The 71766-nt window shown below is 42.2% G+C and overlaps 1 protein-coding gene across 2 annotated transcripts; it reads right to left on the reverse strand.

Moving 5' to 3' along the window:
• Positions 1 to 20667: 20667 nt before the first annotated feature.
• Positions 20668 to 28687, reverse strand: LOC107206601 (protein NDNF-like). Of its 2 annotated transcripts, none has more exons than XM_019007135.2 (5): positions 28007 to 28687; positions 27734 to 27849; positions 25772 to 25967; positions 23934 to 24058; positions 20668 to 22933 (listed from the first exon to the last, which is right to left on the reverse strand). In XM_019007135.2, exons 3-5 carry the CDS (start codon positions 25957 to 25959, stop codon positions 21582 to 21584), a joined length of 1665 nt encoding a protein of 554 aa, XP_018862680.1. In that variant the 5' UTR covers positions 25960 to 25967; positions 27734 to 27849; positions 28007 to 28687; the 3' UTR covers positions 20668 to 21581. The 2 variants fall into 2 exon arrangements, with proteins under 2 accessions (XP_018862680.1, XP_018862681.1); XM_019007136.2 differs by having other exon boundaries at positions 27734 to 27852.
• Positions 28688 to 71766: the final 43079 nt, after the last annotated feature.

Consider the following 71766-nt stretch of genomic DNA (forward strand, 5'->3'; position numbering starts at 1 on the left):
AGGAAACATCAGCATGAGCTGCCACACTGGCCTGGCGGCAGTGGTGGCATTTTGCTGTTCCTGCAGCCATACACTGCCCGGGAGGCCCATGACTGCCCAAGTGTGACTGCCTAAATCACCAAAGATTGTGCATGGAGTGAGGCATTTTCAGCCTCTGTGGATGGTAGGCTGCAGCTTGCAGGCAACACACTGCTCACGAGGTCCTTTGATACTTTTTCTGGCCCCAGGAAATAAAGTGTCTAAAGTAAAAAACACTAAGTATGAATGTAGGTCTTGAAAAGAGTGTAATCTCCCTTTCTCTTAATATTTTCTTGTAGTGTGATCTCACTATAGGCATGAAGCGCATTCTCAGCAAAGACTGAAAGTCTTGTCCTTCTCAGTTGAGAAGTTTACAGTCATCAAGAGTCATCAAGCATCTTTTCTTTCTTTCTTTCTTTCTTTCTTTGGCAGATGGGAAAGTGAACATTGTCCTTATCAAAACAACTTGAAATTCAGCGAAGTGTGCTGCCTCACCCCAGACCAACACCAGCTGGAGTTGTGTGTCTTCTAGATGCCAGACCTGTGAGTTGCACAATCCAAATATTCACAAGTTATGAGTGTTGACAGCACCAGCTACAATCCACAACACCTACAGGTGCTTAGCTCCTCAGAGCTAAACAATTATTTGGGTATTTTCCAGTCATAAATTAGTGAGTTTTACAGCCAGAGATTCTCAGTGTAGGAAATCCAGAAGGTCCCCTTCTTTAAGTTTTATCCATTCCTGCAATACAGCCACAGAAACCTTCTTTCTCATCAATTAGTTGAACCCAGAAGTAATCTTTTTTTCAGCAGCCATAAAAATAATATAATCAATCAAAGACCTCTTAAAAAATAATTTTGTCCACAGTTTAGTTCACTGAAAAGAACTCTTTCTTAATGTGCTTTTAGATCAAAAAATGAGAAGTAAATTCTCTGATTTCCTATTTAAATCTATATAAATGCTTTTAAAAGGATACAGTGAATAGGCATTATTATTGGTAGTTAAATTCAGTACTCTACCACTTCAATTGAATAAATTACATTTTATTTTCCTAGTATATTGCAGGGGAAGAATAAAATGCCTGTTACACAGAAAACTTGAACTAAGTAGAAGAACACATTTTTAATGGCTGCATAATTTTACATGTGGATAAAATTGGGGAAATGGGCGGAATTTGTCAGATACGAGATCAAATGGCTAGAAAGAACATCAGCTGAAGTTGACTTTGGCATATATAATTTATGTTGGCCATTTTTCTGGGGCCAATAGCTCGATCAAAGGAAAGAATAACAGGATCTTTCTCATTCTGGTGTACCATGTCTATTTTGCTACATTCTCTGCCTCCTTTTTTCATCCTGGTCTCTTTCCCTCACCTCACACACACACATAATATCTGCAAACCTCAGAAAAAGCATAACTGAACAGGAGAATGTTTTATTGTCACACTCAGCCTCTGTGCAGTGTCCATATTCCTTGGGGTGAAATAGATCCTGGAATTTAAAGGAACTTCATTACCTGGGTGATCTCCTGTACTAGCTCCCACCTGTCTGGGACTGCAGCAAGTGCCCAGACGGAGAGTGGTGCAGGATCTCTCCTGGGAAGGGTGTGGGTCTGCCCTTGGCCCTGGGGATGAGAACTGAGAGTCACCATGCAGAGAGCTGCTCCCAATGCAAGGAGCTGATGCCTGGGTGTGTCTGCACTCCACGGGCTCAGGAGGTAGAAGTTAAATATAAACTGAAGAGTTAAGACAGTGTAACTTACCGTTAATACAGAGCACAGTCTGTATTGCAGAGCTTGCATTTATTTATTGTTCTTGAGCTCAAGTTTCTCTACTTCACAGCACCACGATGAAGCAAAGTGCTCTTTTCTGTAGTTCCCTGTGGTGGGTGCAAAAAGGGAGGTTTGGAAAGCTGCAAAGTGAGGGTGGGGAAAGAGAAGGTAGCACACAGATTCTTTCATCATCTGTAGTATCTAGAAATGCTTTTCTGGAACGAGTGCTAAATTTGGGCTGTGTTATTTGAAAGAGGTTTATTGCTAGTGAAAATTAAAGCTGGTGATGTTTTGAAAGGCTTTATTGCATTCACTATTTTGCAGAAGTAAGAGCCTATGGATGCTAACTATGAAGCCGGGAGCACGGTGCCTGTGGAAATTGCAGGCCGCATAACTTTCTCAGTCTTGCCTGAGAAAGTGGCCTGGGAAATCATAAGGAGGAATTAAAACAATCCTCAGGGACAGAAGACAACCTTGCAGGTGCTGTTTGCCAGTTTCTTGTTTTCTTGCAAGAGAAGGTCAAGGGGTGGTGTACCCCACTGACCAATGATGGTGATGTGTTAGTTTGCTAACCAAAAAGAGTTTTGCTTTTCTGGACTTTCATGTATCAGTCTATAAAAGAAGATCTGAGGTAATAAACCTTAAGAGTAGGAACTCTCCTGTTCAACTCACAAGAGAGTCTGTGTCGTTCTTCTCTCTGTTCCCAATAGAGCAACAAGAGCCTACAATGTTTTGTCTTTCATTATGTTGTATGGATGCTGAATGTGAGATATCAGGCAGGTAGCACAGCGTCTGTGTGAAACTAAGTCACATAACTTTCTCACACTGGCTTGAGAAAGTATGGCTTGAGAAATCATAAGGAGGAATCCAAACAGTCCTTAGAGAAGGAAAACAAACTTGCAGGTGTTGTTTGTCTCCCTGCTGTTTAGTTGTAAGAAACAGTCAAGTGGTGTTGTTACTAACTGTCCAATGATAGTGATGTGTTGGTTTGATGACCAATGAAAGTTTTACCTTTTCAGACCTTCTTGGAACTGTCTAGAAAAAGAAGATCTGGAAGAATAAAAAATGTTCTCTTTTGCAACTAAAGCTGAAGTCTGTGCCATCACTTCACCATTCCTAATATATTGCAAAAATGTTATGCCATATTCCCCAAATGAGCCCCATTAACTTAAATTTTTCAGAATAATACAATGTGGCCTATTGTGTTATAAAGTACTGTGCACCCACCAGCAAATAAACAAAACATCTTCCACAGCTGTTACAAAAACTTTTCCATCCCTAGAAATTCTCCAGATAAATTCTTTTTCTAATCAAAAGGGCAGAGAGATTCTGAACCATATTTTTCATGATACAGAATCATGGAACCATTAAAAAAAAATTTGAAAGATATCACTAAAAGGTTATCTTGTTCATCTCCTAACTATGCTGAGTTCATTCCTGATAGATATTTCTTTATTCACTCCTTTACAATTTCTAATGATGAGGTCTTCATGACCTATCCAGGAAATTCCTGTACTTCACTTACCATCCAGAAGTATTTTCTCCCTTTAATAAATAACTTGAATTATTCTTGCTGCAACTTAAAGCTATTAGTTTTTGTCCACTCCACCATGGACACATTGAATGAATTATTTCTTTCTATCAGATTTTGGTGCTTAATACTTTTATTGATTAATCTTTAAGAGTTACCTTCATTAAGGTAGATATTCCTAAGTCTTTCAGCTCATTCTCAGAGGCTGCATTTCTTGTTGTTCTGCAACAAACTCTTTCCATAGTAAGCTATGTTCTTCTTGAAATACAAGCACAAAACTGGGGAGAGTACCCCAGCTGAGACCTGACTAGTGCTGGACAGAACTGCATGATGCTACCAGCTGCCTCACAACCTGTACTCCTGATTATTCATTTCTATGCAGCGCTTATCCTGTCTGCATGGCATTGCTGGTTTGTGTTGATGTACTGTAACCCCCAGGTTTTTTTCTGAAAATACCATTTGTCCAGCTAATTGTTCTTTGGTGTTGAATACTGTTGCTCAGCATGGTCTCCTGGTCTTGTCCCAAATGAATTTAATCCTGTTTTTTTTCTCAAATATTGTGTTCCTGTTTTTTTGACATCTATTTGCACTAATGCTGTACTTCTGCAGCTTCAGTTTTTACACCCCTCAGAAGCATACTTTCAGTTTTCTCATAGAATCATCAATGAAACACAGAACAGAGATGGGCCCAGGACAGAATATCTGTCTGTTTTGGTACATCTTTCCATCCTAATGGTCCCAAAAGTCCTGTGTGGGGATGCTAATTACATATTTTTATGTCATTGACAACTTTTGCTGTGTTTATGGGAATGTTACAGGAAATAGTATTTAAACTCTGCTGAAGTCCTGAGTTATGGCTTCTGCTGCTGCTCCCCTGTCTGCAGACATTCCTGGTTTGTTACAGTAGCACATTAGTCTAGTAGGATTTATTCTTCTCATAGTTATACTTGTTGTGGATAACTCTTGTTATTAGGTTACCTGTTTCAATTACCTGTTCCAGCTACTTTTTTTACTCCTGAATATTTCTGGGAGAAGAAGTTAAACTGATTAGTCTAGAATTTATTGGTTCCTTTCCTGCCTTTTATACAGACAGTCATCCTATATGACCTTTTTCAATTTTCCGGTACCTCACCCATCACCAAAGGATTTTACAGAGAGCCATTAATGGTTGTGAGAATGAGCAGGGAAATAAATACATCCTTGGTGAACTTGACAGAAAACCATTGGATCTCAGCTCAAAAGTCTGACTGATCACACATGAGGTGTTAACATTTGGTAACATTCAATGTGCTGTATAACCTTATAAATACACTGTTATTTATTAGAGCCACTCAGTTTTAAACGTCTTAATCTCTGGAAGATTTTTCAACAGATGGATTATGTGAACCTTGTCTTTTCTGAAATGTTAGGAGAATTAGAAACAAATGTACAAGGCTCAGAAGTCCAGGAATTTTCACTCTCGGAAATGGCACGGGTGCTTTCTGGCAGGAGAGAAACTTGTCTGTTTTGGTTCTCAGAAGCAAAGTCATCATTCACATTCTAAATCTAATTATAAAATACTATAAAGAGAGATTTAAGTATTACCAATTAGAAAAAGAAAATTGATATTGCCTAATTTGTAAGGAGAGTAATTAATGATCATTAATTAAATGAGTAATTAAAAATCATTAATTAGAATTGAATATGGCACTCTGAGGAACCAAAAAGAATGAGCGCAATAATCCTGCACTGGCAATCTCCTTGTCATGTTAGACAACATCCCACATTGCTGTCAAAGGAACTGCATTAGAAATCTATAAATAAGGAAAAGTTGGTTTCTAATTTAAATCCTGAACTTGATAAGCATGTTCTTTCCTTAATTAAGAACACAAAATGTTCTCTCTCTTCTTTAAAAGCCCCTGGAGAAAAGCTCTCCTGGATTAAGAAAAAATATTACTGTTTTGAAACTTGCATCTTTACACTGTAATCTTCACAGGTGATTTTTAGGTGTTTTTCGTTCTTTCTATTCCACTCATAAAGTGTCAAACAGGAAAAAGTGGTTTTACTGAAGGAGAAGGTATCTGAGCTAAATTCTGATATAAGTTTACAAGTGAGAGGAGTTAATGCTTCAATTTAAACTAAATATATACTGAAGCCATTTTTCTCTGTCTCCCTAAACTAATGTAAATAAAATTACAGATCAGTAAAAGTATTTGCTGGTTCAGGTTCCAAATGGATCAACCTTCTTTTTTAGTAATATTTTGGTTATTTTTTGTTTGCTATTACTGGTGTATTATGTAATGTAGATTTTTCTTAGCATCCTGCATAGCTAAAATGCTGCATTTAACAATGATGCATTTCAAAAAATCTGTTCTTCTGTTTGTCTCAGCAGATAAGATTTACTCAATTATTTAAGTAGTTCCTCAACTAAGAAAACATCTCCTTTACACTGCAGAGGTTCCTTCAGTCACTCAAGGCTTTACTATTGTATATAATTAATTATATACAAGTAATTAATGCCCTTCCCCTTCAGTAGTACAGCTGCTGAGGTTAGCCTTGGCGTATCCATCAGAAACTGAACAAAAAATAGGATTTGAAGATTTGTTTTGTTTTGTTTTGTTTCTTTCAGACAAGTTTAATAAGTGACTTCATTACTATAAAATTGCTTGCACTTGGTGTGTCACTATTCTGTAAAAAGCACCTGGATATATTTAGCACTTAGAAGATGGGTTGTTTTTATTTCTCACCACTACTCATCCTTGAACCCTGGGAAGCCTCTCTCATACAGTGCTAGGGCTCTAACAGGATTTAATTGCCCTGATCATCCCCAACTGGGCTCTACCCTCCACCCACACCCTCTATCCATGGGTGCAGGAGCTCTCTTTAGGCTTGGCCCAGAGCTCCTAGTCCTGGTTTTAGCTTCCCTGGGTCTTAGCCTGCTGTTTTGTCTGTGCCTTGGTTGGATGTTGGTTCTGTGTTGTAGATAAATGGCTCCCTGTCCTGTCTCTTGTTGCCACAGGGGCTCCCTGGATGGGTCTGTCACATACAGTTCTTTTTTTGTGTATGTGTTTTCCTCTGCCCAAGGCTGAAGAATAGCCAGAGGAGTATTCAATTGTAATTCAAGTATTAGAATGCATCATTAGACTTTATACAATCAGGTGTATTCTATTTATTCTGTTGAAATGGATGCATGAAAGAATAGAGTGGTATGATTGTGTTTCTAAAGACTTGGAAAGCAACTGCTCATCTGCAGGGGTTTTATCAGAATAGTCAAAAAATATTGGATCCTCTACAACTGGAACCTTGTATGGCTTTGAAGAAGTTATGATGTAGAGACTTATGTCAATAACTGAACTTGAATGATTTGCATTAGATAAAAATGTAATTATTTCAACTAAACAGATAAGTCTATTCTAATAAAGAAATGGCTCTTGCACACAGCACAATTAAAACCAGGAGTAGAAGAGGAGCATTGGCAGTTCCTACTATCCTGAAGACTGTAGCCAAACCAGCAAAGATTTAAGGAAATGACTCACAGTACTCACAAGAAAGAAAAATATCATAGTAATGGCAAGGAAAGCTAGGTTAATGTAACCAAACTGTTCAAGTCAAGTTTACTAGCCCACAGAGGCAGAGACAGGAAGCACTGAAATGACTGAATAGCATTCCTAAAACAAGTCTGTAATAGTGTTTTGTCAGGTTAGTGACTATAGATGTCCAAAAACTCCAGTGGACATGTAGGAATACATTTTGCTCTTGGATGTTTTCACACAGACACATTGGAGTAAGTGATTTTGCAGGCCAAATAGGTACAGATTTGATCCAGGGATCTCAGTGTAATACATGCTCTTTGATAATGCCATGAAGCATGTGTTTCAGTTTAATTAATAGATACCTGAGTCTCAAAATTCGAGTATGCTAATTTTTAAGGAGCTGCTGTCAAAAAAATTCCTGTGCTTTGTTAGTTTTTGGGAAAATGTTTATACACCCCTTTAAAAAAAAGGTACATCTAAATGCATTTATTAGTAAGACTAATTATGTAGGAATGCTCTCTATCTTACTGCATGGATAGCCTACAAAAAGTAAAGAAAGGCCAGAAATTTCAGAAGGTTCTATGACATTTTAGAATCATCTGAAAATCTTATGCTGTGATATAGTATTTATTTCCAATGTTAAGCATTTATTTTAATGGTGTTTTCTGGAATAATTGGCATTGCCTTTAGCACACTCTCCAGCAGGCCAAGATAGCAGGGCTGCCTGATTGAGAGCCTTTCTTCTTCCTTTTTCTAAAAGAGTGGTCAGCTGGTGACAGGAGAGAGGTAGTGGGCACAGGATAGTGCCCAGTCCTGAATGGGTTTTATTCAGAACACTATCACCTTTAGGGTGGTCAGTTACAGTAGCAGTTATGTGGACAGTCTTACCTTCTCCTATGGCTTGGTCTTTTGACAAAGCTAGGAACATTGGGGTTAAAGTAAATTTGATGTTTTTTAAGCGTTGTTTGGAGAAGTAGCTGTGACTACCAGTCACAAGTCCATAGAGGTGGAGGGTATAAAGGTGTCTATACAGGAGGTATGAAGTGCAAGTAACTTTGTAAATGCATTGTTATATGTACAGCTTGCCTTCATTCTGTGTGAATGGCATACTGTTTAAGCTGGGGCAGTCACCAGAGCAGTGTCAGGTATACACATATGGCCTCTATAGCAATCTGAGAGGCCTGGGTGCCTTTAAGGTATGTGGCTTGCTGCACTCTGTCACCAATGCCAAAGTCTGGAGCGATATTGTACCTCTCTGGAAGCATATCACAATTCTGTATGTGGTTATAATACACAGCTCTGCATGGATGAAATGCAAAATCATCCAACAATCTTCCTTTTTGGTTCTAGTATGTGTACCTTAAATGAGATGAATAACTAACTTGACTTGCTTAACCCTAGGGGAAGGCCTTTTAATTATTAACTTAAATAGTTGTGGGAGTTTTGCACATTTTGCTCCAAGAATGTTTTGCATTTTATGCTGAAATGGGCCGAGTGTATCAGAGTATCTGACTCTGTCACGATATTTTAAATAAATCTTTTGAATCCAGTACAAACCATTGGCTGAGACCATTGAGCTAAATCAATCCAAACAGGTGCAGCAGGGATTTCAACTGACAAGAGCAGTGCACTTCCACACAGCCATCATGCCTGAGAAGAAGCTGCTGGAGTTAGGGAAGAGCATTGTCGTTTTTGCAGAGTGATGTAAGAGCAAGGAGGTGAGGGCCCTCAGTTATGAGGTGTAACTGAGAATATTGCAGTCCAAGGGATGCTGTACAGGTGCTGTGTTCCAAATGATACTCCCTTAACGAATATGTAGCTTTCCTGAACCCATTTTCTGTAACAAACTGCACAGTGCTGGGGTGCCAAAGGGCATACAGGACTTGAGGTGAGAAAAGATGAAAGGTACACAATCATTGTATATTGAAAAAAAAGACAAAAAATACTATGCAACAGACAATTCTTCCCAGTGGATGAACAACTACTGCAGTGATGCTGACCACTGACCCAGAGAGCAGACTTCTTGAATCCCCTTGCAGACTGTAGTGGTCAAGAGGCACACCTGCAGTGTCCTGTCCCTCAGGAGGTGAGGGAAAGCAGGATTCAGATACCTAGGGATAGATAGGCATCCTGTGGTACCACAGCATCAATGTTTGGCTAATACCACAAAACCACGGACATAACTGTTCTGAAGTAGCTCAGGATACTTTGAATTTGATTGTTTATGCATACCTTGATATGAAGATAGCTGGATGGTTGTGGACAGTGCATGAGATGATAAAGAAAGGCATTGTTCACTGTGGTGCTTAAACCTGGCTTCATGTACACAAACAAAATCACCAAAATCAATAGGATTAATTGACTGTATTCATGTGTTTGCTTAATTCTTGCTGGAAGGATTGCTGGAGTGATACTTCCAGCTATGGCAGATAAAACAATGCACTTCAGGAGAAAGCATGATCCCCAACAATATGGCATGAGGAGATAAAAATTTATATTTGGCTGTTATAGACGAGCCTGAAAGAGAAAAAGCTTGACAAGTGGAACATACCATGCAGTGAGGAAGTGTTTTGGAAGGTAGATTTTTGCCTACTTAAAAGTAGGTGTTTTAACTGGGGGCACAGGCTTTTGAATACTTTTCTCACTGTTTAGTAGGAAAAAGTTGTATAAGGACACTTAAGAAAACCCTGTTACCTACTAATATTTATTCTGTCTTTGAGGCAGCACAGCCAGTTAGATGCCATTACCATTCTTGTGAAAACTCCCCTTTTTCTGTCATGGAGCTGATAAAGCAATAGCTAATCATTGAAAAGCTTCCATGTACTCACACCAGGTTAAGTTTCACAGGCAGCATTCCTGGGTCTCAGCAATGAGCTGCCGTGGCACTGTGATTCCTGTGCTATGAGAAAATGTTTTCTTTGGTTTACAGGTGGGTTAATATTGGAAATGCCTATGAACAATCCCAGGTATTATTTGCTATGATAAGGAACAACACTTTAGTTCTAATCTTGTGTTTGGGAGACATGCATCAGTCATGTACACTCAGATAGGATGAACAGAACAAGTTTCAGAATGACTTTTTTGGTTTTTGGGGGGGTCTCTTATACTATAGTTACAGAAATTTAGGCACTTATAAATGTGGTTTTTCACCTTTTGTTTTTATTCTTAAGATGCATAAATTAGATCAGGGTTGTGGTATTTTTTTTTGTTTTTTTTTTTAAAAAAGCATTTTTACACTTATAGCTCAGGTACTACTCTTAAAGGCAGTATAATAAAGGAAGGATTAGTTAAATTGGTGATATTTTTTTTCAGTTTCATGTGTGTGAAACCTGAGCCATTAGGAAAAGATTGCATTTCTAGACTCTTAAACATCTTTTACCCATGCAGTTATTTTAATGTTTAGTCTGTTCTAAGTATTTGGGGATCATTTTCCATAGATTTTGCTTTCTTTTGTTGGAATGCACCAGTCTCTCTCAAGATCAACTTGTCTGGCTGGAGATCCTGAGGAAGAGGAGGTGGTTCTCAGGCTTTGCAGGGCTTTTTGCTCTCCCTTCACCAGCATCATGATTTCTTTCAGGTTATTTTGCTCAGCCAGTGGCCAGTTAGGGATTCTCCAGCAGCCTCCCCTGAGGCTTTACTTCCCCTAGAGGAAGCCAGAGGTTTGTAGTGTAGTGAATAAATCTGCTCTGGATTGAGCAACTCAGCCCAAGAGGATCTAGGTGTGAGAAGTGCCTGCAGGGCTGTGGCTGACCAAGAGGAAAGCATCCCAGTCACTGGCTTCTCTGTGGATAACTGGTATTTTGTATGTTTATTACCACCCATGTCATAAACCTTGAACAGTCACAGTTGCTGGAAGCTAAATAATAAAGGACCTAAGCAGTGACTGTCAGCATGCTGAATTCAAACAAATGCAGCATGAAATGACCTGTGAACGTTTGTCTTCCTGGCAAGATGTGTGATTAAAAAAAATTAACTCAGAAACATTCTTAACTTAGTGAAGGATATGTGGTTGTTGACCTGGATTGACACACTGACCTAGTATGGTGGGAATAATCCCTGACAGTTTATATGGCTCTCAAGATGATGTAATAAGTTTGAGTATAAATATGAAATACTGTTTAGTGTACAAATGGGATCCTTATGTCTTTCACTTAGAGGTTTTATGATTTGTGGTCCATTGTTATGAACATATAATTTCTTTTCCATCTTTCAGTCAAGTAGAATGGTTGGAGATTCTATGGCTCAGGCATGGTATGAAAACACATTGTGTCAAGGAGTTTGGGGCTAAGGATTCCTGTGAGTAAGAACATGCACTGGACTCAGTTGCTTAGTCAGATGTATCAGAAATATGCATAATGTACAAGTGTCCTGGTGTTTATCCAGCTGGATGAGGATGTTGTCTTAAAAAGCAGTCTGCAATTAATAATTTAAAAATAAATTGTCAACTATTTGGTAGATTTTTTGTTTTGTTATGTAAGAAAGATGTATTTCTTTTCCTCTCTAACAAATGAAATAAGCTGTTGCTGGAGTTTTCTGTAGTGCTGGAAAGTAAATGTACCTCTAATAGTTTATGGTGGCTCAAAATCAGTGTTCGTAGAATGCCTAAAAATTCCTGCTTCCTGTTGAAAGTACATTCAGCACACTGGGACACATTTGTCTGGATGTGATCTGTGGGTCTACTTTTTTTATTTACACTAAATTTGCAGTGATTCCTGTTATTTCAAACCACATACACCCACACAGCTATGGTTACTTGGAATCTGTCTTTGACTGGAATATATCAGGAGTAATTGGGTTGGTATGCCATCTTTTGTTGATAATTGGAAACTCTTGGATCTGACACAAGAAGTTAAGAAATTCCCTGTACTTAGCCATATGCTTTAGAAGTTCTTGCAACAGCAATTTTCAGGTCATTTGTCTGGCTAGAACTTGAGAAGAAACATATGGCTACTGCTTATGTCCTGCTTTATTATTCTTAAGAGTATTATTTCATAAACAGAAAAGAGCTCATTAGCCGGTAAATTATTCATAGACCTGGCTGGAATTGTACCAGATACACAGAGAGACTCTTGAAAGGGTCTTTTTTAACAGCTCACATTTGGAATTGTCTGGGCAGAAATACAGTTTTCTTTTCAGTAAGATAAATAAAACCCTACAAAGCCACTCATCTCAGTCCAATCCAACTGTATGGCAATTTCATCTTAAATACTTCTCATGTGTGATTAAAAACTATTTGCTAATAAATCATGTTTGTAGCTGCAACTTGCATTCTGATGAACTGTGTATCCCTTGTAGTAAGTAATTAAAGAGCTCATATGCATAGCAAAGAGGACTATATTTAATTACGTGGTTACATCTGCTTTAGACTATCCCAGATCCCAGTTCCAATGGTCCTTCCATTGTAACATTCAAATATTCTCTGGTGCCACCTAACGGTAAAACCGTCCAGTTACTCTGAGTGAGAATAAACAATGGGTGCCCACCAGGTTTATTGCTGCACTTAGACCCATCGGGATCAGCGCTGTGGCCCGAAGATGCACGGAATAAAAAAAAGGCTCCTGACCCTAATTGCTTCCAGTCAAAACATTTCACTGCTAAAGGAAAAAATACAGTAAACCCTATAGCACTTCCTTTAACTATTCTAACTGAACTGTTTTTTAAAAGGTTTGGACACAAGCCTGAACCAAACCAACTAGAACTTAAATCAAAGCTGCATTCTGACAGTAACCCATAATTTCCTAAAAGTCAAATGCTGTTCACCCTTATTCTACTGGGAATACAACATTCAGATTTGTGATATAACTATGTGTTTATTTTTTTTCTGTATTCTTGCCACAATGCTGCAATTTCCAGGAAATGGAGAGATGCCTCTCTGACTGTGGGAAATGCAGTAAGGGCAGATGTGAACAGTGCCCCTCATTTTTTCATTCTTCATAGCCCCTGAGTGTTACGGATGACTGTAGTGAGCACACCCCACAGGGCAGGCAGGGTGCAGAAAGCCAGTCTCTTTACCTGCCCAAAGTAACCTTTAAGACACATGGATCTGGCTCCTCCCTGTCTGCAGGCTGCTTTCTAGTTTCCATTTTAAGATTTGGTCTTTTCATTATCTTTTTATTTCCATCTGCCTACCTTTAAATATGCTCCAGCAGCAGGATGGGAAGTGAGCACACAGTTATACCTTTGGATGCCACTGGGGCCTTGCTATGACAGTTTACATTCTTTTCTTGGAGTGGGTGGGGAACTGTTTGTTCTGTTAGGGGAGAAGTAACTTCCTGCTCTAAATAAAGTAAAAATGCATGTGAATGCTTGGCTTAGTTGGTTTGAGCCCGGTGCTAATGATGCCAAGGCTACGTATTCAATCTCTGTATGGTCCATTCGCTTAAAGGTTAGACTTTGATGATCCTTGTGTGACTCTTCCAACTCAGAATACTCTGTGATAATTTGTCTCAAGTCAGTAGGGAAAAAAAAACTGTAGTGGGGCAATAATAGATGTAATTCTATGATTCTTATAAGAAGCTGGTGGGAGGGACAGTGTAGCCAAAGACTGTTGCAAAAGAACTACTTAAATGAACTATTTCACAATGCGCTGGAAAAGAATGTTCGGTATGTTTTGACTGATCAATTCTGCTATCACACATTTTCTGAATACCTGGTTTAGATGGAATTAATAGAGATGAGGCAAATAAACAGCAATACCCAAGAGACAAGGAACAGTTTTAGCCAAATAGCTGAAATATTAGGTTTGCTGCCAATTTCTGAGAATCAAAAGGCTATTGAATAACGTAATTGTCAGTTATTCTAGTTAGAACTGTCTGTGCCCAACACAATGTGAGCTGCAGATTTCTACTCTAATGTCCTTTCTAGCACCAGACTTGTAGTTTTGAACCACCTTTCAATTCCATTGTTGGGTCCTTTCTTCAAGAACAACCCCCCTTGCAAACAAAAAACATTTGCATGAGTAAGAGTTCTGATACCGCTTTTTGGAGAAGTTTCATTTCAAAGTGAATTGTTCTGCTGCTTAGCTATAGAATAGTTGTATTTAGAATAGTTGGAATTAGAATTGACTGCTTCTTCGTGGAAGTTCTCTTTTTTAGAAAGAATGAACTAGAACACCTTTCTGCTTTCTCCTGGGTGCTCTGGAAAAGAATGCTATTGCTATTGAGCATTAGTACATGTGAATAACATGGATAAAGTAGTCACTATAAAAGCGGCATTTTTTCCCTTTGCATAAGCATGACTAGGGAGGAAAATATTGTGGGCCAAATTGTTTGCAGATGTAACTGTTGTGGTTTCATTGAGTTACAGGCAGATTTGAAAAGATTTTGTCGCAATAGGAGATAATATGTGCAAAGCACTGCTGATGGTCTGGCCAATTTGTGGGCTCTCAGTCTGAGTTGAGAAACTGGCACTCTGTTTTTGAGAATCTGGCTTTGAGGACTGTACCATGTTACAAAACCAGAGGGTTTGGCCTACATATGAAACTAACTGCTTGAATAGAAGTTTGTTGTTTTGGTTTTTTTAGGACAACCCAGTAATAAAATTGTTTCCTTCCTTGAGTTGTAGATAAAGAAAAGAATCCTTTTCTGTGGGTGGATGGCTCTTGTCCTCAAAGGCACTTGTCAATGACTGTAGTGCTTAATATTGGCTCCCTCTTTGGCTAGGATTCTTCTAGAGGAAAGAAGGCTAAATAATTCTATTAAAAACTTTCCACCACAGTACAGAAAGCATCTTGATCCTTCCTGTTTGTCACTGTAAGCAAGCTGTTCTTGCTTTCATGATCCCTCATGATCTGCAGCGCGTAAGCCCCAGTCATAAGTAACTGTCAGCTCCAAATGCTTAAAAATCATGGACCTGGCCCCAAGTCGTGACACAGAGATACTGTTAAGCCAAGGAGCTCATGTTTAGGATCACTTTCTGTATATCAGGAATGGAGAAAGGAAAAAAGGAATTAACTCGTAAATTATGGGGGTTCAATGGGTGAAACCTTAGGAGATGAACACTTGTCAGCACTGCAATCAATAGCAACAGTTCTGCTCTAACTGTCTGGTTATGTTTCCAGCCTTGTGTGAGACAGATAATTCCCTAAACTCAGAGTGGAGCTGCATTTAATCTCTTTAAAACCATCACCTGCCTCCACAAAAAGTGTGGGACCCAGCACTGGTATTTCTTGTCTTTAAAACTGGAGTTTTTCTTAACACTAGTACCACCTCAGCTGTGCTGGGTAGTACCACTTTGGGTGTTTCTGAGCTGATTTTGAGCTATATGTCCCAGAGGAAAATTAAAAGCAGGGCAGCTGGATTTTGGCTGTTTGCTTTGAGGCCCTGTTTTGGTTTTGTGGTATTTTTCATGTAGCAGATATATCAGATGTGAGATCCAGGTCTAACAGCACATTACCTTGACAGTGGACTGTGTGTGGTTATTTGCAGAGGCCTCTAAAGGAGACTCAGATTGAGTATTTCCTTAGGATCATAGTTTTGGGGCAGAAAATGCACTGCATGCTGAGTTCTCCTATGAGTCACAGGCTAAAGGAATACTAGGGGCTTAGTGGGTTTATATGCTGGCAGAGAACCCTGGAGACAGAAATTAATCAGTAGTGAAGCTCAATCAAATATAATCTTCTTGCTCCTGGAAGGAGAATGAAAAAATTGTTGGTATCAGTTACCACCATGGTGCTGGTGCCTGAAAAATGCTTTGGGAAGGGCCAGGACTGATGTATCTCACTGACAGTCCTTATCAAGGTTCCTGCAGAACCCTTCTGAAAATGAATGGCATTCCAGAGAAATCTGTCCAGGCAAATAGGCTTCCTGTCCTGTCTTATAAAAATGGGAGCTGGATGGAAAATGTGATTCCAGGTTTGGCTCTTCATTTCTTTAGAAGCTTCTAAGAAATTCAAATTTTGCCTCATTACTTTCAGATTTTTCATGGTTTTCTTCTGCTTTTACCCTGGCCCCCGGAGGTCACCTACTGAGTTCTGCTTTCAGAGCAAATTATCATGGGAGTCTGAAAGTTTGAATCTGAGCTTCTGGGCCACCTTCTCAAAGCTTCTCTTGTGTCACTGATACCAACATCTGCAAAAAAAAACCAGCATTGCTGGCTCTTACTTCCTTGGTCCCCTCCTGCTGTCAGCCCTGTCCTTGTCCATATGCTTTTGTAAACGTACAGTGGAGATGCAGGATTTCAGAGAACTTGTTAAAGCAGTTTAGGTCAGGGTCTGCAGTTTTTCTGGGATAGCTCCTGCAAGAAAATCCTTAGTCTCTCATAGAGGCTACAAGGTCAGTGACCGAATTCCCCAAAAAACAAGACCCTGACAAACTGCAGTCTGTTTCCTGTGTCCCAGAGTAGAGGTGGGACATTCAGCACCAGTGGGAGGTAAGTCTCTAAACGTTGGTGAGTCAGGGAAGCAATACTCCAGAGAATCTCCCGCAGTACAAGGGCACTACAGGAGAAGTGATGGAGTGCTTGGGAGAGGAACCTGCTGAGCAAATCGTGCCTGAAATAAGACTCCCCACCAGAACATCATAAAATCTCTGTCCTCAGTACCACAGTATTTTTGTTTTATACAAGCTTTAGCCCCATTAGTGATTGATTGAATGTCTCAGAGGCAGAGGGAGCACTGGTATTTTGGTCCTTTCAACAAGTCCCTGTTTCTTACTATCTATCCCTTGTCTGTCAGGTTTTACACACTTTAACAAAAATCCCTCAAACTTGGAAGACTTAAAAGACTAAAAGAAAACAAAATGTGAGCTCTTTGGATTTTTCTTCTATCTGTTCCTTCTAATAATCTTATCAGAAAGATGCCTGACTCGTTAAATTTGCTGAAATATTTGTTCCTGATAAGCCTTATCAAGCACCCGTTGTGCTCCTCCTGCAGCCTGCGAGTGCCCTCTGGTGTTTGCAGTTCTGGTGGCAGCAGGATGCTCCGGGTACCAGCAGCAGGATGCTCTGGGTACCGCCTGGCAGGGGCTGCCGGAGCCACAGCCGGCCCTGCTGGGCAGCCTTCAGCTGGAGTGCGTTCCTGGCCAGAGGAATGCATTGCAGCAGCGAGACACACTCGTTGTTTGCCTCTTCTGCTAAATTGATCTGCTTTTTTCACAATGCTGTTGTTTAATATTCCTTGACAGACTTGTCCAGGAAATCCCTGTTTTTATGCAAGAGAAGTATGCTGACCTGTCTGTTGATTTCTCAGTCCTGCAGTGCAGAAGAGGCGACACTGATGAGCAGCCACACATCGCTTGTTCACCTTCTTCCCCCAAAGCCAGCATCTATTTTGTTTTGCCTGGGTTGTTTGTTTTGCTGAATGACTAATCAGCTGCCTAGTCATCCATTTTTCTCTAAATGCCAGAGAGCTTCAGCTGCTCTAACACACCCTGAAAGCCTTTGGCATTTTGGGGTCACTGGTCTGTACTTGCTGTCAGTGCCAATACTGTTTGATTTTCAATATGCGACTTTATGCCTTGTGCAAAGCTGCATGTGGCCAGGATGTTTAACTGCAGTGTCCATGGCTCATAAATTTTTAACCCACAAAACCCAACAGGGAATAGTAAGGAAGCCCAAAACAGGGCTAATGTGCGTGCATGTAAACGAACACTTCAGCTCTGTGTCTTTCAAAGCAAATAACAAGCAGTATTTCACCTCAGCACCACAGGCCAAACTAGGAAGAATATTTTAACATGTTGTTTAAGCTAGAAGGGAGTCTTCCAAGGGAGAAAGCATAAGCCAGAAAAAGAAATTGCAAGATAAAAAGAAGAAATTGAGCTATTTCTTTTTTTAAAAGCTGAGAATGCATCCCTGAATGTGGGCAGATAGGGAACAATTTATTAAACTACCAGGTCCACTTAGAAGGATATTTAAATTTATTAGCAAACTCAAAGTAACAGGGAATGAATAAATGACCTGTTACAAATGGGAAAGAAGAAATAAATGGTAATATAGATTATTTTTGCTGTCAGTTAATATTTAACTCATAAATGCCATTAGTCCATGAACCCAGTGTCTGAAACCTCTGCACTGGTTTTAGACAGCAATATCTTTCAAAGTGTATAAATTAAACAAGAAATTGTTACTGACTTGGGTCACGTTTCAAAGCTTCTATCGGTAGCAGTTGTAGGAAGCACTGAAAAGCTTCACACATGTGGATGCTGAAGATTCTTCATACATACAAAGATGCTGAAGAGTCCCTCGTTCTGGTTTGTGGCAAACAACAACACACAGTGGTAAGCTTAGGCCCATGCTCTATTATTTCACTGTTTCACATACCAGCACTTCATTTTTCCAGTTCAAGTTTCAATTTGTGAGGCTGAGCCACTGGGAAAGTGGATGTGGAGTTGAATCTGTTTTCTCTTATTTGCCTTCTCTGTTTTTGGTACCCTGACCCTCACTTCCCATGTGCAGGGGGTGTCATAGCAGTGACAGCAATTCTGTAAAATTGCTGGGAAGAGATGTATGGCCTTTGATTTCAGCTGTGACAGGACGTGAGATACTTTAGCTAGAAGTACACAGAAAACCTGGGACCAACTACTGAACTCCAGGGAAAATACTTTGGCCTGATAATAATGTTGATGACTTATTTTAAATGATCCACAAGACCAACACCTTTCTCTAAAATGTTCTCCATGAAAAGATTTGTTTGTGTTTCTGAAGTGACTCAGATTCAGCAGAGATGGGAAGCACATGGGAAGAGCTGATGACAGCTGAGGATGGGCTGAACTGAAGGCATTGAGCCTCTCTAAAGAACTGAGCGGGAAGGACTGCAGAAAGTGTAAAAACAAGAAAAGAGGTGGCTTGGGAAATGTTTATGGTCAGACATAGCTTAGTAGGCCAGGACTAGTCAAATAGGAAGGAGCGGAAGAGGAAAGATGCCAAAGAGCTTTGAAAGAAAAGGACCTGTTAGTGCTGAAGATGGGGAGCTGTGCTCATAAGCAGCTGCCTATGTAGGAGTGGGAAGAGCACCAAGGGTGTAATGCAGCACCTTTTGTTTTGTTGTGGATAAACCTTTGAAACTTCCAGTACAGCAGTCAGCACTGAGACCCAGCTTAAACCAGTGCTCATGGAGGCCACCTCAGGAGCAGGGTCTGGGTGTGAGTGAATTGAACACAGGTTTTCAGCCTAGTGCACACAGGCACAATCACAGTAGAAAGATCAGTGGAGAAGAATTTTCCCTGCTGCTCCTGGGCTCTATTGCAGAGCATGGCTGGCTGTGCTCATGAGCAAAGTGGGCTGCTACCTGGAGGGCAGGTGCTGCTCTGCTTTTGTCAGACGTGATAGGTTTTGACAGAACAGCATGTTCCTCTCTACAGCTGAGTTCTCTCCTGAGTGCAGGGGCCTTGGCTGATGGAAGGCCTAGTATATGTGGGAGAAAGCTCCTCCTGTGAATGAGGGACTGAAATCAGCCCTCTCAGCAGCACCAGTGGTCACTGTCCTGCTTGGCTCCCAGCCTGCGCTGCAGGACCAGTAAGCTGTGTTCTTCAGAGCTTCCCACTGGGCTCTGCCTCAGCCAGTCCTCTGCATGGAGCAATGGCCAGGGAAAGGAGGAGTAAAGAGATGAATATGGGAAGAGGAGAATTTCCTGACTCTTTTCCAAGTCCCTCTGAAATAGCTGCTGTCCTCCAAACCTGAACTCCTCCTTACAGGTTCTTAACTGTCAGTCAACTTGGTGCAACACCAAGCCTTTGCTTCTGTGCCACCTTTGACTGCTCAGCTCTCTGCCCTCTTTCAGGCTCTCCTTCTATCCCTTCCTCACACCTCTTGACTACAGCCCTGAGCCAAGATATTACTGAGAAGCCCAAGGCCAGTTCTGTTGTAAAAACCTGCTTTAGTAGGAACACTGGTGGTGGTCAATGTGCCAATGTGTCTTCTTCCAAGGGACTTTTTTGTGGCATTTCTGTATAGAGGGCAAAAGCAAGGGTTAATGTTCTGACGGTCTGAGGTCAGGGGATTAAGAATATATTGTATCTGCAGTTAGACAGATCTTCCTGTTCTTCCTCTATTATAATTATGGTTGTAATTACAGTCAGTTGTAGGGCATCTAAGTGAAATTCATCCACAATATAAATGCCTGAAACTCAGCAGGAAGGCAGAAAACATTGAGATTTCCAAGTGGAGATGACCTCTGTTGCTCTCTGAGCTCAGACTATTTTTGGCACTAGGCAAATGAAGCGAGGGCCTGCCTTGGAAAGGCAGAGCAGCTGCCAGCCCCTGTAATTAGCCAAAAGGCCTGTGGAGTGTGGACAGGAGGCTGCAGAGCACGTGGCTCCTGCCGTGGCACTGCTCAGTCCAGAACAGTGCCTGCAGGAATGTGAAACCCAGCCAAGCCCAGATATTGCAGCTGATCCCTGGGGAGGCCTGAGCCCCTCATCTGGGGCTGAGCAGTCTCAGGGTGCCCTGGACAGGGTGCTCAGGGCTGAGAGCCTTTGGAGCAGGAAACACAACCCTTGGCCTGCACATGGGACTGACTGAGTCCTTACCAAGGGCCTCCAAGCACGCCTGGATGTAATAATTGCTCAGAGTAAACTGGGACTTTGATGGCCCTGAATTGCAAGAGAATGACTCAAATACACAATAATGGACTTAATCATTTATGTATGTGTTTAGTGTAATTGTAGAGGAAAAAGAATTACTACAGGCAAGATTTCTCTGGCAACCTCTGAGTTATTGAAGCTATTGTATCTCTTTATATGTAAATTCCAGGCCTGCCAAGAGCCTACAAAATGCAAAATACCTTCTACTGATAATTGAAGATGAACCTGAGGGAGTTTATGAAGGCTTAGTTTTGTTTTTCTTTCTACACTGTCCCATGTCATATATGGAAGGTAATTAAGGAAACAAGACAACTAGGATATTTGTCAGAATTTTTACTACAAATATTTTCCTTCCATGATATTTAGTAGGAAAACCACACTTAATTTTTCTCAAAGCAATATAGTCATTGATATAGGCTGGCTTAAGGATGCAAAGAATGAATATATTACAGTCAGGGGACAGAGTCATAGACACGGGCTTGATATCAGAGGCTATAGGTGATGAATATTTCTATGGCAAGATTCCTCAGTTGCTGCTTTCCTCCATGGGCAGTAGCCCAGCAGTGTATTTGAACACTCCCCAGAAAAGCCAGATCCAGAGCCAGTTACTGGCTGGAATTTTGTCTATTTCTAACCAAGCACAGTTTGTCTGTAGGCATGAAACCAAGCAAGCATGCAGGTAATAGGGGAAGATGTAGTGCAACCTGCTTTACTCAGTGTGTGGAGCTATACATCAGTTCCACTGCTTTTTCAATTTCTTTTTGTCTCCTTTCTTCTTCAAGCAGTGAGGAATCTGTTTCTCAAGAGCAGTCTGATTTGTGGGGTCTCTCAGTTCCTCATTAGCTGCATGAGTTAGGGAAAGTGGAAAACTCTCAGGGACTTGAAAATGATGTGTGTGAAGTATTTCCCCATCACTTCTGCGCTGTATTTCAGAAGCATTTTAGGTAACTAATCTATTTCTCATTAGTACTCCTGGGCCATTCAATTTCCATGTGTATGAGTTTGTTTCACAGCTCTGTTTTTAATGAGATAGGGAAGGAAAAAAAACACCCCACTTTGCACAGGAGAGAAGTGTAATCATCCAAGGTGTGTTTTGCTGTAGCATCTTATGGCTTTAAATTTTTTATTTTTGTTGAATTTGTTAGCTCAAACTGCAGGGATTTTGACTTGGATTGGTGTAGATTTTGATAATGATCTTCATTCGCTCACTTCAAAACTTCCCCTAAAATCCTTCAACATTTTTTCCTAGTCTTCACAACTTTGCTGTGATACCTGACAGGGATGCCAGATGGCCCAAAGAGATAAACATCAAACAAGTAGAATGTCCCTGCCTCCAGCCCTTTGATGGTCTCTGTGGTGACGGCTCGCTGGAGGTTTAGATCATAGAAGTACTTGCACAGCACTTTCTCTGATTTGTGCCGAGATTCAGGCCCAGAGCACCTGTCTGCACTCTGCAGTTCCCTCCAGATCTGATCCTCTTCAATCCTTTTTCTGTACACACAGTACTTGCTCTCCTCTTGTGTTCCCAGCCAGGCAATGGTCACAGACCTGCATGTTCTCAGTTTACTGAAGGACTTGATTTTTAAGCTCTCTGGAAGAAGTGGAAATAAGGGCTTGTGGAAATGGGGGGATGCCAGTACCTTCACAGAAGAGTTAGATTCCTCTGTGGACCTCAGCTGCACCAAATAGGTGTCCAGTGGCTTTCCCTTCAGGGAGAAATACCTCAGCCCAGAGAGATTTTCTGATGCCACTGTTTTGCCATTTCTTGCTATGTGAACCCGTATTTGGCCCTGACACAGCTGAAAGGTGAAATGGATTTTCTTGTGCCTCGCCTGGTACTGCAGACTGTAGAATTTCTGCTTTTTCCCATCCAGGACCACATGAACCACTTTGCCATCTTTCAGCTCTGTCACCTTGGGTTCAGGTTCTTCTAAGGTCCTGGCGAATGTCCCAGTGTATGCGGCGCTGGCATTTGTAAGGAGATTGACAATAAAAACATCAAAGTAATACTGAGTGCTGGGGCTGAGATTGGGCACTGTGTAAGTGTTCTTGGTGCCCATGCACACCTGCCTGACTTCCCCACTGCTCACTTTGTTGATGATGCTCAGTTCGCTGTTGGACAATATCATCACCTGCTGTGGCTCAAGAAGGTATGGAGAGAGGGACAGAGCCAGTGTGGGGGGCAGCTTCATTCCAGAGGACCTGATGGCTGTCTCAGCAGCACACAAGCTCTTATAATTGTGCTTTTCATTAACTAGGAGACAGTACTGGATGCTTTCCCTGTGCTGCAAGACAGAAGGGCTGTGTTTCCAGGCCAGAGTCACTGTTGTATGGCCGATGCCAATGACATCTATGCGTGGGTCCATGGGAAGCTCTGGGTAGAGGTGCCCAGAGGTGGTGTCAGTTGTTAAGTACACGGTAATGTGTGTGTCTCGCTCGGTGGATAAGAACTCGAGCAGGTAAAGGGCAGAATGGGAAGACATTCCCATGTAAGTCTCTACAGAATTTCCCTTGTAGTTGAAGATAGTGGACACCATGCTTGAAGCCTTCTGAGATTTGGAGATCTCTTGTGTATCATGGTCACCTGCAGGCAAAAAGCGGACTTGTAACTTCTGTTTCAAAAGATGTGAAATAAAGCACATCATACAAGTTTTACTGTTAGGGAACATTATATTTTCTTCTTGAAAGCAGCAATTATAACTAAGAATATGTTTTACTAAAACTATGTTGCTACTGGCAATTTATTAAAATAAAATTTGAGAAGCTTTTATTTTAGCAGTGCAGCTGTAGAATTATGTTTTCAAAAATACTATAATTATGAAACCACAACTTGCAAAAGCTTGGCTTATATCATGCCTGATGCCCCTACAATTTTTTTCTTATATTTGCTGTCTCTTAGGGTACTTTACTTTAAGGAGACTTCCTTAAGATTCCTATGGTAGGATTTTTTTTTTCTTTGGGTTAGTTTTAGGCCATTGTCTCATGAAGAGGGAAAACTTATCAATTCAAAGGAGTATAATTTATGCTCCTCTGTCAGGTGTACCTGCTTGACAGGTAAGAACTTGTTAATGGCAGCTTTTAGATTTTTAGTTTGAAAAATTAATTAATTCAAAAAATCATGCAAGAGAAAGGAATTGCCTTTTAGGGTAAAGGCAGTTTAGTACCCACTGCCATGGTAGATGTGGCAAGAATAAATGGCTAGATCTTCTCTCCTTCATGTGGGGAGCAAATTGTTGTCTCAAGTAACATAAGCCACAGAAAAATAACTGAGGCAACATTGAGAAGTTCGACCCAGTGCCAAGAGTTTATGCAGTTGGTCTCTTTGTGCAGCCTGGACAACCTGTAGTTGTTCCCAAATATTAACCTTAGATTTAGACATTTTCATATCTAATCCCTAATTTATTTGTGTTGAAGGCAAGATCTGATGGGTTTCCATGTTTTACCCATGGAGACTGGATCAATCCCTGGCAACTTAAAGGAGAGACCACAAAATGTTTAGGTTTGTGGGAAATTTCCTATAACACAGTTATTTATGAGTAACTTTTATTTCCTTTGTCTCTACTTAGGCAGACTGAAGGCCTTACCTGGTGTTGTTTTTCCTGGTGGAGACTTGTACACAAGTATGCTCCATTCAATGGGAACATCACAGGGCGTCACAGTTATTGAGAAAGGGGCAAGGACCCTGCCCTCTTCCAAAACAAAGTAGTACCTGTAAATGTGAATAGAAATAGAGGGAATGTATGTGGAAATCCAAATTTTCCCAAAACTCCTTGTAATCAGCCATTCTGATGTGTGTTACTTTGCTCTGGGTAGAAATTACTTTGAGGTGCATCCACACAAAGGGATGATGAGTGTCTGCAGTCTTCTGCAGTCTTCAGCTGTAGGAAGAAAACAGACTTTGGGGTAATTTTTTTTAATCCACATGTATTTTCTGAAATATTAAAGCAATATTTTCCCCTCTGGGTTTTTTCCCACACTTCAGCTGAACATTGTATCTCATCCTTAGCTGGTTATTTTGGATGATGTATGTGATTTAGCTGACAGCCTTCTCCACAACCACCTGTTGCCAGTTCTACCTTGATTGCCTTTGTGTCAGAGGCTTCTATGTACCACAAAGGGACATCAGTCTCTTTGGTCAGGGTTTGATTCCTGCCTTGAAAAAGCCCAACCTCCTGTCTTGCTCTGTTTTATTTCTGTTGTTTTTATACAGACTGTATAATGTTTGGGCTTGGCCATAGTAAAGTTTGGATTTGGGTGTCTCACTCTGCACTTAAGCCAAGGCAATTGGCAATCCAAGGGTTTTTTGTTGTTCACCAATGAGAGAAGCCTAGTCATTATGGATAGATCCTGTCAGCCTAGAGGTCTGGCTTACTTTCAGGGTATGGCTACTAGGCCAGAGTGAAGCTTCACTGGAACCAGTTCCACGTTCTTGGTCTTTTACTCTCAGCCAAAACTTGTCATCACCTGTCTTCCTGCTGGGATGACTGGAGTTCAAAAGAACCTTCCTGATCACACTAAACTGCTTCCTAACTGCATTCTTAATGTTATGCTGCAAGAGCATAGAAGAATTCCCTTTTCTTTGAGATTTCAGTGCCCCTGGCCCTTTAACTAGGAGAGCCCCTAGTTATGTTCTTGTGAGCATGGTCACATTATATAACTTGTGCCATGTTCCAGTTTTTCTGTGCAATGCACAGGAAGACTGAGCAGTCTGGCACACCCTCTGCTCCATGACCATTTGGCTATATGTCAAAATCTGTATTTGCTGGTCTCTGTCCAAAGTGCATCTCTTCCCAAACAAGCAGATTGATCTTTGGTACCCAAATGCAGTACCAGTTGATAGCTAATCACCTACATATCTAGGTATGGCAGAAGACTTTGCAGATATTTTGGAAAGGTGAAGAATGTGGAATTTCCACATGCAAAGCACTTTTGATCTTAGCAACTTGTAGTGCCATTCAGCAAAAATACTTTTAGTGTGCAGGACAGCGGCACAAGTTTTATTGATAAGATATCTGTGCAGATATTCTATTGATTTTTGGGATAGTTAATTTGCTGGGTAAAATGTTTGTGTTTCACCATGAATGTAGGATGGCTGCTGTCTCTGCAGACCTGAAGCTGGGCTGTTAGTGACATAGCTGTTTGCTGCTGGAGCCCACCCATCCTGTATCAATTCTGCTGCTGCTCTGACAAACAAAGCAGAGAGCTGCTGAAATGTGTGCAGGAATCTAAACTTCATCTCAGAGGGCCATTCCAGATTCTGGGCAGTGTAATGACATGTGAGGAGTGGTGCATTCTTCTGGCATTTCAGTGTGCACTGATAGAGCCCTGCAGGCACACAGGAATTCTTGGCTTAGCCTGGTAGTGCGCAGTGTCCAGTGACACAGGGAAGTACCCGAGAATAGGAGTGGCTGACAACTCTTACCTTTTGGGTATATCCTTCAGCAGGTGAATTGTAGTTTCCTTACCATCTGCAAGTATCAGGGAGTGGTAGAAACTGAAGAGATTGGTCTTGAAGCTCTGTTGGGAACTGGTGGTGGGTGCTTTTATAGAATGGCACAAAGAAGTCGCTGTGAGAAGATGGAGAGGAAGGTAAATCCAGAACCAGGACATCTTCAGTACTGCAAAGTGAGATGACATAAGTGAACAGAAATGGCTGCCATAGGAGAGAAAGTCATGTGACCCTCTTTCTGTGCCTTTTCTGGTATTTGTTATAGACCCAGCAAGCCAAGAATTCAAAAAGTGCAAGTCTTCATTTTGCTGAATTGTTTAAAGTTCATGGAAACACTCCTCAGAGAATCTCTTTACAAAGATTTAATTGCAGAAACTGCTATGAAATCTTTGATTAGAGAAAAAAAATGTAGTCAATGCAACACAAGTGCAACATTAGAGTTATTCAAAATATTCTTTTTACTGCTGTCAGAATGAGTGGAAAATTACATTTAAAATACTTTTTTCTGGCTTGTGATGTTCACTTACTAAATTTCAAGATGTAGTGGAACTATACCTTTAAAAGTCACAGGAGGTCACTATGTCCCAAACCCTGCTTCTGCTGTTCTATCAGGGGTTATTGAATTTTTATTTTGTCCACTGGGGCTGTAGGTGTGCGTAGATAAGAGGATCATTGTACCTTATCCAGAGCTGTGTAAGATACTGTTTGGTCAAAGGTGGAGAATCCTGGATAAGAATCCCTAAACTGGTACTTAGATTTTGAGCTCTGTGTATCTCACTTGGAAGAAGGCTTTATCACTGAAGGGCAGCAATCTTATTCTTAGACTTTTGTATTGCTTATCATTCTCATACCTGCATCACTTCCAGCCTGTCTCAGCATTTGCTGCTCACTGGAGCTGTAACAACTGTATTATATTCTCTCTGGCAAGATATTTTTAAAAAATCAGTTATGTCTCTTTTTGCAACAGACCTTATTATCAGCTTGGAATCTATGAAAGAAAAGTAGAAAACCAGTCCCCAACAAATACTGGCATTATTTAAGCTGCTGTATGCATTGCCCAGAGCCACACTAAGGAAGAGACTCCAGATAAGACAGGAAATTTTGATGGTACACTATGTGCAGTTATCGATTATAACTTACAATTCCTTTCTCTGCCACATCTGGTTTCAGAAAGTATGAAAGTGGAAAGGGCATAGACCTTTAATACAAGTGCCAGCTGTAGCTCAGGGATTTGGAAAGCAGAGGGAGCTCTGTGTGCAAGATCCCTTTTTTTGAGGAAAAAGTAGCCTATTGCATTTTACAAGCAGCTAGGAGTAAAGATCCTGGTTAAATCTGATTATTGCCTGGTGATAGGAGAAAACATACAAGACAAAAGCTCAATTCTTTGTAATTTTTTTTCTTTCTGAGATCAGCTCTTTCCCCACAGTGTCTGTAAAAGTGTGGAAGATTTTAGGTGGTCAAATCTTCAGTTCAGCACACCCGCTGTCCAGTGCAGTTAAGGTGACTTTAAAAAAGGACCCCTTCCTTTTTAAATCCATTTCAAACACACATTTAAATATATCATTAAATACATCTGAGGGGTTTTATGTACAAAATCTTGGATTCCCACAGTCAAGCACATCTTTAATATCAATGAGATGATTATGGAAATTATTGTTTCCATAAAATTCAGATGTGATCTGAATGTCCCTCTCAACATCCAGATAAAGCTGGTTTATTCTCTGTCTGTTTCTACTATTTTAGCACCTGGCTGAATGCAGCTTAAACAGCCATCTGAACAAGTTGAAAGAATATTAAGATTTCTATATCAATTCAATTTTAATGATCTTATAACAGCTTTTCCTCATGACTCTGAGTCGCTTTGCCACTTCATTATTCCTGATGTCTAATTATAGCTTACAGATTTAAAATAGAACCCCAAATATTTTGCTTTACCTTTGACAGTGGAATCTGAGTTGCTCTGTGCTTTGGAGTGGATTTTAAAAAGTCTTCCTGGTGCTTAAATGACAGGATCTTGCAAGCCACATTGATACCACAGGAGCTCAGCTTTTCTTCTCCAGGAAAACAAACAAACCAAGCGATCAACAAACCTATAATCAGCTTATCCCAAAGAGACCATTATCACAAAGGCTATTTTCACTCAACTACACAAAACAACATATTCTCAGACTGTTGGAAATATGTTACACAAAAAAATACTGTGCTTACCTATTGTGTTCCTGGCTAGATGATCCTCAGAGCACTCGCTTTCTTTGCCAAAAAAGCATAAAAGAACATAGACTTTTCAGATCTCTGTAGGCAGATGAAAATCAAAACTGTGCAACCAGTTTAACAGGACAGAACTGATTTTTCCATATGGCTCCTGAGCAGACATAGCAACTTAAATGCTCGTGGTCCTTCAAGAAAACTAAAAAATAAAATAAAATAAAAAAATACAACAGGATTTTGGTATTTTCTTCAGCTGTGTGTTTTCAAAGGTTGTTTTAAAGTTGCCCAGTTCTGCAGTCTCCTGAGCCCTGGTGGTTGTTGCTCCAGCTCTTGCTCTGCTGGAGCTGTGCAGCAGTCGGGCTGTGCTGGCTGCGGAGCCCGGGACGCTGCTCTGCACCGAGTGTCAGCCAGACTGCTCCTGCAGCCTAATCCCAGCACTGCCTGCCCGGGGTCTGGGACTGAAATGCACAGTGAGGAGGAGGGGGTGAGATGGAGAGAGGAGCAAACACTGTTAACCCTTATCAGCCCTTAATCCAAGCCAGCCAGGGGTGCACCACTCTCCTCCAGAAAACTACTTTTGTGTTGGCAGCTTGATGGCCCTCCCAAGGAGTGTGTGATCTCCCTGCCCTCAGCACTGCAGAAGCTCCAGATAATTTCAGGTGTACTGAGCTTCCGCTGTGGTGCTTTCTGGGCCTAACAAGTGCTGATCTAAAGCAGGAAAGGCAAAAAAAGCTGCTTTTTGGGAGAGAGTGCTCTGCGTTTTTAAAGCTGACTGGAATTAGCAATCCTTTGAAAACTGTCAGGAATCTTCTGAATAGAGCTGAGCAGTTTTCTTGGCTTAGAGAGGCTGTAAGAAAGAAACTCCAGAAGTGTCTGGGCTGGGGGAGCATTTCTGATGTGAAAGCAGTGTGTCTGAGGGAGGAGGCAGCAAAAGGGTGCATGGGAAATGACTCACAGCGAGCCAAGCACTTGCTTTTGGGGCTACAAAGCAGTTGTAGCAAAGCCATGGTTCTTTTCATGCCTCTCCTGCTGAGTGAGAGCAGTGTATGGTCAGGATTCACATGCTGTTTGTACTTCTTGGCCTGGGATGTCAGGGGAGATGCCCTGGGATTGCTCCTGTGGGGATGCCTGCTCAGAAAGGCAAGCCCCAGGAAGCAGCACCAGGCAGCCACTGTGCAGGGGGCAAAGAATCAATATTGCAGGGAGGCTCTATTTTTAAATAAAGTATCTTGTCCAGTGTTTGAAGAGTGACTTGCAGTAACCCTTTATTATTGTACCCCTGGATTCAGAGTTAGATTGTTTAAACCTTCCCAAGACTAAAAGTTTGCTAAGAGGGGGAGGTAAGGGAGAAGCAGAAAGATGTTTCAACAGATTTTGCATAGCAGATCCTTCTGAAAATATAGATTTACTCATCAATTGATGTAAGAAAAATATTTACTGTGTAGAAGATAGCAGAAATAATTAAGGTGTTCATGAATTGTTTGCTGAAAAATTTTGCTGAGCAGCTGGCCTTTTAAAAAGGGACAGCAAGTGGGAACCTTGGTACAGGCACTGTATGATCAGGGTATTGGCACTGTGAAGCTATGAGGACATTGCTGGACATATCCTAGAAAACTGGCAAAAGCAGGGTCAATGGTAAACGGGGTCTGTCAGACAAACCATCATTCTGGTGTGAAATCCAGTCCAGGTCAAGTCTGTGTAGTAGATCTGGGAACTAATGCAAATGTAAGCACCTAGCCAGAACAAAAGTGTTTCCTTAATGGAAGAGGAACAGGAGAAAAAGGTGTTGGTGCAAAGTCCAACAAGGTCCCAGAGCAGGCCTGAAAGAGGGAAATGTAGGTCAGATGAGGTGCATCAAAAATGTGCCCTGAAAACAGGACATGAAATTTATTTTCCCAGAAAAAATATTGCTCACAATATAAGTGCAGAGACTACAGTCTGGTTTTTGCTGGGAATTTAGAGGGACTCATGGGTGGAAGACAGCAGGGAGAATTGTAGGCCAGTAACCAGTACTATGTAGGAATCCCTGTGGGCAAATCTCCAAAGCAGATGTTACTCATGTCTGGTAAAATCCCTAAATCTGGACAGAATGGACATCTTTGTTGTAGAAGGGATAGACTCTTGGTCTTGTCCTCTCCAAACCTCCCCACTGCCATCAAAACAAACCATTACCCTCAGCAAAATTCACCTTCCAGGGAAGGCGATGGGAGTCTTTCCTTTGACCATCGTTTCAGAGTTGGGAGTGAAATTCATGAAGGAACCCTCTGTCTCCCACTGAATAAAACATCAGCAAGGATATCAGGTAAAAAAGGCTGGTGATGATTTAAGCATAGAAATAATCCTGTTCCTCTCTGGACAGTTTCTCACGTACTTCCCATGTGTGTCTGCTTACATGCTTTGCTGGAGCAGAATCTGTGCTCGCCAGTTTTCAGAGAGGGTCACAGAAGCACTATCAAAGGGGAAAAATATTCTCCATGGAGAAAGTTAAGAGCTAAATTCATGGCTTGTATAGCTTGACTGAACTCAGTGAAGTTACAACAGGGATAAATCAGTCCTTGATTTTGCAAAAAATTGGTACAATGGCCTTTTCAGTAGAAAAAGTCTGTAATGAGCTGGCTCTGCTCCCCTCAGAGCCGAGTCGGTGACTTCAAGAGGGCTGTTCAGAGATCCTACTTCTGTTCCAACCCTGCTGCCCATCCACACCTTTCATAAATGTGAGAGACAGAGCACCTTTGACACCAGAGACTTGATTTATACTCAGTTATGTAGTAGCTCTGCTAAAAGATCAGTAATCCTAAAACAAAGGAGGTGCTTTGGAAAGGGAGCAAAAAGCCAGACTCGGGGGCTTAGCTTGAAGCTCTCAAAGACGCTTCAGATGTTCATTTCCTGGAAGTGCAGTCCAAAGTTGTGGACTCAGGTGAGGGATTCTGCAGGCCAGGGGAGTGTCCTGCAGTCCTGGCAGCTGTGTCCCACAGCAGGCCCTGCCTGCAGCATTCTGTTGCTCTTGCATGGCATGCCTTGCACAGGGGTGTTTGGAGGCTCACCCCACAGAGCACAGCTCTGAGAATTGGATCATGTTGCTTTGGACTTGGCAGGGAATTGCAAAAACATGGACCACTGGTAATTTCTGATGAAGAATCTCCCTGCCCTGGCAACCCTTCTTCGAGCTGGTTTGGTCACTTCCATCAGGAAACTGTCTGTGGGAAGGGTAAGGAGAGCTCCAGTCCTCCCTGTCAGAGTGATACAGGGGAGAGTGGGAACAGGGATGCAGTGTCTTCTCATCCACCACCCAGCTGTATCAGCCCCTGGCTGTTAATTCTGGCAATTCCCAAGCACAGGGAACTTCCCTGTGCCCCCAGCCCAGCCTAGGGAGTTCTGTCTCATGAAACTCTGTAAGCAAATTAAAAATGCATGGGGAAAGAAATCTAATCTTTCAGGTATTAGGTGAACAGTGTTCTCCCTTTCTGTCTTTTACACATGCACATATGTACTCTAACAACTGAGGTAGAATTGTTAGTCTTTGGCTCCCAGATACCTGTCTGTCTTTTCAAAAGGCATTCAAAAATGCCTTTTGAACTAATCTTCCTGCATAAACTACTTCATAACCCTGAGCAGAAGTTGCTGTGGCTGTCTAGTGGGGAAAATTATACCATCCAAACACATTCTGCATTTTCTGTGGCTTCAAGTTGCAATCTATTCCTCTTAGCAAAAGAATCTGACTTTCCTTATGGCTATGGAAAAGGGGATGCAAATTTCTGTAAAAATCCTCTTCCAAGTAGAAAGGTTGTTCAAATCATTGCTCGATAGTTACTGGAACCAGCACGTATTTGATGATTTAATGTACTTGTGGTTAGTATTATTGCTCAAAAAATATCATCCTAGATCCTAGGCTCTAGAAAGAATCACACTTTCCTTTGAAGCTGTGAAAGAAAATCCTAAGCAAAAGTCTGGCCCTTAAAACCTACTGTGAGGGTATTTTAGTGGGGAAGCTGCTTTTATTTCTTCTGGGTTTTGTCAAATCCTGGCAATGCAAAGGATGAGAAAAGCCCTAACTCTGATCCTATTCAGAAGCATTAAGAAGCAGGGAATTGCTTCTAAGTCAAAGGCAGACTTGAACTTTTGCTGCAGCCTGTGCCCAGGTGAGAATATAGGAATAGGTTGTTTAGGGGACTGGTGGGTTATCTTGGCAGTATATAGTGGGTTTGTAGGATAAAAAGTCAGTGATTTACACTTTGGACCTGTACCTCCTATTGTGGCATGTCTGTGTTGAAAAGTTCTCAGGGAATGATACAGTGATAATTGATACCCACTAACATTACTTGAGTTTTTCCTCAGCAGTCTCTCTCCAGAATAAGATGCTGGCACTTGAAAATTATCTTTTTTGCTGCTGTTGAAACTAAAGGGGGTCTTGAGGGGTCTTTTAGTGACCAGCAAAATAAAAAAAAAAAATGCCTGATTGCTACTCACTGTTCTCATATTCCATATTTTCAAGAATGGTTGTAATTGCTCAGACAAGTCTCTCAAGAAATGATGGATATGAAGTAGGGAATATCTCCTGTGCAAAGCTGATTTTTGCAGGATGTGAGAAATTGCTTTTGAGATTAGTATATTCAACTTTATGGGAAAATTCCTTATTTTTAGGGTAAATTTGTTCTTCCACAAATGTAAATTCAGTGCAATAGAAAGATCTTAAAGTACTTTGCTAGGAGTCAGTATTACACTGACAGCCTCTCTATGAGTTAAAGAAGAAAACATTTTGAAAATCCTGAGCTGCTACTTTCATCTCCTTTTCCTTTTACCATAGCCCCCAGGCTTCCAAGATTTTAGGTTAAATAATTCCTTAGCAAACACCTACAGAATTCCCTAGAAGTCATCAAAGCAGCATAAAGTTTGGGCAGGTATGGAAAAATAAGGTGATGTTTCCAGCTTAGTGAAAACTGCTGGTTATCTCAGTTAAGAAAGTCACAGGCAGAACGAAGTGGTTTTGTCTGTAATTAGTACACTGTTCTAGTAGGGTAATTCTGTATTTGGTTTTTAGCTACGGTGTTGTTTGTTTTATATGACAAAGAATTAAACTTGTAAATCCAGCCTGGTGGACAAGGAGCATCCAAGTGTTTCCTGTGGTGTAGGTTCTGAAGCATTGGGTCACTCCTTTCAGCATCAGGTTAGAGAGGGACAGGGAATGCTGAGCAGGCAGACTGTCCTTCTAACAAGCAGGGGCCTGCTGACTTTCGTGCATCTTTCAATGCTCTCGGATCCTGTGCAACTCCATGAGATTTTCAAAAGCCTCTTCAGTCTGACCAAGAGGCCTTTAATCTCCTAGGTTTCATTTACAGCATTTCACTTTCCTCTTGGGCTGATGGGAACTTGCATAGCCAGGGGAGTTTGCAAACAGCCCCAGTTTCCACCCACAACACTGAACAGTTTTTCAGAATGTGATTATTGGTCCTTGCTCTGTTTGTCCCCATGGACTATGCCACTTTGCTCCTGAGAGCTTTAAAATAAAACCTGCCTTTTGCAGCATTGGAAAGCAGCATGCATTAATCTCCCTGTCCAGACCTCCTCTCTGGTGGCTGGCAGAGGAGGAGTTAACCACTGTCCTCTTTTCTGCCTTTGCTGGCTGGAATCACTGGCATCCCATCTGGTCCAGGCTGTCCGGAGCTCTTCCCAGCATTCTCTGGGGAAGGCGCTACAATATCCAGGAATTTTAACAATCCTAAACAGATTGGGGGCCACATATGGATGAAAATGATTAGATTATAAGAAATCCAATCACATTTGCTGCCCTAGCCGCATATTTTTAAGTATTTGAGAAAAGGCTTTTTGGTCAATTACAAATATTTTACATGTGGCATAGATAAACTGATTATGCTTGTCCCTCCATCTTGATCCCAGAGGAATGGTATTAATTTTAATGTTTGATTGTAGGAATTTGATGAATAAAATCTTCCACTTTTGTCATAAATCATCACAGTAACTTTCTATTCATGATAATCAGACTGGCGAGAAGGAACACTGAACATGATCATACTTAGGTCTACAGGAGCAGTAAGGTAATCTCCATGCTTTTTTTCTGCCTTGTTTACTTCAGTGTGTGGCATTCTTTGTGTTCAGTTAAAAAGAGATAGGTTTTTTATGACAGACCTTAGCAATAAGAGTTTATTTGTGTGAAATATTTTTTTTTATTCAGCCATGTCCTCAGCTGCATGGAAAGTACCTTCACAGCCACATGGGCTCCTCCAGGCCCACCCCAGTCTGTTTCCTGTTCTGGGCACTCATTCCTTGTGGTCCTCCATGACTCCAAGACCTTGGAATGCTGTGCTTATCCCATCAGTTCCTCAGCTTACCTGTCTCCTTCTCCTCCCTGATTGTCACCTGCTCCTTTCCAATCTTTGCATGGAATTGGTAAATGCACACACCAAGGGACAGGAATACAGGTCCTCCCAAAATTGTAGAGGACCTTGCAAAATGACCAATGCAGCTTTTTGTACAAAGGGAAGCTTAAAAGGTCACCAAATAGCAGAGGAGCCCCTTAGGGAATCCTTGTAGTGGAAACAGGGAGCTAGCTGGTCTGGTTCTGCTTACTTCCCTTCCCATAGACCAAAAGTTTTGCCCGGGGTGAATTTTCCACTTAGAAAGTCTTATTTTAAGAATTGTCTGCTAATTCTTATTCTGATGTCTTGGATATGATGTTAAGTCCTCAAGCACCCCCTGAAGGAAGCAGCCTGCCAGGCTGTGGAAAGCAACGAGTGCTCAACCAGGGCAGCCTAAAAACCTCAGAGTTTTATCTGCTCCCTGACAGTGGTCTGCATCGAAAATCTTTGATTTGTTGAGGTTTTCCTGTGGCATAGTAGCACACCTAAGACCAGTGATTAACAGCAGTGGCTGCAGCCAGCTAATGCTTCAGGGCCTCAGTGAAAATCACACTGTTGATTTTAAAAAAAATAAAAATACTGCTTTAAATTTACAAGCTACTTTATAGACTCAATAATTTTTCACGGGGGAAGGATAAATGAGTGGCTGGGGAGGAGGTCAGAATATGCTATTTACACTTAATTTATAAATTATGAATTTGAAAGCTGACACTTTATGGTGCTTATATCATTTCATAATGAAATGGAATGAATCTCTCTGCCTCTGTTCCAGATCTGGCATAACATTAACATTTATGCTTTCAGGCAGTTTCTAGCAGCAGTGACTGAGCACAGTTCAGCTCTTTGGTGCAAGAGGGATTTCTTTTGCATTTTCCTTGTGCTCCCTTTCCTATGGCAGATGTTTGACCCTCACATTCTGCAGATTGCAGGTTATCTATTAGAGCCCCAGCATGGCCTGGACAGCAAATGTGACTCTGTCCTGACTCCAGAGCCACATGGCTTCATCTCCATCCCCATGAAAAGAGTCCAATAAATCGCCCCGTGAGGCCTCTACAGCTCAAAGGGAAAACTAAGGTGGCTTCAGTGGCACATACTGAGCTATCCAGGGCAGGGATAGGAGAGATTGCCTTTTCCCTGCCTCTGCTGTATGCAAGTGACCCCCAGTCCCCACGGCCAATTCCCTGCACTCATGGATGAGCATCTGGAAGGTACTCTGACAGGAGGTGATGGCACTGCAAAGGCAGGACCACAGAGGATTTGGGGAGCCCCCACCCTTCAGATGATGCTTACTGGGACTGGATTTGCACTGAAGCAGAGATGTGTGTGCAGAGAAAGGGCAGCCACAAGCTCAGGGGGAAACTAATTCAGTGCTCTCCCTTTGCTGACACAGCTACTTGTGTGTCAGACTCAGTTAAAATACTGTGACTGTCATTAGGTTAGCTCTGGTGGTGTCCAGCTTTTCAGATTTATTCCTAACAGTGGCCTCATTTGTCTTAACACTTGACCAGTGGCCATTTCTTGCTGAGTCCTGTCTTTAGCTTTCAGTGGGAAATTAAATTTTCACCACGTTTTTAGTGCTCCCTGTGAGTGTACAGCTTTCCAGGGAGCTGCTTGGAGTAGGACTCAGGAGTTGGATTTGGTGATCCTTGTGGGTACCTTCCAATTCAGGATATCCTGTGGTTCTATGACTGCCTCTGCACAGAGTGGTTTGAGAAGCCTGTCCCATAAGTGATGTCCTGCACTGGCAGCCCCTTGACTTTTTGCTCCCATGCCCAGTTTCCTTTTGGGGGTTCAGGCAATGTAATGCCAAACCATTTCAGGAAGAAGTTTCCTCAAAGGTTTGGACAGGAGTTTGTCAAAGAGGAGTGATCATCAGAAATCCTTGAGCTTTCCTTCTCTATCTGGGAATTTAATTTAGTGCCTTGTTCCTTCCCTGCATGGAACTGTTCTTGGCTTGGGTCAGACTTGGTTCTAATTTATGTCTGTCTAATATTACAATGGATACTAAGAATAAGGTACTTAATATTGTGACATTGCCAGAATGCTGGCATCTGTAAGCACATCTGGAATATGTGTGAATTAACATTAATTTGTATTTTCTTTGAGCAATGATTAGAGATTTCTTGTTGCTGGATTTCACCAGCCATAAAATAAATACATTCATTAAGCATGGCTCACCTGGTGCCATAGGAAGCAAACCCATTTCCTGTTTTGTTCCTTGCATCTTTCATGTGGAGGGCTGTTGGTGTTTGGATGCTGTTTCTCCTCCAGGCTGTTGGGATCTTTTTATGTTACAACTCAGAATGAGAGGGAAGCTGGGGGCTTTCCACATGGGGAAAAAGCAGATTTCATTGCTCTGAGGGCACAGGATTGGGACCAGGCCAATGGTGGGATGTTCCTGTCACAGAAGGAGCTCCTCTGTGGAAGCTGACATGGAAGTCAGCTGGAGGAAAAAGACATCATCCCATGATGTGCTGGTCCACAGGGTAAATAGGAGGCAATCCCTGACCTTGTGGAGGGGGAAAAGGAAGAGATCTGTAGGAGGTTTAATCTTCCAAGCAGACATTGCACTGGGAGGAGTCAGGGTCATAAAGCAGGGTAAGGAAATGTCTCTCCTCAGGACCAGCTCCCTGCTTCTCTTCAAATTCATTTAGGCTTGGAACAACAAAAATGCTGCTCCAGATGGCAGGGGTGTAGCACTCCCTGTGACATGGAGAGGGGCTGCTCTGTGAGGGCCAAAGGGATGAGGGGATGAATAGGGAGCCAGGAGGTCAGGCAGAGGAGGGAGTGGGAGCAGCCACGCCATTTTAGTGCCAGGTCACTGCCTCCAAAGGCTGGGGCTGGCAGGTGGGGGAGCATTTTGACAATCAGACTCTCTTGTCTGGAACAACATGCTGTGTGATCTGTTCTGTGGTTTCCACAACCTGGCATTACAAAGGCCAAAGAATAAAAATGTGTCCCCTCTCACCTGGCTTCTGGGGTGAGCTTGTCAGACATATGGTTTCCCAGATTTATAGTTCTGATTTATAGTAATAAATCCCCTTTTCACAGGGGAATAGAGGAAGAATTAAAGAACTAGGAGCTGCTGGGAAACCAGTGGTCAATGTCCACTTTGGGAGAAAACATTTCTGACCAAAACTGTTCCCAGCAGTATTGTCAGGGAAGCCACATCCAATTCCTAGAGGGATTAATTTCTTCATTATTGTCTTTGATGAGCATCTTTATCATGCTAGCTGAGTGATTGCATTGCAATCATTGCATTGCAGGGAACTTCTGCTAATTGATTAAAAATGTTTTTTTCACTTCTGTATGCACCTGACTTACCTGATAGAGGGGAAAAATCTTATATCTTGGCTCAGAGAAAAATGCTAAAGAAAGTTGAAGGAGAGAGGTGGAGAAATAAAAATGGATTTTCTCAAAGGATTTACTTGGAAATACAAAGTAGGTTGTCATTGAAATGCATTTAAGGGATAATGTCTCTCTGCCATCATATTTCAAGTACAAGACCACAAGGGAATGAAATTCACCTTCACATTCCAACTTGCCAGTCTGATCCAGCCATAGATGGAAGCAAAGCCAGGGAATGCATGCTGCAGCCATATGAAGATATGAAAGCTAACAGGCAGCTAAGGAAAGTCAGCAGTCTAAATGGTCAAGACAAATGAGGTATTGTTTGGGCCAAGTTGGCTTTGTTCCTGGCTTTCAGAAGCCCACACATGAGCTCTCTGAACCTTGGAGCAGATGATCAGGTTAGCTGCATTGTGCTCTTATGAAACAATTCAACAAAGTATTTTCAAAGTGCTGTTGGGTTTTTTTTTAATATAAATGTCACACCTTTACAGAGTCCTTTCCTTCCAAGGAACAACAGTAAAAGTGCTGGAGGGCCTCAATCTGTAAGTGCTGCTCATGAATTATTAACAAGGCTTCTCCTGCCAGGGAAGTTATGCATGGGGTGAGTGATTATGGAGCTGAGCCTTTGGCCCAGGGAGCCCATTCTGCCTTAGAAAGGTGCTGAGAATGTGCCGCTAATTGTACATTTTAAAAAGCCAATTAAAAAATTATTAGTGCCACAAACAGTACAGCCTAACCAGAGGTGGGCCCCTCATCTTTGAGACAGAACCCCCCAACACACACATTTTCATCATCTCTGTGTCGCTGGTTAACTCACAAAAGGGGCTGAGAAATCTGGCAGACTGACCACATATTTTCCACTTATGAAAATGAAACGTGTGTGACCATTTCTCCAAGCTGCCTTGAGAGTATCTTACCTATTAATTTTCCACATAAGAGATTTCTCTGAGATTTTCCACTTCTCTAAAAACCCTTTCCCATGTTGGCAGTTCCCACAGGAGGATCCAAGGCTGTAGCTACCTTCATTATTTGGAAAGCCTGAGGGACAGGTAAGTCAGTACTGCTATGCAGAGAGAGCACAGGTGCAGATTGTATTAATGCTCAGGGAAAGAGATTGCTTTGATACCTCAGTGAAAAACCCACTCCCTCTCAGCTCTCCCACTCTAAGACTGCAAAGACCTTTTGGGGGATAAAGAGTGGCTCAGTAGTTTTGACTTCTCTCCCTGACTGTTCCTGCTAGCACACAGCCTGTTTGACACCTCCATGCTCCTTCCAGCTTAACAGTGAGGAAAAAGACTGGAAGCTGCTCTTTCCTTATAGGACAAGCTGAATGTCAAAAGTGGCTTGCAAGACATAAGAGCCCACTTTGAAAGTAGAGGATAAAGCTCTCCTTCCTCCTGGAGGTGCTCTGTAAAGTCATTAACTCCCGCTGAGCTGCTGCGGGTTTGGAGCTCAGTTTCTGTCAGGATCTTCAGCTACTGTAGTCCAAGGACTTGTGAGGGATGTGCACTCATTTTATTATACAAGCATCAGTGTATTCCAGTATTTAAATATACAGATTGAAAGGCTTCAAACTATGCATGGCTTTGAAGTCCTGTTACAGTGGTCTTCTGTCTAATTAAAAACTATTCTGACCTCTTTTGCTGGTCATGTTTTATTTGATAAAAAGAGAGAAAGAGCCTACTTTCTCCTAGATGCCTCCCTTTGGCTTCTCCTTCTATGGGCAGCAGGGTATGAAAACTGGCACGGTATTATATTAGCTAGCCAAAACAGAGGAAGGCAGGTACTCTGGTTACATTTCCTTTGAGCCCTGCCTCGTACTTTTCCATTTTCCTATTTTTTCTACATGTCCCCACCTCAGTTAATCTCCTTTTATTTTCCTTCTATTACTAATTTTGTCTCCACTATTCAGGCAATTTATAATTCTGGGCTGGTGTTTGTCTTTGGTCTGCCCCTTCTGTTTAGTGAGAAATACAATACTTTTACCTTCCTACTAAACCTACTAAATGTCAGGAAGAATTAAGAAATATTTACAAACCCTGGAAAAACCACAAACTGTTTTAGGTGCCAAAAATTAGTCTGGAAGTAATAGGAATAGTTTCATAGTTAACTTATAGTAGTCATGGCATGGCTCAAGCTGCTTTTATTTTACCTATACTAAAATACCAATTTCTGGACCATATGTAGAAAGGTTAGACTGCAGTTTGACAGTGATGCCCTTGAAATTTTTGCCATCAAGCATATTTTAAAAAGCCAATTGATGACGCCCTGTGTGACAATACCTCTATTTCTGTCTGTCAGTAATGGACAGCATGTGAGGGGTGGTATATCAGCTTCTTAATTGCATTGTAATGTATATAGTTTCTTCAGCCTGGATTAGGTCTCTGCCTTTGACCTTGAGAGCCCTGAGCCAGCGGGTTTCCCTGCTGCTTCTGGCAGAAGGCGACACAATCACACTTGGCTTTAACACTTTGCATCATCCCGATGGGGTTTGAAGACAGACAGGCAATGATGAGGGTTTGACTGACTGACAGACAAGCCCTGGGTGTGACACTGCCCTGCAGCAGCTCAAGAGGTATTGGGACAAGGCCCAGGCTTTGGGCCCTCTGTTGGGTGAGCCCACAAAAAGGACACTCAATATTTTCTGGGGAGCCTGCCTTTGAATTTAACATGTATTTAGAGAGCTGCAACATCAAATTAAGACTGTGAGCAGATCTGGTCACTATGTCAGCTTGAATGACTTCTTCTTACTGTGTGCCATGCATGTTTCTGCATGCACAACCATTTCCCCTCTCCCCTGGACAGAGCCATTCCCAGTGTGAACACTTCCAGTGGGATTATTTGCAGCTGGATCATTCCCTTAGCTCGCAGCACAGCCTTACAAGCACTGTCTGTCTGTAGCAGTGGGACATGCAGTGTGCTGGGGGCAATCTCAGGTGTGAAACTCCTCAGAGGTGCACCAGACACAGAGATACTCCTCATGAGAAGTCTCTGTGAGAGGGGTGACCCTTGATGTGTGGGAAATCTTTACAAACTCTGAACTAAAGCAGCTTTTTAAGCTAAAATAGAAGAGCACTTAGGCTCTTTGAACATTGGCAGTACTAGTTGGTGACAAATTTGATACTTTCCCCGCTAGCCTGTCATTCAAAAGATGTTAGCCTGCATTCTTGCCTCACCTGCTGTGTCTTTGTATTTTAGAGAAGAGATTCCTTCCTTGCAGAGCTACTGTTATCCAAATGACAAAATACCAGCCAGCATGACTCTTGTCTACTCTGTCACAGGTATGAGGAAAAAGGGAAGGTTTATTAATGGAAATTTAATTTGTCATATGTGATTTTTGCAGATTGATGAACAGGCTTATTTTGAATGCCATGAAGGAGGTGTACTAGGGTTGGTGGTACAAGAATAAATTTAGTAGAATGAAATAATAGTACTTCCAGTTTAGAGAGGGATCTCAGCCCAATCCAGTCAGCCCTAAAAAAATGCAGCATATGTAATATATAATTCTGTACTAAGGAGTTTGGGGAGGAAGTCCTCATACTTGTGTGTCCAATCACAGAGCCTTTGGGAAGCATTCTCTTTACTACCCTGAGAGGAAAAAATTCAACTCTTTAGAGAGGGATGAGAACTTGCAGAGTTAGTGATGCCACCTGTGTCACAGGGTGGATGTAAATGAGAGCTCAGGTTGCCCGTGTCCCTCATGAACTGGTCCTGAGACTTTGTGACTGCAGCTCCTCTGCTGGAGTCAAGGCTGCTTGCAGACCATGGTCCTCTCTCCTTTCTCATCTGGAGCAGAGCAGGGTGGGGATCCAGCTGGTCCCAGACACTGAACTGAGCTCTTCCCTGGGGAGACACAGCTGGGAAAAGCTGAGTCACTGATCTGCTCTTCAGAAGAGAGATTAAATAGGAAGCAAGACTGCTTCTTAAAGACCTTCATTTGGAGGTAGATGGATGCATTCTGAAATGACTGATAATCACTTAATCTGCTGCTGCCTATAGTCTGTCTCAGGACATTTATCAGTGTTATCTGAGATGCAGTGTTATCTGAGATGGACTGGTGGGCAGATTTGTACAGCACAGCTTGATGTTGAGACTCCATTAGATTTTCATCATTTATTCTCTTTATTGATTCACTGTTACACCACACTGCTGCTTCTCAGCAGTCAGGTAGTGCCCTAAAAAAATAGTTCCTCAATTTCCTGACCTCCACTGAAGTCCTAAATTTCTGTGCTGTGTTTCCAAATAGGTCCTCAGCTCTTTGATCTTTTTACTGACATCGGGTAAGCAACTTAATCACAAATCAGATCTCTATTTTGGACATGCCTGAGTGCGTATTGCACCGCAAGCCTTGAATTCAGGCCCTGGGTCCCAATATTTCATTCTTCCCTCTCACTGACTTTCTTCATCAGTTTTCTGGGTGAGAAGTCTCCCAATACACCTCTCACTCCAGTCAGGTTTTGGTACTCTTGATGAGGATAGCAACAAATGCCTCATCAGCACAGTCAGAGGCTGTGCAGAAGCTGCTGCCACATAGGAAAAGGGCACAAGGAGGTTATTGCAAACTGGATGGAGGCACCCTGAGGAATCTTAAAGGATATATACCTTACATAAACAGTTTAAATAATTTTGAAAATAATTTTTACAGTGAGGCTATGCAGTCTCAGTGCATTGAGTAAAACCTAAGCAAGCACACACCGCTTACACTCTGTGTGGAGGTGAAGCCACTCTCCAGAGCAGTTTGCTCCTGGCAGCCCAGGAGAAGGATGGTCATGGTCTTGCTGCATCTGATGCCATTGTATTTGTCATGTGTCTGCTCTGGGGATGGACATAGGATATCTATCTGCCGAGCTGCCAGTAAATAACTTTCAATGATACTCATTTAATTTTTAGGCTAGAGAACAATCACACTGCCCCAGGAGATAAGGACAAGTCAGTGAGTTAGCTTGGTGTGTTTTGCTGTTATCTCTCTATCCATGCTGTTCAGAGACAGACACAAAGTCTCTGGAGCGTTCACCTGTCTTTCTCCTGGTGACCTAACTGCTAAGTTTTGTAGGGAAACTAGCCCTTGCCAGTCATCCCTGCTAATAAGCATTAATGGCCCTGATGAGCTTCAGCAGGGGCTCACTCACAGCCCCTGCCATGCCCAGGTGCTCTATTTTGGCTCAGACTTGGGTTGGCCCTTCTGGCCTGAGTCCTGGCACAGAAATGCTGGTCTCTGGCTCATTTGTGCTTGTGCCTGGATGTTTGGGTTCCTGCACTCCACAAAGTGAATTTTGCTCTGCTTTGTCTTAGTGCTGCTGGGAATGCTTGTGGAACAGAACCAGGTTTGCAAAAGCAGCATCCTTTATATCTGCAGTCAGACAGGCATTGTCCAGGAGTGCTGCATGCCACTTTGGAGAGCTGTTGACATGGAGCCTGGAAAGATGAGGCTCTGTAATCTACTCATTGTACCCACAGCTCAACAGTCTTAGTTCACTTTTGGTCTGACTCCATAAAGATGAAGAGGAAATGGATTGCTTCTTCTTGCTGCCTGCAAGTAATGCTGGGTCCCAGTTTGACAGCTGAGGAAAAATAGAGGAATTTAACCATTATTTAAATGAAGCAAGAAAACAAAAATCAAATTTCATATCAACCCTCACAACTACAACTGTGCTGGGCTCCCTTTGAGCTCAGGTGTGGAAAATGTGTCTAGAAGTAGCTGGAGACATCTATTGTGAATCTGTCTTTACAGCTAATTCCTGAAAGTCTTTCTGTACATCAGCAACCCTGCATATGCCTTGTGAGCCAGCCCAGCAGGTGTGTGAATGCTGCTTGTTTCCTCTGTCACCAAAACTCTGCACACACAGAGTGGGCAGTGAGAGCTGTCTGGAGTCTGCTGCTCACCCTCTGTGTGTCAGTGTTTCCTGTCAGGCTGTCACAGGACACATGCAGCAGGCAGAAGGGATGCAGACAGGGGCAGTGACCCTGGCAGACTGTTTTCCCTAAAGGCCTGGGGCCAGCCTCTGCTCTTAGACACTCACCATTTCCAGTGGGATCAACAGGGCAAACTAACAGTGAGCAGGAGTTCTATGAGCAGATGCACTGCTATGGTCAGAGCAAAGTAGCAGTTAAATTTGATATTCAACTTGTCAAATTACCTCAGCTGAAAGTAATTTTGCAGTAACTGTGCACAAACACAGCAGGCAGTGGTCCTGGAGGTGAATTTGAATTACTTGATAAGTGCTCAGCAAGTCTCTGTCTGCCTTTTATGTTTAGGGAATCTTATTCCAAAGTTGTTTTACTCTGTTGGTTGTATGCTTTGTATTTTGGGTATGTACTTTGTAATTGGAGTGAAGGGCCAGAGTCTTGGCTCTTAACTGGAGACAGATTTTGCTTGTTGACTTTGAAATTTTCTCGAAGTGGGATAGTATTCCTTCATGGAGATATTAATATTGTTTGGAAGGGAGGAAAATACTGCCCCATATCAGCTGTGAATGTAATAACACATCTGAATAGGGACCAGGTTCTTAAGTTAATTCCTCCTTCCTTTTAGGCTTGTTCAGACTGGTCCAGGATTTCTTCTATAACTTTGTAGTTGCTCCTTCTAGAAAAATGTTTTTTAACCAGGAAATGTCAGTCACGCTTGAATATCTGCAGTTTTAATGTCACAGGGATGGATATATTCATGTTAAAACTCTTTGTGCATTCATCCCTCATGAGATCTAATGTCATGTGGGCTATTTGAATCATTGCAAACAACCAAATTGGCTTAATCAGTAAAAAAATTGCATAATTATTCAGTGTGGTTTATAATTAAGGCTAAATGCTTGAAAGAAGCTCCTGTGAAGCCTGTGGCGAGGAATGCTGCAGAGGAAGGGTAGAAGAGGATGGATGTGCTGGGTGGAAAGCATGGATTCCTGAGCCACTACATAGAGGTGGGAGCAGGCTGCTAAAATGGGGAATGTTTTATTTATTGTGCCATGCTGTGCATCACACTTAGCATTTTGCTTCCTTTTAATTGACTTCTGCAGCAAGTCAGATGTGATGTAAATGATTAATTAGCTTCAAGTATTATCATTTGTTTGTCCTGGATGGCCCAAGCTGGATCTGTACATGCAGCTATGCCATGGTGCCTCCTCAGGGACCCTTTATTTCCAGAGAAAGTTCAGGCAGGATGCATAAAGTATAACTCAGGATGGGCCAAGAAAAATAATCAAGAGAGATTAGGTATTGTCATGGGGTAGCTTTACCTTTAAAGCAGTTGAGGAGAGAGGGGAAGTTGGAGGTGCTGATAGCTGATGGGAGTTCTTCCTCCTGACCAATTACCAGTCATTTCCAAGAATTGACAGCAGATCTGACCATTAAAAAGTGAATTCAACTTGTAAACACCCCCTTAAGAAGTACAGACAGTGTTCTCTCGATCTCTTTTCGCTTCCGGCTCTTGCAAGGTAACAAGGCTGTGTTGACCTCTCCCCCTCCCTCCAGGGCGACAAGGCCGTGGGGTGGAGGGGGGGGGGGAGAAGCAGCATTTGTCAGCGAGCTTGGTTTGTAGTTTTTGCTGCTAGACTGAAACCTGATACTATGAACTCTTGTAGCTTTTTAAGCCTCTAATTCTTTTACTACTTTGAGTAAACATACAGATTACTCCTTCTCTCAGAACGACAGAGAGAGAGAAAGAGACAATTAACATAGAGAAAACATCATAGAACCACCAATGCAACAGTGAGGAAAAGAGTTAAGTTTTAAATAAGAGAGAGAGAATAAGAAGATGCTTAATAGCTGAAATATCTTTTTGTTAAAGCTATGGAGATGGACAATAATCATATAAGAGACTCCTGTAATTCATGATAAGAGTATTGAGAGGAATAGAGTATTCAAAGTGTGGGTTTTGAGCAAAAGAGAAAGTGCTTGAGACTGTGAGTTGCTAGAATCAAGTAGAGTGAAGATTTTGAGGCCTTGGGGGCAAAGAGAAACTGTTTTCCAGGAGAGCTCACAGAAACAGATGAAGAGGACTTCTGCCTTTGAATAACTCATCCTTAAAAATGAAATCCCAAGACTTTAGTGACCCATGCACACCTCGGAGAGATGTGAGATGGGAGGAGAAGATCTAATGACAGATTTCCGGGCAGCTGGCATTAGAGAAATAGAAAACTATGACAAAAATAGTTTTCTGGTGAGGAACTCCATAGATTGGCAGAAGGAGACTTCTGTTTCTCTATAAAGACTGATGAAAAGACTCTAACAAAAATTAAGACTGTTTTTAGCCACCAAAGTTCTAAAGTTGTTGTGTATTTGTCTCTATGTTATCATGTCATGTGTACAAAGAAATGGTCAAAAATGTAAAAGAAGGGGTTTTCTGGAAATTTACTCTAGTGTTCTTATTCTTGTAGTTTGTTAATAAACTGTCTTTATTCCTTTTAAGTTTTAAGCCTGTTTTGCTCTTGTTTTAATCCATATCTCACAACAAGAAATAAGTAATTTCTTTAGTTACTGGTTTAAAACCACGACAGGTATTTGTGCCAAAAAGCAGCCTTCCCACAGATAAACTTGCAAGTGGATCTGGAGTGAGGCTGCCCTGCCTGGCCCTTCCCCTACAGCCTTCCTCAATGTGCAAAAGTGGAACGTGCTGGGGAGCTTAGGAACTGGAGCTGAAAGTCTCTCTGCCTTTTTTTAAAGCAGTGAGTCCTATTCTCAGCTAAAGGTGAGCAGAGGGCTGCCAGGGCAGTTCAGACTGTGCAGTCCAATCCACACACCTGGTTTGGTGCCTCTGGTGCATCCTGTCTGACAGCCTTCCCTCCACTCAGTGTCACTACGCTGGACACTTATTTTCCTAGACCCAGCTTGTTGAAAGGGCAAAGGGGATTAAAAGGAAGGCCTGGTAGTTTTGTTCCTTCAGAGCCTGGCATCAGCTGGCCCTGCACTCCTGAGAGCCATGAAATGGTGCACTAAGTCTGCCCTTGGCCTCCAGCATTAATTCCCTTTCCCCAGTGACAGCATTATGCCCATTTCCTAAAAGCTTCTTAGGGCCAGGAGGTAAAAGAGGGCTCAGGCAGGTACCTGCTCTCTCCCAGCTCTTGCACTGGCACTTGGACAGCCAGGGTTGGTGCCAGGGGTTTGCACAGGGAGCAGGGGCTGGGCTTGCTTTTGCTGCTGAGCTTGGATGGGCAGGGAATGCTGGAGAGCATTTGGGTATGGGAAGGCTGCTCGCAGATGTGGAGATGGGGGATTTTGGGAAGGGGAAAGGAGAGATCCATTTTGCTGGGTCAGTCCTGTGTTACCCCAACCTGTGGACAGCAAAGCATTTTGAAGTGTTGTCCTGTGTGCTCTCCTGGCTGGATGGCAGTGCAGCTCCTTCAGGAGATGGGATACCCAAAGGCTGCCCCACAAAGCACAGAAATGAGTTATTGGCAGGTCCAGCTTCGCTGCAGTCCTGGGTCTCACTTCTGTGAAGCTTTCACTTAACTCCAGTTGGACATGGAGGACTGAGACATTCCAGGCACAGGCACTGGACAGGGCAGCAGTCACAGGAGAATTTAGAAAAGAGATTTTTTTAGATGTTCCATTGGTATCATCCTGTTTCTTTACCAAACACAAAGCTCCCCTAAGCCTTGCTGTTCTAATTATATTTAAATTCACTTTATCAGCTTGGTTTTAGGCAGAATAAAGAGAACAGTTTGGGTCTTTTTGAATTCCTCAAGTTTTCTAGTCAGAGATTCACAGAGGAAACTCCCACCTGAGCCACCGGCATTGCCTGTTACCTCCCGTATTCCACTCTTCCTTCCCTGGCAGCTCATCCACACAGATTATTCCTCTTCCTCCCTCTTTGGGCTTCATGCTGTCCCTGTCTCTGCTGTGAGCAGGCCTACCTGCAGCATGTCTCCATGGGGGTTTCGGCTCCAGCAATCTATTTATGAATAAAAAAGCCAAAGTATAAGTGAGAGATGGGGCTCATACTCCACCATATGATGTAAGGGATCTGCTGAAGTTGTGTCATTGGGGCCAGGCAGGGACCTGTGTCCCCAGATCCATGTGTTAAACAGCCATGCATGTCACCTGCCAGCCCTGTGCTCACAGATGAGCTGAAATGTTCTGTCTTCATGGCCAATCTGGGAGATCCAAGGGATGTGCTGCACCAGAAGATCCCTCATGAATCCCTTGCCTGGCACTAATGGGAGTGCAGCAGCCGTCAATGAATAAATATGCCCTCTCCAGTAAAAATTTGGTTTCTTAATGGAGATGCAAGGGAAGTATCCTCCAACCTTCTCAATGTTTAAAACAAAACCTGCCTGCTTGTTAGTGGTAATTTATTGTTTTTGCTTGCATCCTACAAATGGAATGGATTCAGAAGGTCAAGCCCAGATGAGCTCATACTGTTCAGCTGGATGATATTAGGAGTTAATCCCTTTGCGTGGTTCCGTATTCTGTAATACCTCTCAAGCCTGATGATTGCAGCTGTATTTTAAAAGCTTTGTTTTTTAAAGATAATCTGGTAGAAGCATGAAGCTGGTAGAAATAAATATTTTTTCCATAGACAAGACACGGTATTTGTTTCCATGTTTAAACTTTTCTTTGAACTGGCTTGCAAAATAAATTCAAGATTGACTAGAGCCTTCCAGTGATGGCTTGTGAAATTGAAATCTGTGATAGAGATGCAACTGGTAATGTTTCCCACAACTGCTACAAGTAATTAAAGGTCTCCTTCACATGTTTAATGACCATTTTGTTTCTTGGCTACTCAATAACTCTCATTCCCTGTGGTTTGTCTTTGTGCTGCTGGCGGTTAGGCTGGTTTCTGGGAGCCCAAGAACTGCTAGCTGTTTTAAATAGCTCATCAACCAGGTAATTTTGTTGCCTTCTGGCTGTGAGATAATTAAATGCATGTATAACTAATCTGCCCTGTAGACTGAAACTCCAAGCATGTGTTTGGTTGATCCAGGGGTCCCAGCAAGGGTTACTTATTCAATTCCCCTGATAACAGAACGTTTTGGGGATTTGCTGCTGATGTGAAATCCTCATACCAGGTTTCTGAGCCATCTACCAAACAGCTGATCCACTCATCCAGGTTAACCTCCTTGTTTCCATCTGGGTCACAGGACTTGGAGGGTGGAAAGTAACAGGAAAATAACAGACTTGCTGTCTTTGAAGAATTGTGGGAACACTGCAATGCCCCAAGTGTTTGCAACATGCCTCTGAGCTAAATAGCAATTAAAATAAGTTTACTTTTGAAAGAAAGCCAGAGGATTGCTAACTCTGGCTTTCTTTGGAATTCTCACAAGTTTTATTTACAGTTTGTGTGTTAAAAAAAATAAATAGGAGAGAATTCCATATGGTTGCAGAGAAGCATGATCTGAGCACATCCTAATAACTGCAAAGTCAGAAAGCAGAGAAAAGAGTTAAGTATAGGTAAGCAGGTGTCTTTTAAGGTCTGAGCTAAAATGCAGAAGTCTCTAGAGCACTGTGGTTTGGATAGCTGGCCTTGGTCGGGTCTGTCAGGACCTGTGAGGGTACTCAGGAGCTCTCTCTCCTCCCTAGCAGTATTCAGTGTATCAGCTCTTTCTCTTGTGGGCACATGCCCTGTGTGAAGAGTTGAACTCTGCAGGCACAAGGCAGTGGGGCTGTTTTCAAGATCTCTGTGAGCCATAAGTCAGTCAAGCAGTTCTGAGGGCCTGGCTTTCAATTTAGGAATCCTCAGAGTTACCAGTGCCAGGAATGAAGCAGAAAGTAACAGAAGTGGTGTTTGGAAGAGAAGTAAGTGACAGAGAAACAGATGGGAGGGGGGAAAAATCACCTTATTCTTATGTCGTTCATATGTTTCAATTGGTATTTTTTTCATGTGTTTCCTTGACTCTTTTTCCACTCCTTCCTCAGCTCTCCTTTTCTGCTTCTCACCTGCTTAGGTTTAAATATTTGATAGAAAACATTTGTTCCTACTTTTTATCTGCAGAAATGCATAGAAGATATTAGAGTTTAAGGCACCTCTGTTCTAGGCTGGAATTTGTGTAACTAAAATAGATTAACAACATGGAAATTTGGCCAGGAATATATTGGCTCTTCTGCTGCTAGAGAATAGTTGGTCTTAGAGTACATGAATTTGACTTGACAGGGCCAAATGAGAGGTAATTGGTGCTAAACACGAGTTTTTTGACTTTTTTTTTGCTGGAATATCTGTAACCAGAATCCAGTCCTCCAGCACTGTGCACCTCCCTGGGTGGCTGTGTAAAAGCCTTTTGGGAGAAATGTGTTGCTGAAAGGTCCCTGCTGCTATACTTTGTCAATCCTGGGGCTCCAGGAGGTGCTGCTGCCTGCTGAGGGCCCAGAACAGCAGCTTTTTGTGTCAGACTTGAGCTCTCCTGAAGGGGGAAGTCTCCAGAGATTTCACCTACAGGAGGTGACTTTCCATCCCTAGGCCTCAGGTAACGCACCTGGAAATGAAAGGCATTGCAGTTAAGAGGAGAGAAGCACATCTGGAAAAGGAAACAGAACTCTCTCCCAGCCACATTTATAGAAATGATGTGTTTGTTATTAAACAGGAAGGGATTTTCACTGTTTAAGGTTTGGTGGAAAAGTGCTTCAGCACGCTGTGCCAGGCGAAGGTGTCAATAATGAAGCTTTTTGAGCTCTTGGCCACGTGTGTGGTTTCTTTTCTGCTCTGAGGTGTGGACTCTCCACTGTAATATTTACAAAAGGGAGGAAAGGAATAAATTTAGGCAATCAGAGCAATAATAGTGGCAGTTCAGGTATACTCTGTGTATTTTTGACACTGTTAGAAGGCAAGAGTGATATAAAGGTTCTGAGCTGTAAGTTTGACTTCAATCCATTTTGTTTTGCCCAAAGGAGTACTTGAATAGTTATTTAACCACATCCTGGGGTGCATCAGGCACAGCATCTCCAGCTGGGCAAGGGAGGGATTGTCCTGCTCTGCTCTGCTCTGGGGCAGCCTCACCTCGAGTGCTGGGGGCAGTTTTGGGTACAACAACATAAGAAAGATGCAAAGCTGTTAGAGAATGTCCAAAGGAGGGCAGAGGATGGAGAAGGGCCCTGAGGGGAAGCCGTGTGAGGAGCAGCTGAGGGCACCTGGTCTGTTCAGCCTGGGGAAGAGGAGGCTGAGGGGACACCTCACTGCAGGTACAGCTTTCTCCTAAGGGAAAGAGGAGGGACAGGCACTGATCTCTGCTCTGGGGTGACACTGACAGGAGCCAAGGGAATGGCCTGAAGCTGTGCCAGGGCAGGTTGAGGTTGGATATCAGGAAAAGGTTCTTCCCCCAGAGGTGGCTGGGCAGTGGAACAGGCTCCCAGGGCAGTGGTCACAGCAACAAGGCTGGCTGAGTTCAAGAAGCGTTTGGACAATGTCCTTGGGCACATGGTGTGACTCTTGGGGTGGTCCTGTGTGAGGTCAGGAGTTGGATTTGGTGATCTTTGAAGGTCTTTCCCAGCTCAGCATATTCAGTGATCCTACAACCTTGGTTGAATAATGGCTACTTCAAAGGAATTTATGATCCTCTAATTCGCTGAATTTCAAGTACACCATCAAAACAGTAGAGGAAGGCATATTTTGCTTGTGATCTTAAAAAAAAAAAAAAAAAATTTCCAAAACCACTTTTAAGAGCTTATCAAAGTATTAAGCTACTCTGGATTAAAACAATGTCCTGGTTTACAGACAAGTTAAAAGATAAATGATGAAAAGCTTTTTAGTTAAATTTCATCACTAAGCTGCATTAACTATAACATACCTCAAGATCTTAAGACCCATGTTAAATTGCACAATATGCTAGGAACTGGTTTTATTGAGGTTAAGGGAGATAGATGTGACAGGAAGTCCAAGGAGCTTTCAGATCTCAGTGCTTTCCAATGGCAAATTAAGCATGGAATCAATAAATGCTATATAATACTAAAGGAAAGAATTAATTAATTTAAACCATGAGCACTGAAGAGTTTGTTAACTGATTAATGAAAGGCTTGGGAGAAGGTTTGTATGTTGTGGTGCATTGCTCAGCAAACTGTGTGACAGGTCAAAACAGACAGGTAACTAACATATGCAGGACAGAAAAGGGGACTGGATATGTGCCATAGCATGGGAGAACTCTTACCTGATGCTGCATTTGGGCCTCAACAGCCTGGAAGGTGCATTAAAAAATGAAAATAACTTACATATCATAGAGCAGACAGAGCTTTTTGGAATCTTTGCAGTTTGCCCAGAGTGTTTGGATTGTGTGTCATACGCTGGCCTGGGGCAAGCTTGGGAATGCACACGTTCACTTCAGACTTGTGCTTGTCTATCATTATTTGACACAACTGTCCAACAGCTTTGCTGCTTTTTGTGAGCCTGCACAGCTTTTCCCTGAAATGGAGAGAGAATGCAGGAGGAGGGGTCTGCTTTTACCTTCACCCACTCGTGATGGTAATTTCAAGGGCACGCAGACACTTCTGCATCATCAGCTGCCAGGGCCAGCAGGAGGTTGCACTGGAGCCCTGGGTCAGGAGCTGGGCTTGATAAATATTTTGCTCTGCTTGGCTGATGAGTCTCTCACGAGTCAGGCCAGCTGTCCTGGCAGTTTGAAGGGACAGGTGAAGTTTAGGATAGAGGGCAGTAGCTTGGACTTTACCTTGATCATGCATTTGTGATATATTAAAGGCTACTGGATTAGAGCTAACCCTTGGGTCTGCCCACAGTCAGTGTGGGTAGGGGTGACTGTCCCTGCCACCTGAGCCAAACCCTGGAGAGCCTGCAGGGCCAGGGAGGTGCTCCCTGCCTGCTCTCTCGTCTTCTGGGCTCCTGCTCTAGGAGTACAGCTCATGGCAAGAAATCTTCACACACAATAGCTACTGAAAATGTTCTCACTTAAAAGGTTTTGCTGTAGAAAGGGGGAAGAAGGGAAGATGAGGTTATGATGTGATTCACGTACATTTCTCCTTGGGAAGGAGGAGGAAGGAGCAGACAAACGCCTCAGGCTTTCACCATTCTTTCCAGGTGACTAAGCAGCAATTTTATTTTTAACAAAAGCTAATGCTAGGCAGGTGAACAGAGCTAATGGTACATCTGAGAGCTCCTGTGTCACTTCCTGCATAGTGAAAATCTGCTTAGGCTGTGGGAGATGCATTGCATTGCGTTGTATTGATTTTTCTCCTTTGGGACGAGTGTGCCTGTGAGCTTTCTCCCTTGTGACAGATTAGGTCATCCCTGCTGAAGGTCACCGGTGGTTTTCCAGCATATTTTCTTTGCTGGAAGTTGGGCTTTTGGCTTCCCTGTCTGTGCTTGTTTTGGCCAGCAGAGGGTACTAAATGAAAGGTTAATAAAGGAAAAGTTTTCTCATGCTGTCAGGCTGGGCTCTAAGTTTAGGATAAAAGCTCTGCTTCTGATAATTGAGAGGCTTCTAACAGACAAAACCCAATTAGAAATGCTGATATCCTCAAACTGCCTTTCTATGCAAATTTTCTTTGGTTTATGATGAAAACATTGGAATTTTAAAATTGCCAGTTATGTAAATGACTGCTGGCTTTATTCACTATTCCATTACCAGTGTATGTTGTTTCATGTCCTTGATAACATCTTTTGTAGAAATTAATAAATGATAATAAGAAGGCTTTTTGTAAAAATGAAGCTAGGAAAGCAGTCATGAAGTGATTTCATTAGGGGGGAAAAATGGAATTTACTTTAAAAAAATGCATATTTCAAGCTAGTGCTTGAAAGCATCAATCTGAAGTGTTTATCCCATAAGATTAACATGGAATTTTCACTTGCTATTTTTATCCTCTTGCCACTTCACTTCCTCTTATGTCAGAGCTGGTGTAATCCATCTCTCATGGCCAGATGTTGCCTGTCCTGCACTGAGAGGGGCGTTAGACCCCCCCTGCTCTGCCTCTTTCCAGCCAGGCTTTTTGCACAAGCTTGGACCAAGATCAGACTCTGTCTGCCTTTCCCTGCTTGTTGCTGCCCATTTTTGGGAGGCCCAGGCACATCCTCACCGTGTCAGTCCCTGTTCCTACATGCAGCTTCCTCCTGGCTGGGAGGACAAGCAGGCTGGAGCTGCTGAACCCCTGGGAGGATGCTCCATGCCAGCAGCACCGTGTCCCCTCTGTGTCCCCCACACCGGCCTGGGTGGCATCTGGGATGTGGTGACACTGGGGCTGGACACAGGGTGCAGGCATCAAGGCTCCCTGCTTTCACTCATTCTGTGACATCTCCATGGGTTTTAGTCCTCCCTGCCCCAACACCTCTGAAAAACAAAGGTTAATGCTGAAATATTTAATGCAAAGTTGTGACCTGCATTAATGTTTTTTTTTTTTTTAAAATGTGTCATTGCCATTTTGATAACTTCTTCAGTCTAACCTTGCATTCCCACTGAGAGTAACTACATGTGGAAGAGTGAAATCTAACATTCGCCAGGATAAAACAGGACTTTCAGGGTACATTCTTAGAAAAACAGGCTAGAAAGAAATAGTGGTGGCATTTTTCAGCTTGAATTCTAATACAAGTTTGTATTACATCTGGGAAATTCTTTCATCTAGCATTAGAGTGGTATTTTTTAGGTATATTTCATATATAAATGTCTTTATCCTTTTGTATTCTGATTTTGTATGTATAGTAATATGAATAGTGAAAGTGACAACCAAGTATTTACCAGGAAATGGAATTTAAGATTGAAATCAAATGGGATTGAAATGGAGAACTGAGGTTCAAATTCCAGATGAAGTTTAAATCCCAATTCTCATCTGACTTGTGACACCACCTCCCTATTGGATGTCAATTGTCAAACAAATACTGCCAGCAGCATATGGAGTGTGGTAAATAGTGGCTGTGTGAGGCATCCTCAGAAATGCAGCACAGTGGGGTGGAACAGCCACAGTCCTTTGCTGAGTCTCAGCACCCTGCACCCTTCATCGTCTGAGCTGCAACAAAATGTGGAAAGCCACTGCCTTTAAGGATTTTGTTTCAGAAAGTGAGAGGGTGTGAAAGAGGTGTTAGAATGGAAGCTGGAGCTCGACCTGGACAATGTGAAGTCTGCTAGCTGGTAAAATAAAATGGGAAAGAATGTTCACAAACCTTCCCATGATCTCTTCCTGCTTCTCCAATTTCTGCCTGCTCTCCTCTTTAGTGCTGCAATGTGGTTGCTATGTGTTCCTGCTGTCTGGAGTCCCTTTCCTCCCAGCCTGGTCCTGGCACTTGGTTTTTTCTCAAGTGATTCTCCCCATGCCACCAAAGACTCTTGAACACCACAGAGCTCATATCAAGCACAGCCTCTTCATTCTTCTGGGCCAGTCAGCTGCCTTCAACATCCCTCCCTGTGCTCTTCCTCCCTCGGTCTGTCCTTTGCCCTCTGTGACCCTGTCACTGTCTGACCCTTTGTCTGCCCTTCAGCAAAGTCTGCTGAAATGTTCTTCTGGAATGGTCTGAGAGGCTGCTGGCAAGATCACAGGAGTTTTGATTTCCTCCTCTGCAATTTGTCTGCAGGAAATCTTGCCTTCAAGGCTGGGGTAAAAGCTGGTAACCATTGCCTTATGTGTATGCTTCATCACCCTCCTCCCTCCGTGATGTGTGCCCTTGGCCACTGCTGCTGGCACCATCTCAGTGTCTGCCTTAGCACAGAGTTTGAGCATTTTCTTTCTCACTGCTGTGGGCATCACCACGTCCTGGTGGGACTCAGGGTGGTATCTGCTGTGTGTAGACCTCTGTGAATGTCCTCATGTACAAAGGGGTCCTTATTTCACCAGCTGAGCTTGATTGAAAGCTGTAAAGGATCCAGTCCTTCCTTTCCCCATGCACTAAACCTCCTGCTCAGACTGTAACCCCTTCACATCTCTGTTAGTGTACCATGCTCCTCTCCATCTTTAGCAAATCTTCCTGCATGCTCATGGCAGACTGAGACAAGGACTTGGTCTTGATTTTAGGCTGGTTTGAGTTTCCTGCCTTCCCCCTGCTCTGTTCTAGCACATGGGATGTTAATGACCTCTCCTTTGGCTGTTTTTACAGTCTGGTGCCCCTGACCTCTGGGCAGTGAGATGTCAGATCTTGCTTCTGACTGGCCCATAGCAACTTTCACCAGCCCTTTGGCTATGGCAGAGTTCTTGTTATGTTTGATTTCAGTAACACAATTTCGTTAAATTCTTCTGGGCTTTCCATAACAAATATTAGCAAAAGTTTTACTGAAAAAAAAAATCTGTGTGAATTTTCATCTGAATATTTTCCAAACTGTCATGTGTCTCAACTACAAATGGAGAGGTTTTAAGAGTCAGACAGTGCTGGTGGTGTGCTGGGATTGCTGCCTATCACTATGACCAGTGCTGTTTTAATGAGTCTGCACTCCTGTGCTTTCCCCTGCCACGCCTTTCTTGTTCTATACTAGATATGGGCCTCTGGCAGACAGAAAGGCTTCAGGTTTTCTCTCTGTGTTAAATCTCCTTCTAACTGATAGAAAACACAAGATTAGTGGACAAAATGAGCCCCACTACTAATTTTAAAATGAGCACCTAAACAAAAACTAGAGGAGCTTACCTTATAAACCTAGGTTGCTATAACTGCCTTGGTTTGTTTGCAGCATAATCTCCCATCAAGGGAGACTCCATCAAGGTGTGAGCTGGGAAGATTATCTCCACTGCCAGGGATAGAACAAGCCCTACTGTGTTTGAAAGGTGATTACCAACGTGAAAAGTAAAAGTGGGGTGCTTGATTTAGAAAACAGCACACTGTGACTCTGAGATCAGATGCTCAGCTGGTGCACAAACCTGCTACCAGAGGTGGGGCTTTGAGTCACTTGGAGTGTTTGGGTATCACCTAATAGTACTGCTGAGTTACACATTAAGCTGTGACATAATACTTACTGATATTACCCCCTTGTACTGCTAGACTAATTACTAAATTTCCTAGTTTTGTTTGCCTCTTTCAGAGGTTTTTCTGGAGATCTCTGTATGACTCAAATCTTTAAGTGAAGTTTAGGAATTTCAATATTTTTTAATCCTGTTTCCCTCAGTTATTTGTACTAAGTGTTTGCTTCTGCTCTGGGATGCTCAGCATGTCGAGCAAGTCAGATGGATTTTTCTAATTCCTAGATTCTTTCAATGCCAATAGCATTTAAGCCACACAATTCTCTCTAAAATCAGTAAAAGCTGTGTGTCTTCAATTCTCTGTAATTGCCCTGAAAGAGTAACTGTAGCTATTATTTAATACTTCAACAGTATTTTTCTGCCTTTGATTCTTGGGAACAGCTGTAGCTTAATTAAACTGTAAACTAAGCTTTCAGTGAGTGATTATCATCATTATTTATTCAGGATTAATAAGGCTGGTGAAAACAACTCCTTCTTACGCTGTGACAGAAATTGCTTGTGTATCTGTGCATTCAGGACACGGCACCACGATGCCGTGCGTGCAGTCTGCCATAAATCCTGACAGCTGCGCCGTTTATTCTGGTGTGCAGCGGAACACAGCTACACACAAAATAAAGATTCATTGTAACCCCCTCCCAGGGCCCTGGTGTGTGCCTGGTAGGTCAGCAAAGTTCAGTTCCCAACACTGGAAGCTTTCATGTGCCAGGAGCACAGGAGGAGAAGGGAATGGTGTTGTACAGTGCCACATAATCACAGAGAGCCCTGTAACTGAGACTGCTGCCCCAGGCTTGTTTTTCAGTTTGGGCTAGACTTTACAGCTATTCTGCTGTCTGAGGAGGAGCTGAAACATGAAGCAGCCTTGTCCTGCTCACATTAGAATCAAACAGAATGGTGGCCAAGACAGCAATTAGTGAATTTGCCTCTGCTGGGATTTTACATCCTGAGCTCATGTGAAGTACAAGGAGCTGCTTACTTTGGTGAGGTTTATGGAACATCTATGCCATGCACTGCAAAACATTTTTCAGTCTCTTAAAAGGCTTTGCCCTGGTAATTAGAGCAACTAATACCTCAAAACTGCAGTGCAGCTAGGAGGAACTCCTGCTCTGAGCAGGTGCCCATGCCTGCAGTGGTGTCTGGAGGAGAGGCTTCAACCATTAACACTGGTCTGAGAACACAAACCCATTTAGCCAGCTGTCAGGGCCTCTGGTTACTTTCAGTTCCCATCTGGACAGATTTGAACCACTGATATAAAGGTAAAAAATCTTGCTATCCTGTTACAAATCCCCTGAAGCTCCTGTTTCACCAGCTCTCTGTACTGGGAAAGCTTTTTCTATCACGGCTACCTTCACTTTTTGGCTGAATGGGCAGTTCTCCCCATCCCTGGCCTTAAAATCCATGCAGCCTCACAACTAAATTACAGTTCCACACCATCAGTAATGTTTCTAAAAATGCCTGGCTGTCTTGAGCATCCAGGAAGGGATTAGCCCAGAGGCATCTCCTAGTCTAATTAGATAATCATCCTGTGCTCTAAAGGCAGATAAGAATGTGTCCCCCCCACCATTTTTCATATTATTTGCATGCATTTGGGTGACATAAATACTAAAATGGTCAGAGTAGCTGTGGATGCTAATTACGAGGCTACATCTGGAAATGCAGATTTTTGCTAACCTCTATTTTTGCTATGATTTTCCAGTTTGAAAAGCACTATCAGATTTTAAAGCAATAGATTGCAGCACAGAGAAGAGACTGTGTCAAAAGTCCATTGGGATTTGGCTATTAAAAGAAGCTTTCACAGTTTATGCATCAACTTTTGATTGCCAGGCATTATTCAATACTCTGGAAGTATCATTAATTCAGCAGATAGGAGAAAGAAAGCTCCTCCAACTGTATTTTCATTTTTCTCATGTAAAATTCCACATCTGACAAAGTATTTTTGGTTTTATTAGGGTAACCTTATTCTTGTGTTGAGGATGTAGTGTCAGGTGCACTGCAGACTCTGCCCTCTTAAAGTGGAACTTAACATCCCTGTTCACACAGGCCGTAAAACCCCATCCCAGTGCATGCTGTTAAACAGCTTACTTCATTAGGCAGAAATTGCAATGACTCCACAATAGTCACTTTTACATTTTATTTCTTTTCTGTACACCTCCCTAGGAAATTCTCAGAAACCATTCAAGATTTGGGTATCCAATAAACTATCTCATTTTACAAAAATTGGAAAGCAATTTATGTGAGACACAGGAGATGACTGTAAATTATATTTAGAAAATGTTTTTATTATGTCTAAAAAGATGTTATTTAGCATAAAGGAATGTAAACTGTACCCGACACTTTGTTTTGCAGCTGGAATATTTTATTCATTTCTTCTAATAGATGATTGCTAGAAGTAACATTTTGCATTTTATTTTGTTGGTATAATGCTTAAGACTCTAAAATAACTTCTGCTGGAGTTTTAGTTGCTCTTGCAGTATCAAGCCCTTGTTCTTTTCCATCAGACCCCAAATGTGGTGCTGTTGATGTGAGGCTTCTGTGGAGAAAGCCCTGCTCTGTCTTGCAGCCGTTCTTAGATTCCTCATCCTGTGTTCCAGAGCTGCTGCCGAGGGATCACACACTGGGATAAGCTGGCAGGTCAGTCTCCCTTCCTCCAGCCCCAGCAGGGACCCTGGGGACTCTCAGTGTGTACAGAAGAGGAAGCTATGCACATTCTGGTGATTTGGGGTCTTGTTTACTGTGGCTAGAGGCATTTCAGGGAGGAAAAAAATCACTTTCCCCAGAAGAGACAGTACAGCATTTTACAGGGTTAAACCCCATAGGTCTGGATTTAGCTGGGGGAGACGAGGGAGCAGCTCCTGTTTATGCCATGCAGCTGCTGAAGTGAGCACATTGCTGGCTGGAGGCAGCAGCACAGCTGCTTTAAGTAGCTTATTGAATCTGAAGCTTTGCTGTTTACTGCTGCCCTTTTATTCCTTCTCAAAACAGACAAAAAAATTATGTTTGTTCTTACAGAATAAATACCTGTTCCACTCTTTCTCCAGGGGAAAAAAAAATTGCTTGCTTCTGAAAAGCAACACAGGAAGTTAAATAGTAAACACAAAGATTTATCCCAATTTTCCAGAGACTGGACAGAGCAACCACCATTTATTAGTGTAGGGAGAGGTCAAGCCCTATTCTTTGCCTTCCTGGCAGGGAGTCCATACTCAGGCACTGTCATTTCACATAGCTCCCCACACCACACTTACTGTGTCCCCAACACCATCCAGAACCCCAACAACTTCATCCAGCCCTGGGCTCCGAGGGTGCTTGGGCAGAGAGGTGAGCACCACCCATTGGGAGTGGGCCCCTTTTCCTCTGCTCCATACCTTGGGGTAGAGTTATTGCAGTCTTTTTTATTTTCTTTCTTTTATTTTATTTTATGTTTTTTAATGGCTCTCTCTCATTGATCTCACAGGAGGCAGTAGAGGATTTGGGGAGAACAGAGAAAGCCTGGAGCTGCAATTAAGGCACTGAGTGAGCATCTCTGAGCCCAGCCCAGAGCAGGCAGGGTGGAAGATGCAGGAGGGAGGGTGGAAGTCAGCACATTGAACTGCTGCTGTTCCTCACCCCCTCAGAGCACGTAAGGAGCAGAATAGATGCTGAGAGGCCCCAGGCTGGTTCCAGTTTGTAGTGGCTGTGCAGAATCTGGATTAAGACCAGGTTTGTTAAAACAACTTCAAAGCACAAAGGTTTTGCAGGGCAACCTCTTTTCCCTGCCCCTTTCCCCGTATGGAGCCTGGAGAATTGGGATCTCACATGCAGGTTTTTCAGTCATTGGTACATGTGCACAAAATGCTATAGTGCTGGTCAGTGCCTCATAGGCAGCATGTAAGAAAAAGGGAAAAAAAATATTTCAATTATCTATAAAACTCAACAGAATAATTAAATCCCATGCTGCTGAGGCAATATAGAAATAAAAAATATTGGCAGACACCCTGACTTTGTTTTAAAATGTAAAATTATTAAGTAGAGCATAGCAGCTTGTTAAATTATTTTGTTATAGATATCTGTGTGCAATGTGAATTCAAATCAAAACAACTGACCACTAAGGAGCCAGCAACGAAACAGTTCCTGTATGAATTTGTGAAAGGAGCCAGCCTTCATTTTAATTTTAGAGATGGGTCTGGAAACATCATAAAAATTAAATCAAATAGTATAGAGTGAGTAATTGCAATCACACTGTAACTTTATCTAAAATTGAGGAACCATTTAAATATCTTTCCAGAGAACACCCCATTCTTTTGCAGAAATAAGGTTTCAATAATAGAAATACTTTAATGAAAGCCCTTATTAAGAATTGAAATTAATTACTGAACTCCATAAAAGGACTTAAATGATTGAATTAATACAGCAGAAAATTTGTAATGTTAATTCAAATATAAATTGACTATGAGAAAAACACCCTTCAAAGTCACTTCTTCAATGGGAATGTTCCCTTGACTTCAGGAGGTCTGGCTAGGGCTCTGATTGTAGCAGAGCTGGAAAGACTGACAGAAGGCAAGCAGTGAAGGAGCACGTCAGTGAGCAGGTGTCAGTGAGCAGGTTTCCTGGAGGTGATGTGGGAATGGCCCCAGCTGTTCTCTGGCCGTGCAGGGGCTGCAGCAGCCTCTCTGCCAGCCCCCCTGCACAAGGGCTGCAGGAGACAGCTGTGCTGGGCTCTGCACTGTGCCCCACAGCAGCTCCAGCCCAGGCACTTGGGGTCAATCACCCAGGCTGGAAGGGGACTGACTGGAAGCCTGTGCAGCAGCAGGTGTAAATTACAGACAGGCCTTAGCAGTGTCAGGGTAGGGTTGGATTGAGCAGGGGCTTGGCAGGCACTGAGCTGTTCTGGGGCCGACTGGCCTGGTGCCAGGGCTTCCCCAGCTCCTGTGGGGCAAAACCACCCTCACTGTGGAGTGTGCAGCAAGCAGAGCCCAGGCTGTGTCCCCACTGCTGCAGGTGCAGTCCCTGTCTCAGGATCTGCAGAAATACAGGAGCTCTTTGTTGCTCTAGTGTCTCTGAGTGCCAAGGATTTATACATCCTAGCATCCCTCTGTACGTAAACCCCATTACAGCACCAGGTATTGATGCAGCTTATCCATCAGCTGAGGAAAAAGTCTCTGTCCTTGAGGTTCTTGTGACTGGAATAAAAAGAAATGACTCATCCAGAAATCTCCAAAACCTGCACATCCTACCACTACCCCATGTTTGTAGGGCAGTCCATAAAAACGCCCTGCACTGATTCCTGCTGTTTGTGATCAGGACATTAAAGACTGCCTGTATACAAGCAAAAAGGGCTTGGATACAGTGGGAAGTATCAATCTCCCATCCCCAGGTACTGCCATGAGCAGGCCTATGAGCTGAGTTAGGTAGATGCACGTACCAACAGGAGCATGTGGCAAGGGTACTTTAATTTTAAACTTTTTTTATTCACCTAATTAAAAATGGCTATGCTGTTCATTTAGAATTTCTGGGCTAGAACTTACATGATCTACTTCAGGCTATTGTACCGCTTGAGACAGTTATAAAAGGAAGAAAATGGCTATTCTGAATAGAAAAACTCCTAAACTATAATTACTGCATCACCATTTAGATCTGGTAATTTAGCTACAAATGTCATTGCAGTAACTCAAGAGCAGATGCACAGTGTGCTCTGTTCATGTGCTAACTGCTGAAACTTTTTTTTCCTTTTCTCCTCGAATTTTCTCTCCCCTTTTGTCTCTGGATTTGGTGTTTGGGTATTTTCAAACAGCTCCCATGAGCTGTCATACTCTTGGAAGAGTTAACCCTGCAATGTGTTCTTCATACTGTGTGTAGCCAGGCTTAAACTAATAAAGGGTGCTTTGGAGGAACAGAGGGAGCTTTAATCTGCTTTGTAGCCCAGGGTGAAGCAGCACTAATGCTCTGCTCTCCTCCAGAGCAGCACGGTGCCCTTGGGAAGGGACCTTTGGGAGGCTGAGTGCCTCCACAGGGCTACAATACACTCAATATGCACCCAGCTCCCCAGGCTGCTGGGCAGAAACTGCCCTACTCACTCTTTGGATGGTCAGGAGGGAACTTCAGCATCCACTGTGTTCTTCCTGAGCGTAGTGTCTCAGAAAGGACAGCCCCTATAGTCAGATGAAGAAAGTAATCAAAGACTATTCTGGAGTGGGTAGGATAGGGCTTCTAGCACAAGCAGCCTGTTTCTCTGCAGGCTCAGAAGCTCCCAGACTGATAACAAATGACTAAGACAAAAAAAGAAATGACCCTCATGCAGCTGGCTGGGTCCCTGGAAGACGGCTGTGTCCTTGCCTTTCTGCAGCTGGCCTTGGGAGTGCTCCCATTTGAGACCACAGAGATTTCAGGATGCCACAGGGTAAAGGCTTTGCAGAAATGACTGTTATTACTGCTCTGATTGTTGTTATTGCTGCCATAATTATGATGATGGTAAGAGCCAAAAGCCCAAGAGATTAGCCTATTGATCCAATTTGAGGCAGCTTCTCGAATTTTCAAGCCATTTACATACAATGGACAAAAGAGAAAAAAAGAGAAGCTGGCTTATGAAATTGGATCAGGCAGTGTTTGAGCTGAATGTGTTCCAGCCTGCAGCCAGTAGAGCTGTTACAGACTGGGGGAAAACTTTGATTAATTTTCTATCTTCCTGTAGCTGTTGTCCCTTGTATTAAATATAAGGAAAAATTCTATAGCATTTACAAGTTAAACTTCTGTGTGGCAAACATTTTGTAGATGCAGAATTTGCTGGATGCCCTTATATAGGTCCATTTCAGTCTCCTAAGCACATTAAAATCTTTTTTTAGATAGCTGTATAGAGTGCTCTGATATGAGAAAAATTCCTCTTGGATCCCTTGGGGCACAGCTCCCTCATTCTGCAGTGTCATCCTGTGGTGTGCAGTTCTGCTGTATCACTGCAGACAAATCAATTCCCTGGCCCGTTCCATTAACCCATGTGCCTCTGGTACCTGCTGCTTCCTTAGCACATGGAGAAGCTTTTCCTGTTTTTTTTGATGGTGCAAGGGGAGCTCCCTGCTAAGCACAGAATGTACCAATGGTGAACAACACACAGGCAGCACAGCAGAGCTTGGCTTGGTGTACAGAAACCCTGTTTTCACATTCATAAGCAAAATACTACTGTAAATAATAGTTTAGACCTTCCGTAAACATTCATTACCATGGCCTAGAAAGAGAAGTTTGTGTTCTGCACTTTAATATGCTGTTACGGTAATTGAAAAGCGTGAAAACAGAGTCTTAGTGGAATTGACATTATGGGAAACATCAGGGATATTCCTGAAGCTGAGGGGAGGTAAAAGCTTTTGCAGTATAAGTGTGCTCTTGGGTTGTCCATGCTCCTACTGGAAGTAACTGCTTGCAGCTCCACAGTGCTTCCTTTCTGAGGTGATATATCAAAGTGTCTGGAAACCAGTGGGGGAAGAACTGGAATAGGGTTTCTTGCTTTTGCAGCAAGGTTTTCCTGATCTTATTTGTTATCTAAAGCTTTGGTTTTGCAAGAGCTTTCAGCAAGTGTCCATAGGTATTTTCCACTACACTTTGTTTTCATAGGCTCCTTTGAAAACTGTAGCTCAGTGGCTTTAGATAAAACATTAGAGCAACTCCTGCTACTGCCATTCTAGCATCAGGAAGACAGACCCTGAAAGCTATTCCAGTTCTGCTTGGGCAGCTTGAGATGGTATACTATGCAAATCTCTATGTCCAGACCGCACTGAATTTGTCATATTTCATCACTGGGACAGGAAGATTTGCCAGGAGCCACCTGAAACTTTTTCTCCAGTGTGACTGGCTGAATTGGATTTACTCCATACTATCTGGCGTTATAAAGCACCCCATTGACTGAAAAGTATTTAGTGATTACAAGCTCCACATTAATACGGTAATGCAAAAATATTAAGTTAGTATCCATGTATCTGTCAAGGTGAAGCAGAAATACCATAAGCATAGGTGAGTTATCATTGATGAACAAGGGAGAATGTGTAATAACAGCAGTAACAGTTATGGTGAAATAACTCATTAATATTTTTCAAATAAGGGCTTTGGTGGGCACCTCATCTCCAGCCTTGGTCAACCCACCAGAGAAACTCAGATCTTGGGTTTTTTTGGTTAGTTTTTTTTAGGTTTGTTTGTTTGTTTGTTTTAAAAGGTACAGTGTTGTAATTCCCTCTCTGAATTTGTCCCAGTTATAGTATCAAATAGTAAATATGTAAAATAGCTCAGCCCTACATAAAATGTTGATTTTATGTATATGTTGAGAAGTATAAATACATGATGTACAAGTACAATGAGTTTTTCCTTATATGATTAACTAACTAAAAGTCAAATTTTATTTTAATTCATATGCTAATTAGTCTGTGAACATGAATGTATTTCCTTATGGTACAGTAAATAGAACTAGATTCTATTATAAGTAATAGTTAAACGTTCCTTTTTAATTTTAAAATCTCAGAGAAGCAAAGAAATTAAAAAGTGTAACACAGTATTCAAGTTCCAGGCAAAGCTTGCTGTTCAGATCAGAGAAGCACAGAATATCCTGAACTGAAAGGGAGCCACAAGGACCATGTACAGGGCAGCCCCAAGAGTCACACCCTGTGCCTTAGGTCATTGTACAAATGCTTTCGGAGCTCTGGCTGCTTGGTGCAGTTGTGTAAGAAGCTAATAGACATCACCCAATCCTGTCCTGAGGTTGTATCAGAGCTGGAAGTTGCCATCTATTCCTTTGCTAGCTACAGATTAGAAAGAAAATAGTATATCAAGCTGTTAGAAAGCAACTTGTTCTTTTTATAATTAATACTAATGACACATTGGTTTTCCTGCTGCCATTGGGCTTGTGGGACCCAGGAGAGCCTCAGGACAGCTGGCCAGCACTTATCTAATATCCCTTCCTACAAAAATGCATCCCTGGTGTATCCCTTCTGGAGAACTTGGTATGGAATCTGTCACTACAGAATTCCAGTTGCTCATCAGTCTGATCCTGACAAAATACATGGGGGTTGTTGTTGCATCTGTGTCTTATTGGCAGATCACTGACTGCCAGCGGAGAAATCCAGAAACAAGCCTTTTGTTCTTCTTGCTCCAGAACCAAATATCAGGACCTGGAAACTAAATATGAGTTTCTTGCTAAGATCTAGCAGCACAGCATTGGTCAGAAAACGTGTGACCTGTCAAGCTGAATGTTCCTAGGACTTTCCCTTGGGAAATGATAGAGGTGATTCATTTAGGGTGAATTACAATGAACTTGAAAAGCTAGAAGCATCTCTTTTCACTCTTGAGCTGCATATAAATTCAGCCCAATTGTGTTTTAGCCAAAAGAGTGTAACAATTTAATCAACCCTCCCTCTCAGCCACCAGGCCAATTGCAGGCCAGCACAGAGCAGCCAGTCTTGAGACTTCACATCTTCTTGCCAGCATAACTAGGCTGTGTGTCACAGAACATCCTCATGAGGAAAGAGAATATTCCCATAAAGGTCTTGTGAGGCTGATCAAAGCAGATTTTTTCTGCCACTGCTGATACGCACAAGTAAGCAACTTCTGTGCAGCTCTGCTGCGAGTTGTAACTCATTCAGACACCTGGGATCTTCTCTGAGTTAATGGATAAGGATTTTTTTCTGAATTAATGAATCAAGAATAAGGATTATTTTTAAATTCTCCCAATCTATCAATCATTTTCCCAGTTCACGCTGCCTCCCTGCTCCTCTACAGCTGCTGTACAGTTTTACAGTAAAATACTACTGATGGGGAAAAATTTAAAAGCATCATTTAGAAAGGTGCATGTGCTTTCTTTGCCATCCTTTCAGGAGGCAAATGCATGGCCAGTGGTTTGGGTTCAAGAAACATGGCCATGGTCTCCAGATTCCCTGAAACTCTCTTGTTGCAGCTGCTGATAATGTTCCATTGCAAAACAATGGGGATGTGCAGACCTCTTCCATAAAAACACAGCCTCCTGCACTGCAGTCAGTGCAGGTATCAAATACATAATGGTTTCTAGAAATTTTGAATCCATTTGGTTAATTCATGAGCCTTCTTCAACACAGAAAGAAGCAGCAAGTTGTGCATGAAAGCAAGAAGAGAAGTATGAAGGGAAAAAATGTAAGGCAATAAAGTGAATTGATATGCACAATTAATGGAGGGAAAAAATGCAGCAAATATCTTCTACCCAAAAATGTAGACCTGTGAAAACTGTTTTTAAACCAGATGCAATGTTAGTAATCTGACTGCTGTTGTCCTCTTTATCCTGCAAAATGCTCCTGTCCATGGCAGAATGAGCTGGAATCAGTAGTTAAATGCTCTTTAAATAAGCAGCAGTTTCCAAATTGTTTTTGAGCTTAACACATGGCACGTGGGCCTTCCACAGCTTTCCTGCCTGGAAGGCATCTTTGGTAGGATAAAATGAACTATTCCAGCAGCATTCCAGGATATAATTTCCCTGTGAGGGCTCTGAACATCAGTGTGTAAACTGCCAGGATCACATCTGTTACCTGTTGGGGTGATGCTCAGATGCCTCTGATCTAAATCAGGTGTCAAAGCTGGGAGAATTTGGCTATAATGTATGAACTGATTGGAGTTGAAAGTTTGGGTTTAGATGGACTATAGCTCTCTTCTTCACACAAGGCCATCAATTCTCAGCTTAAGAACAGCACCTTATAGGTGATTGGGAGATGGGGACATCCGAGTTGAGATCAGAAGCCAGTTTTATTGAGTATACAAGGCATTTGTATAGGGTTTTACTTGTATGCACTTATATAGCGTTCTATTTTTGGTAACAATTCCCCATTGGTCACACATTCTTCATAATATCAGTTTCCTGGTAATCATTACAAAGTTTCACAACATATCTCTTGGTCACTTCGACCCCAGGGAGCTGTGATCTGTGTCTGTCTCTCCCATGGTTTCTGTTTGATTAGGCCTAAGATACTTGGCACCTTCATCAGTTCCATTGTGCTCTCTGTTATTGTATCTCTTTTTCCTTATTCCTTTCTCATTTCCTTATTCCTCATTTCCTAATTCCTCAATCCTTTTTCATTGTATCTCTGTTTCCTCATACCACCTGTGCTTTTGTATTTCATGTTTAGCTTTGCAGACTGTCAAAGATTCTCAAGGGAATGACCTTACAAACCTTCCAGTGATAAAATCCTGCAGAAAATCACAGCTCAACCTGGGATAACTGCTTCATTTACATCCCCATACAAGGAGCAGCACTTGTGATTGCTGGCCTTAGGGCCACAGTGAATTCTTTCGGTTCTGAGCAACAAAATGGCCTGGCTGAGGATATGCACAGCAAGGCAGATGGGATTGATTCATTAGAGTTCAGTAGGTTATCATTACTGAATGAATAGGTAATGACAGATATTCTAATTAGAAAAAAGGACTCAGTGGTTAGGGTAAATTACAGGCTAGAGCTGATTTGACCCCAATCAGTACAAATGAGAGTATAGTGCTCCATCATGCCGACAGCACCAATAGCATCAGGGTTCAAAAGCCATCTGTTCCTTCCAGCCTTTTAAAAAATGTGTGCTCAAGGGTGTTTCTAGGACTGTGGCGTTTCAAACTTCAGTCTATCACACAAATGGGAGCGAGCTGGGTTTCCGCAGGGCAATCATTTTAATTCCCATTTAGGTCATCGTAGTGTTTGGGTGAATTGCAGTAAAGAATTATCATAAATGTAGTAGCTGGAAACTTTAGGTACTTGTTATTTCATATTCAATCACTTGCAAGTAATAGAACTAACATTTCATTCAGGTGAAAATGCCAGTCTTCATTGCTCAGACTCATGGATTGGTTTGGGTGGTCTTGAGCTTGAACAGGTATTGGCATAGCATCATCTCCTCTGATCCCGTATCAAAGGACTGAAAAGAGTGTTTAAGCCATTTCAAAGGAGATGATAACTTTGGGGCACAACTGCAAGGGAGCAGAAAAGCAAAGGGAGGCTTTTCACATCAACTACAGCAGATGCTGAAGGGGGTAGGAGTGTTTAAACCAGCTGGGTAAATGAGGGCAAGGGTTCACAACAAACCTCCAAGTTTTACCCACCTCTGTATTCAGCCCCTTCCCAGCTATCGGGGGACAGTGTCCTACTGCACTCTGAGCTCTTAGCAAGTACTGAAGTAGCCTGGCTTCCTTTGTGCCTGGCTGTGGGGGACATGGAATCAGGGATGGGATGAAGGACTGTCACCAGGTACTCCCAGCTGGAGTCCCATGGGGTCCTGAAAAAATGAAAGGAAGAGTTGCAGTTTTGCAGTGGCTTGTGCCAAGTCAACCTTGGAATGTTTCACTTTAATGAAAATGTGCGATTAGCAGTCAACGTCTTGGTGATAATCAGAGACTTTGTGTTTAAGTATTCCACTTATGGATGAAGTCTTTAATTGCTTATGAAGGTTATTTAAGGAAGAACATATGTTGAAAAGTCTGACTTGAACTCACTGTAAACTATTTGATAATGAAAATCTACTGCCATATAAGCTGAAATATGGGGTTTTTGGGATCTATATGCTATTTTGGAGCTATTTCAGGAATTTTAGATGATGTATTTATTATTATCATCCATATCCCACTTCTGTTTCTGAAATGGAAAAAACAAATCAGTTATGGAAGACTTTGATACAGTCCAAATGTGGAAGAAATTTCTTGGATAATGTATCATATGACTTAGCAGAATGTTAAATAATACTAATAGGATATTGCTAATTAGACCTTGTATGTTAGAATATGATATTTGAGAATAAGAATAAATGTTTAGTTTAAGAATAAGAAACAATATCTTTTTTTCTTTTTTTTTTTTTTTTTTGAAATATAAGTTTGTAATTTTTGGCTAAGAAACCTAATAGAAATATAAATAAGTAAAAACACTATCAATACTTCATTAAAGAAGGGACAAGGTCCAAAATATAAACTGAGCAATATTTGCTTATTCTGTGCAAGAGAAACCTCACACTGGTACAACACATGCGTGGTCTCGATACCAAAAATAGGGAAATAACCTTAGAGTAAACTTTTTATATCAAAGCAGCTTTTTTCAGTTGGTAAATATTGGCAAAAAGTCTTATGGAAAACATGGCTTTTAAATTAAATAGTATATAGCAATGCATAATGTAGCCAACTTTAAAGTACATTGTAAAAACAGTTCAGGAAGACAGAGACTACTCTTTTTTTTTCCTCCTTTATTTTTTATTCTATGTAATTCTACACTGTTCATCATTTTTTTCCTAAGAGGATTAGCTAAAGTGGAGTTCAGATTCTCTACCCCACTTAGTTCAGTTGTTTAAATTTATGGATTGCTGATGCTTACCTCTTTAGCAGAGAGGTCTCTCTTCCTGAGTCAGTTATTTTTCACATCCTTGGACCCTGCTCTGCCTAGGCAGCTGTACAGGAATTCTTAAGCATCTCCAAATGGTGCTAAAATTTGACCTGGATCCCTTCCAGGTGAGGAAAAAACATTAAGTTCAACTAGTTCTGTTTACTACAGCTGTATCCAAGGTCAAAATGCTCAAGAGAAAGGATGTTTCAGTCACAGCCACAGTTTAAAAATGACCAGAAATAAATACAATCCTATGTTTAGTAACTGTTTAAACCCCACTAGCTTACAGTGATGTGCAGGACTGAAAGTCTGGTGAGGCACTGGCAGGTTTCCCCTTGGCTGCTTGATTTCAGTCCTTCAAGTGTCACTTCTAACCTGTGGAATGTTTTGATGAAATAAAATTAAAAAGTCCCTTTCTGCTTTGGGCTGTAGTAGTTCAGATTTTACATCACATTTTACCTTTTATTATTGACAGCTCAATACCAACAAACCAGCAATTGTAACACCAACAAACAGGGCCCAAACAGGGGGGAATTCCTGTGTCAAGCACAGCACCTGTGTGAAATGGGACGGGAGATTTGTATTGCCAAGGGGCACTTTAGTGCTGAGCACTCACATTTCTGGGTGAGCAACTTGACAGACCTGGGTCTAAAGAGCTAAAGGGCAAACCACTGCCAGGTTCCTGTCTCTTCTGTTGCTGCTCTGGGGACACTTCTGCAAGACAAATCTGCTATCTGATGTGAACATCCAGAAGTGTTGCATGGTTCTGAAGGTTTCACTTTGTGCCTTACTCAACTTCATGCAGCAAATTTTACAGCAGAAGCAGCAGGATGCAAAATTATGGAGCCCAACTCTGTGACCTTAACTCCAGTGCATCACAGGCCATCAACTTAAATGTGACAAAGGGTTCTCTTTCAGAATGGCAAGAAAAAGATGCAGCTAAACAGCAGCATCCTGTCTACTGCTAGCCCATGTTTTGTTCTTGGAGTATTATGCTGACACAACACCTTTGATCCAGGATAGAAATCACCATATCACAATAACTGGAGGTGTGACTTGCAGTGCAGGGAGTTTAATTCTGAATAATTCCGTCTCTGCCCTGAGGTGAAGAATCAGACTTTTAGCCTTACTTTAAGCATTTCTTGAACTGCTTGGACTAAAGGCTTTCTGTTCTGCTCTTGGAAGCATTAAAGTCACACATGAAAGGGAGCCACAGATTAATTCTTTTCCACTCTTTAAAGGCTACTATGAGAGCACAGAAGCATTAGTTTACAAAGCTTTAGGATCATGTTTCCTCTTGTCATGGCTGCTTTTTGATCATAGACTCCGTCTTGGTATTGCACCAAGGGATTTGAGCACATTGGGAACAGCTTTATTGTCAGTTAAACACATTTAATGCAATCTCCATGCATTAAAATTGGGAGGGAGGGCAGGAACAAGGCAGGGAGAAAAATTTTGTTGCTTTAAAAAGGCAAGAGTGATTTAACACTTTGTGGGATGAATAGGACAACAACAGAGCTCAGTTTCAGAGGTTTTTTTGATCAGATTAAAAAGTTGTGGCAGGAATCTTTGCAAATATAGTTGAATAGTAGAAACTCCATGTAAGAAGAATTCACTTAGAAGGAATATCTGTTAAATTACAACTAATTAATTAAATAGGTCTTCAACAGCAGATGTCACTGAAGCCTTAAGATTTAAAAAAGGATTTCAGAAGGCAGAGGAACTGAAACAAATGAGCCTTGGTGTCACTTTAACCTTGATCATACTTGGCACGTACTTTACTTTTATTACTTTGTGACTCTCATCTCTAGAAGATGCAACAAATTGGCATTTTTTTATTGCACTTTTTAGTGTTACATTTGTTTCAAGTTTCACTAATCTACCGCTGTATTTTAAGTTTTTCTCCTTAAAATTGCCTTTCA

Source organism: Parus major, chromosome 6 (assembly GCF_001522545.3).
Source record: "Parus major isolate Abel chromosome 6, Parus_major1.1, whole genome shotgun sequence".
Classification (NCBI taxonomy): Eukaryota; Metazoa; Chordata; class Aves; order Passeriformes; family Paridae; genus Parus; species Parus major.

What these genes read in the sequence shown, in the direction of transcription:
- LOC107206601 (XM_019007135.2), bottom strand. Translation starts at nt 25,959, where the DNA reads ATGTCCTGGTTCTGGATTTACCTTCCTCTCCATCTTCTCACAGCGACT. An exon ending in CTGAAGGATATACCCAAAAG is followed by an intron (nt 24,059 to 25,771) that starts GTAAGAGTTGTC and finishes TCACATTTACAG; the next exon opens with GTACTACTTTGTTTTGGAAG. An exon ending in ACCAGGAAAAACAACACCAG is followed by an intron (nt 22,934 to 23,933) that starts GTAAGGCCTTCA and finishes TTTTGCCTGCAG; the next exon opens with GTGACCATGATACACAAGAG.